General features: G+C 40.8%; 1 protein-coding gene across 2 annotated transcripts; it reads right to left on the bottom strand.

Annotated features, from left to right (window-relative positions):
- Positions 1 to 4822: 4822 nt before the first annotated feature.
- Positions 4823 to 39072, bottom strand: Bend4 (BEN domain containing 4). 2 transcript variants are annotated; one of them, XM_046455850.2, is made up of 5 exons: positions 38359 to 39072; positions 30375 to 30941; positions 18477 to 18568; positions 13444 to 13684; positions 4823 to 11006 (listed from the first exon to the last, which is right to left on the bottom strand). In XM_046455850.2, exons 1-5 carry the CDS (start codon positions 38855 to 38857, stop codon positions 10789 to 10791), a joined length of 1617 nt encoding a protein of 538 aa, XP_046311806.1. In that variant the 5' UTR covers positions 38858 to 39072; the 3' UTR covers positions 4823 to 10788. The 2 variants fall into 2 exon arrangements, with proteins under 2 accessions (XP_046311806.1, XP_046311853.1); XM_046455897.2 differs by having other exon boundaries at positions 10866 to 11006; positions 13515 to 13684; positions 38359 to 39071.
- Between the last annotated feature and the right edge of the window lie 33017 nt (positions 39073 to 72089).

The following is a 72089-nucleotide window of genomic DNA, read 5'->3' on the forward strand; positions in this document are numbered from 1 at the left end:
TTAATTGTGTTATTTATTTTTCTGGTGTTAAGTTTTTTTGTATAATGCTCTATCTAAGGTACAGGTGGTAAAGATTTTCTTCCATTCTGTAGGATCTTTGTTCACATTCTTGATGTTTCCTTTGCTGTGAAGATTTTCAGTTTGATACCATCCCTTTGTTGATTTTGATTTTACTTCTTGTAGGAATTTTATTAAGGAAGTTGGTTCTAAGCCTACATGATGTAGAGTTGAGCCTACTTTTTCTTCTCTCTGGTCTAATGCCTAAAACTTGATTCACTTAGGGTTGCGTTTTGTGCACGGTGAGAAACAGGGGTTCACTTTCATTCTATTACATATGGATTTCCAGTTCTCCCAGCACCATATGTTGAAGAGGCTATCTTTTCTCCAACCTATGTTTATAGCAACTTTGTCTAGGATGAGATAACTGGACTTTTTTTGTGTGTGCCTCTGTCTTCTATTCTATGCCATTGGTCTTCATGTCTGTTTTGGTGCCAATACCATGCTGTTTTTGTTACTATAGCTCTGGAGTATAATTTAAGGACTAGAACCAGACAAGGGACCCAAGCATGACAAGGGCACTTAGGTGTGTATTTTGGTCTACTTAGGCCAAAACGGAAGATGAATTCAAGTTTGATCAGCTTAAGCTGGAAGTCTTAAAAGTTACTGTTTTATCAGACTAATCATTGCACTTCTTTACTCAGTTTTGGAAGTCTTACTATGTTCAAAGATCAGTTTAAAGGAACGGTTAAAACGTGAGCTCACGTGGCATTAGACTCCCTGCATCAGCTTTGTGGCTTTACCACTTCCCCTGTAACACTGTGACGTTGCATATATCTCTTTAAGTATGTTTCCTCGTCCGTAGGGTGATATTAGAGCTTACCTCCTTCATGGGGTCATTAAGAAGATTCAGTGTGATAATGAACTTAACCCAATGATTTAATAAATGTTGACTACTCAAATTATTAAGAATTAAGGTGTCCTCTGTGCAGAGTCAACCCTCAGTATTTCATCGAGGTGGAACCAGAGATCTTTGAACTGACTCATCCCCATTGTTGTATTGAAGATCTTCCCTTTCTCCCTTCTCCACCTTGCTGCTTGTTCCAGGAGGCAGCCGTGAATGGACATCAATGGGTTCCCTAGCCCTCTGGTTTCCAGTATTCAGCTAGAGAAGGGAAGGAAAAGGATCATCAATTTCCCTGGCTCCTTCCCCACAGGGTCTGTAAAGTTTAACCATGCTCATTACAGAGACCACATTTCCTGGGAGGGAGGCCTTTAAATCCAGGCCACCAACACTCCTAGCCTGTCCTCCTCAGGCAGTCAGACTATGCCCTATTAGAACTGGGTCTGGATTCTATGCTTTCACCTGTATTATCAGCCCACACTGCTCATGCCACTGTACCACGTGTCTCTGTCAAACTCTTGGTGTGAATCCTTCTCTATGTGAGGTCTACACAACTGCTTTAAAAGTGTGTGTGGGGGTGGTGGTGCTGGGATTGTGGCTCAGTGGTAGAGCACTTGTCTGACATGTGTGAGGCACTGGGATTCAATCTCAGTACCACATACAAATAAATAAATAAAAGTCTATCAATAACTAAATTTTTTTTTAAGTGGAGCGGAGGAAGAGAAAAGGAGAAATACCAATTCAACCAGGATTTGGAAGCACACCAAATCATACATGAATTCTTTCTCTGCACTGGCATATACCATGGCTGAGATGGTCAAATTTAACTGTTGGTATGACCGGCACAGGCTCAGTGACTTCTTTTCAGTTATTTTATAACTGAACCAGCCTTCTGACTATACCTTCATTTGGGGGAACAAATTGTCCAGTAGAACTCATAATCTTTCTCATTGTGAATAGCTCTTTGTCATTTTTCTCCGAATAGTTATCGACCAGCCCTTGACTGTATCCTTCAGCCCAGTTCTTGAAGACTGAATCAAGTATACAGCCAATCAAGCACACCAGGCTCTTGATAAATATTGCATCAACGGATAATCAATTTAAGGGGGAATATATCATATTTGGTTCCTTAATTATGTAAATAGTATGTTGAGCAGCAGTCTCTAAAATTTGCTGATCTAGTATTTTGACCATTATGGACATTTCATTAAGAATGAAATACAATATATGGCCTTCCATAAACTCCATGTTTTCAAGGTTCATCCATGTCGTAGTGTACTATCCATCAGCCCTTCACATCATGTTTTCAATTCTCCTGCTTGAATATACCCATGATTGGAATTTCTTTGTCATATGATAACTTTTTCCTCCCTCTGGCTTTGGGGATTGACCATGCTACTGCCTTACTACTGAGCTATGCCCCAATCTCCATCCTTTTTTGCAGTATTGGGGATTGCACCCAGGGTGCTACTACACTCAGCTACATTCTGGGGTCACCAGCCACCCGCCCTGCCATCCACTTTTTAAAAAAAAATCTGAGACCAGATTAGCTTCAAATGGGATCCTCCTGCCTTAGCCTCCAGGGTAGCTTGGATTACAGGTGTGTGCACCCACACCGAGCCCTATGGTTAATTTTTTAAGGAACTGGCAACCTGTTTTCCAAAATAACTGCACTGCCTTTCTTTCCTACCAGTAATATGAGGATTTTAATTTCTCCACATGCTCACCAAGTTTTTTTTTTTTTTCCCCCACTTTAGCTATTTGTAATGGTTTGAATGAGGTGTCTCCCCAAAGGTCCTGTGTGGATGTAGCAATATTCAAGAGGTGGATCATGAGAGCCGTAACAATGTCCATCGTCACGCGAATGGCTAATAACTATAAGCAGGTGGGACCCAGCTGAAGGACACGGGCTACTGGGGGCATGCCCTGAAAGAGTTCATGTTCCTCTAGGTCCCTTCCCCTTTGATTCCTGGCCAGCCATGAATGGAGCAGTGCTCCTTTGCCAACCCCTTCTGCCATATTTTGCCTTGCCTTGGGGCCACAGCAATGGACTTGGCCTATCATGGACTGAAAACCATGAGCCTGAAATGATCTTTTCTCCTTCCTAAATTGTCAGGTATTTGGATCAGAGCAACACAAAGCTAACATGCAATCTTGGCGAAGGCGATGATTAATAATGCTGAACATCTTTTCATGTGCTTATTGCCATTTGCATACCTTCCATGAAGGACAGTTTCTTTGCACATTTTTTGAATGGTCTATTTTATTGTTGAGTTTTAAGAGTTCTCACTTTTGGATATCAGATTCTTACCAAATAAATGACTTGCAATTACTCTCATTCCAGTTTTGTTGATATCAAATTTATCGTTTTTCTTATTGCTTACACAGTATAAACTCAATATTGAAGAAATTATTGCAAAACCGAGACCATGATTTACTGATATGTTTCCTTAGAATATTAAACCCTATGACCCATTTTGAGTTGTTCTGTATCTGGTGTTGAAGTGGGGGTATAACTTCATTCTTCAGGATGTGGATATCCTGCTTGTCCCAATACCATCTGTTGAAAACACCATTTTTTTTTCCTCCAATGAATTGTCTTGGCACCCTTATTAAAAACCAACTGAGAGACATGACCGTTTACTTCTGTTGGCTATCTGGGTTCCTTGTTTCCATATGAATTTTAGGAGAAGCTTGGCAATTTCTGCAAACAGCTGAGATTCCAACAGGAATTGTGTTGAATCTATAGATCAACTTGGTGAGGACTGTCACCTTGGCAATACTGAGATTTTTACTCCATTACCATGGGGGTATCTTTCCATTATTTAGGACTTTTAAACTTTCTTCCAATGATTGTTTCACATATTTTGGTATTCAAATTTGGTGCATACTTTGTTGAATTTATTCCTAAGCATTTTGTTCTGTTGCTATAATTGGAATTTCTTTCTTGATTTGATTGTTCATCCTTAGTGTGGAGATATTCAATTGATTTTTACATATTGATCTTGTATCCTGCAACCTAGCTAGAACTGTATTTTTGATCAGCAGTCTTACCCTAGTGTGCCTTGCTATAATATATTCAGCAGCTCGAGTTATTTGGTAATTCTTTTAATAAACTGAATTTCCTTTTAGTTGGTATTTCAATTCTAACCAAAATTATTTGGAGTACTGCTTTCTACCTAAAACTACTGGCTAAAATTTTGCTCCTCAAGGGCCAAAACAAAACCTTTATTTTCCCCAAATAAAACTGTTTTGTCTCAGTAAACTAACATTTATTCAATTTTGCTCTTCCACAATGGTTGTGAAAAAATTTTTTAAAAAATTTTTATGTGGTGCTGATGGAAATCCAGTGCCTCATGCATGCTAGGTGTGCACTCTACCACTGAGCCACATCCCCAGCCCCTGGTAATCAAATTTATACTTTATGCAGTAACTAAAGTGGGAAGCCACAATCCTATCACCTTCTTAGCCCAGCCTTCTGCTTTTGTACTCCAAACACTATTCAAATACTGTAAACAATCAATATTCGTTCATTCTTAAAGGTCAGGAGTAGCAGCTGCAGGGTGTTTTTTTTCTTCCTGATGGAACGGTATTGAGAGTAGGAAGCATATGTTTAATGTTAACGTACAAAATACTGTATGGAAATCCTTTTAAATTAACACATCACTCCTGTATCATCACTGGCTGCTCATTTCATTCACTGGATTAAATGAATTTTCAGATGATTTTTGGGTGCTTCCCTGACATAACTGAGGTATCTTTTATTTGAGTATTAAGCATATATTATTTTCTTTGCGACCTACAGACAAGCCTAAAACCCTAAACTTCTGGGGGAAAAGTTCCCTATCAAAAAAAAAAAAAAAAAAAAAAAAAAAAAAACCCAAAATGTTTCACAATGAATTGGAGAGAAAGATGCAAAAATCAATTTAAAACACTTAACAGAGACTTGACATTTATTGTGCAACTTTATCCCCAACAGAACATGTGGCATTCTAGAGGTATATGAGGTAATAAAATCAATACTCCAATTAGAACACCTGAAATAATTGGCTCTAGTAACAAATGTCTCTTATAATTAAAAATATTGAATGTTTAAAAAACTCTTATAACATTTTAAGTTCCTAAAAGAAATGTGCCTAACACTTAAAAAACAACTTACTCTTCTATATAAATTGTTCACAAAATTTTTTCTTTTCTATTCTATATTACACTATGCATTTGTAGTTTTATTAACATTTCCCTAATGGGTATTAACTCTACACAGTACAATCAAATAGAAATTATTCATAGAGAATCCACAAGACTCCAACAATAAAAATATTAGGATCAATGGATTTGTCACAGTTTTTCCACAAGTATTCATCATAGAAAATAGAGTAAAGGCAAGTTGGCCCCAATGTTAGGCTGCTACATGAAATTCTAGAGAGAGGCATAAAGGCAATGCTTAAACTGGGCAGGGTCAGGCTGGACCAGTGACCTTGAAAGCTTTGTGACCTACCTCTGGCATGCCCTGTTCCTAAGCTCGACCAGGCCCCTCATGACCTTGGCATGCTTGAACTTAAAAACACAGCCGAATTGATGTTAAAGCCAAAACTACAGGAAAAGATCAACTTATTGTATTTGCCTACAAAATCTTCACAACCATTTTCACAATGACATTGTAAATTAAAACACTCTTCCACACCTGACTTAACTCTAAGGCTACAAATACAACAAATGTAAAGACAATGGAACATTGGCCGATGCCCAGTGCCACTTCTAGGAGCCCCCAAAGACTGTCATTTCACCAAATTAGATTTTTTCCCCTTTTTATATCCCTATATTTTAATACTAGGACTATAAGACAAATGTGAAAGAACTAGCAGTTTTAATCTACTCACTTAAATTAAAACTTTTCTGGTCTTCACAGATTGTTAGGTCAAGTTTTATGCAGGAACCTGGGTAGTTTTCAGAGGATATGTGTTTTGTATGCTCTTATTTAAGTACAAATATCAACTTTTCCTTGCTGGCTTAAGTTAAAAAAAAAAAAAATCCACCTAGAAGTGTAGATAAGTTTTGAGAACTGAGCTTTGACTACCAGGGAAAACTGAACTGGTCATCCCACTTACTGAACCTACAATGATCTTGATGGATCACTCGGGGCAGTTTCCTTATCCACACACAGTGATAATATGAACGGCCTCAGGGGGTAGCTGTGATTGTATGAAAGAATGCATTACAGTGCTTATCAAAACAACTGGCAAACCAGAACACAATAGTTGCATTTCTTAGTTAGCTGTAGTTAACTATTGTAGTCATAGTGGTTTTGAATGGGCCTGAAGCTTTTCCAACATGGCCAAGACACATCTGGACACTTATACTAGTGCAATTATTCTGAGAATGAACAGATTTTGAATGGGTTCTACTAGCACATGCACTTTCACTGCAATCTGGGGACTAGTGATTCAATGAAAACAAAGCCTTGTATTAACCAGCTATGGGTAATTATGAGAAAAGCTTAATCTAGTCACTGTTACTGCAGGGATTTAGTAATTTAATGCTTTCAACAATCAAACTGACCATGGTGGTCATTAGATGAGAGAAGTCCAACCCTTGCAATGTTTCCCACTATTTGATATACTGGTGAAGGGTAATAGTCATCTCTAATGTGTTAACATGTCAGCTAAAGTTTTAACATTTACGTTTAGAAGGTAAGTACTTAATGAGGTTTTTTTTCAGAGGGGGGGTTTCTTGATGTTTTCTGATGTCAATTCACACTTCTGTTAAAAAAAAAAAAAGAAAAAAGAAAACGAAAAATCCAATGCCACTGCCTAACAATGCAAGCAACTTTGCCATAGTCTGGGTGACATTTCCCTCCATTATTTCAAGTGAAGCAGTTATTTTTATCCAGTACTTAAATGACTGAAAGAAACCATCACTATGTTTACAAAAATACATAATGATACATACTGTTGTTTAGACACATTTACATTAGAGTTCTGACTTGAGCATTCTATTTGACATGTTTTGCCAAGCAGCTTTGGCACATGTCACTACATTAAACTTACACCAGCAAGATTTGCACCATATGTGCAAAATCATTTTCTATTACATTTCTACAAATCTGTATATAAGAGCTGTCAAAAATTAACACAGATCTGTACTATGAAATGACATAGCACTGAATGAGTGAAGTTATACATTTAAATGCGTTATCTAAGAATGAAACTTTAAAAAATTGAAATCTAATAAACTGAGGAGGTAGTCAATGGGTATTAGGTTTAAGTCTAGAGCACATATTGAATGACAGAATCCAAATGAGAGTGCAATGTGTGTTTGTGTTTCTAAACATTGTATACTTCATCTTTATATAATGCTCCATCCATTTTTTGAGAGCAACAGAAGGGAGGCACAAGTCATTAAAAGCAGCAGGGAAATGTAGAAATCACAAATCAGCAGATTCTAAAGTTTGGGTTCTTGTCTAGATTTTGCATAAATATCAGGCGTTACAAGAAAGTTACTGGATTTAAAACATTTTATCAACATCAGTTACCATCACTTGATGCCACACAGAGTAGCTGGGTAAATTAAAGATTATAACAACATACATATGTATCTCCTGATAGTCCTGATGACACTCTTCTATAAATGTGTTTTATTACTTATGAAGAGGTAAACAATGATCTAAAATATACACTCACCCACTTCACTTTTACTGATGCTGTGGTGGAACAAGGAATACCAAGCAAGGAAGGGCTGCCCAGGTTTAAGGACTGGAGAAAACACTTTCAAGTAAATTGAAATGTTTCCAGTTTTTCTCAAAAGCACTTAACACTTGGGTGAAGCAACCATGAGATTTCTGAACAATGCACCATCAGAAAGTGTGAGAAATGTGACTTGGTTCAATGGCTTGCAGAATATTACTCCCCTCCCCAGGTTCCTGATCTAAGTTACTGACAGATCTTTCCAGGGTTATCCTTAACCTGGCTGGAACCATGCTGGGGCTTCAGTTTACTTTGAGAAGCAGAAATATGGAAAACACAAGAAATGCCGAGACACTGTCACTTTTGGTAGGTATGGACTCTTCTGATAGCTTGTACCCTGGACCCACCTAGCCATTGATAAAATTGCCACATTTGGTCTTTGCAGTCAGATTAGCCCTGGGACCACCTTTCACCAATGAAATGGAACACATCTGCATTCCTAGAGTTTTAACAATTACACCAATGCTGAAATGATTCAAGGAGAAAAGTCGACAAAAGAACAATGTGTCTCACTACCAAAGACGTGGCAAATCTATCAAGAAAACAAGCCACATCTCCAAATCTCTAGATCATGGGAAAGCTTAACAGCAATAATGGGATGTCATTTTTAGTGGTGAGTTAAAACTGCCAGAGGCTGCTGACCCTTACCAAAAAATACATCCTTTGCTAAGATCCGATTTAACAATGAGGTGACCATGTAGGAATCTTTAACATACAAAGGTAACACACTACCCTACAGGTGAAGCTCAAACGGCAGCACAGATGCGTGCTGTGCTAAGGAGAGGGGCCAGATTATCTGAACTGATGTTGTACCTGGGTCAGGCGGTAAACTAAAGAAGTGGGATGCACAAGACTTACTGTTGAGGACGATGGAACACAAGACTCGAGGCTGGGGATCACAGGTCTTGGCACCAAGAGAAGCATGAGATCTGGCTATGGGATGCTGAGTAAGTTATCCCTGTGGGCCTTAACTTCCTCACGTGCAAGATAGCCAATCTGTGTTTGAACAGTCTAGAATTTGTAGCATATTAAAAGACAGCTGATAATTCACCTGGAAGAGGGTACAGGGGAGGGAAGAGAGCAGGTATGCCTCTGGAACAAAGGTGGTGTGGCAAGCCTAGCACAGCAGCTGTCTTGGTGATGAAAAAAAACTCCAGCCACTCTGTGGGTTCTTTCCCTGCTCAAGTGACAAGCAGGCTGCATGAGATTGCACACCACCCTCAGGAAAGAACAGCACAATGCAGGGCTATGCACAGATGAGAAGAAATGTGCAGAACCCTCAGATTCACAGATAAATAGTAAGAGAAGTTTTTCTTAAAAGCTATGGTCAAGTATTGCTGCTACAGAAGAATGACAATGTACCTTGCAGTAATGACTATAGCCCAGGATGAAAAAAGATGGAAAAACAGATGAGGCTATGGTGGTGTTTTTCTTCTGCACAAGGTTTCATGTCATCAAAGAAATCTCATAAGACACTGACTTTCTGGACCTCTAAAAACACAAGAAGTATCCTTGCATCCTTGAATAGCCAAAGATATTGGTCTCACAGTTGCCATAAGAGACACTGAATTTGCTTACATAATTTTACTTCCAACCTTGAGCTAATTCACCCAAAAGGATCTCCCTAAATCGTCCAACAAATCTGAGAAATGACCATCTCCATAGACAAACTTTTTAAGAAAGATTAGTTTTTAGGATTTCACATACACTGGATACTAATTATTGAATGCAAAGAATTTGCGATTTTACTTTAACAAAATATAGCATGCTCATGAATTAAAAATTTTCATCCAATTTTCAAAACCTGTGTTCACAGATGACATTAACAGCCTTCGATAAATGCTGCCCATTTAGTTCTTTGTTCAACAAAGAATGTACTAATCTGAACTTGTTTGCTAAAGGAATTTTCTCCTCACCTCCAAAGCTGAACAACTAACCTTCTGGAAATGATTCTAGCACCTCTGTAGCATTTGTTGATAGGAAAGGTTCCAAAGACATCACTAATTTCACATATGAAGCTCAATAAATTAAAGAGAAGTTGAGTTGGAGTGGAACAGTGTTAACGGAGCCAGAGTCTGGAATGCAGGGGAATCCTGGGGCAAAGGCGGCACACAGATCGCATGAGACATTTTCATCAAGACAATGGGAAACAGATAAAACCTAAAGATCAACACAGCACAGAAAACCTCTCAAATTTTGAAGAAATTATGAACAAGCCCATTGCATAGTTATCAGAATGGCCTTGAGGCAGGTGTGTTCTCAGTGCCTGAACATCTGATCAGTGCAGCAAATACCATAGGTTGCACCATGAGCTTGGTCTCAGTGCACCAAACTAATTGATGGAATTATCACTGTTCAACCCGCTACTTTGGCATTGTGTTGACAAAGCCAGACTTAATGCTATGGAACCTATGCATCTATGAACCAAGATATCAAACATTTGAAAATGATTTTGAATCTTTGGATGTTTCTTGATTGGCTTAATGAAAAATGACTACTATTTGTAAACTCCAGAGATCACACAGTGCCCTTTTGATCAACACAGTGGAAGTTTTCTTTATAAAACAACAAAAAAGTAGTTAACTTCCAATTAACCACTGTCTATACCAATGGCCTCTGTTCTCTGGCTTCTTATTAATAGACTTTTTGTTACGTACAGACAGCATGTGATATCTTTGCTGAGAACTCAGAATTCAAGTATTTGGAAAACATGGACAATTTACTTGAATTAAAATAAGAGAAAACTTTTTCTTTGTCCCTCACAATAACTCCCATGTCTTGCCTTCTCTCATGGGCAAACACTAACTCACCATTCCTTGAAGCTACCTCTGCTCAAGAAGCAGAGCTTACCTGAAGATGTCGGACAGGTGAGTAGGAGCTCACCTATTTTTCTACCCTCACTGTCTAGCCAGTAATCACTTAAAATCAACTACAATTTCTTTCTTTTGTTGTAGGTGCCATATACTTCCCAAACAACCCTAAAATGGATTTCTATTTGGGAACTGTGGTCAAGGGAGTTTTATGGTTGAGAATGTGTGAAGTATGACTGAACAACATGCTTTGGACTCTCAGGTGATGGTAAATGGACATTCACAATTGGAGCTCTTGAAAGGACCAGCTGCTACAGCGGGAAGATTCTGTCCACTAATCCCCAGATCCATCCTGTGAACTTTTATTGAAGACTTCATCCTGTGAAGCCTGGTGATCGATTCCTTCATAAAATGAGCCACCGTTGTGCAGGAAAGTTCCCACTGCCCGCCCCTGCCGGGCATGACCCACAGCGTCGCTGAACACTTTGTTTATCTGCTCCTCGGAGGGCATCCACCAATCGGGGTTGGAGGTGCAGTGCATCCTAATGAATTCTGTGGGAATATACACAACAGTAAAGAGAGAGAGAAAAAAACAATAGCTGGTTTTGACAGATGACAACAGGACAGGCTGCTCAAACATTAACAGAAGCTCCATCAGAAAAGCTGTATGGGAGATCCAATGCAGTGCCATGATGAGGTCACTTATTACACCCAACTTATTCCAAACCAATTTTCTTCTCATATGTACAAGTAAAAATCCCCTAAGGGAGAGGTCATCTTGCTAAGGAACATCTGCTGTTGAAAACAAAGGTAAATTTGATCAGTAAGACATTGTGTGCACCATGCCTGGTGCAGGTTAGTAACGGAGCACACTGATATTTTGAGAAAGTTAAATCAAGAAGCACAGCAAATATCATTAGCATGGTATTCTTTAACCAGCTAAGAGTTTAAAGACTGAGCACAATAAAATGGCAGGGTCTTAATGAGAGGGAGGGTACTAATTCAGAGAAGGTTTCTTCATTCTTAAAATGCTGCAAGATGGGCTACACTTCCTTCTCAAACTGAAATATCTACATATTTACTAGCATAATATATGATCTCAACTAAATATTTAATGTTACCAGAATATAATCAGCATGCTTGGAGGAGGGATAGCTCAGCTGCCTTTGGCATGATCACCATTTCTTGCCCATGGATTTTACACTTAAGGGCTGGATAAAAGCTGTGGGTTATGCCCCATGTGAGAAATGTACTAGAGACTGTGGACTCTGGCTAGGCAGCCTGGCCAGCATCAGTGTGACCATGGACCAGCAGTGTTCTTCAGGCAATGGCATTGGTTCTCTGGGATGTCTTTTCATCCCTCTGTTTGTCTGACTTGCTATTAACATAAGATGTGAATCAAGTTTCTAGAAAGGGATACAGTTGTGACACCCCTCATCTTGGCTCCTTTATAAGCCTAAGGGCAACTTTGTTGAATATATATAAAGAGTGCACCCAGTAGAGCCCCCAAGCTCAATACTGCCTGTTGGTGAATAACTCCATCACTTTTGATGATATTGGGGAATAAGGGAAACTATGGCTAGTTTGCTAAATGAACCCTAGTAAGTTCTATCACCTAGTCAGTCTAAGTAAAATTTTCAGATTGGCCAATGAGAGGTAGGCTCTGGAGTATACCCAGTTAATACTGGTATTTTTCTCAGATGGTTTCCTGAGGCATAGGCCACTTACATGAGGATCAACAAGATCATCTAGGGTGATCATGGCCAGGAGCCATGCATGCTGAATGAGAAATCTCTGGCGTTGGCTAAGAATCTTAATTGCTAATAAATACCATGTATTCAGCCTAGCCACCTATGGTTGCAGAAACCAAGTGCTTACGGTAAGGTGGCACTCAGCAGGGAACATAGGGATATTCTTTCTAATAAACAAAGACTTTATCAGTGGTAACTTAAAAAAAAAAAAAACAAAACTATAATTTCTTCATCAGGAAAATTTTTGATCCCTATCCAGATTAAACCAGAATTAAAACTTTATAGTCAATAAAACTGCTATTGAACTATACAGGTTAATATTTGAGTGTTCTAATGTGGATTTTTCAGATGTGCCAGTGTTCAGTTGGCACTATTATGTTTCTACTTGTCTACATGTTTATTTGTATCTTTCAAATCAACTGTATACCTCCTGATTCCTCCTCCTCACATCTGCCTGCTTTCAATAGTGCAGATCAGCTGCAAAATGATCACCAGTTAATACAAATGAAATGGTAGTATTATCTGAATACTTAGTATTTTTTTTTCTTTTTTTGTGATACTAGGAATTGAACCCAGGGGTACTCTACCATTGAGCTACATTCTCTGCTCTTCTTATTTTTAAAACTTTGAGACAGGTCTAAGTTGCCCAGACTGGTCTTGAACTTGCCATCCTCCTGCCTCAGCCTCCAGAGTCACTGAGCCCAGCTCTAAGCAGCATTTTTAATACAGAAACTTTAAACCAAAACAAAGTTTTACTGGGTAAGATATCCTGCAGGCACTAAGGAAAATTAATTCTAAACAAACTTAAGGAGTTGGGTTGAGTATTCTTGAGAAGAAAGTTAGGGGAGGGGTGGCAGGCTAGAAGTGGAAACAAAAGTTCTATTTTACCAAATTAAAAAAAATATATTCCACATCTTCCTTTCTTTTGTGCATTTCCCTATGCTCCCATTTTGCCAGAAATGGCCTCCTCTGGCAGCAAAAAGAAATCTGAATTTAAAGCGTGAAACATGAGGTGCTATGCAATGCTTATGTACCATTAAGTGAGAACAACGAGGCTAAAGCAAACGATTTTTTACAGAGCTTCTCACTACCAGGTAGATGGGCCACATGAAGCCTATACGCTTCTCAGTGGAAAGAAATCAAAATACAGTAAGGCTGAACACTTGTACGGGGCAGCCACAGCCAATGCGGTGAAATGGGATCACGGATGGTGGACACTGAGCGGAAGGATGCAGTACCTCGGAGGCATGTGACTTTAACTGGATCCAGAGGGCGTCTTTCGGGACCTGTCTCTCCTGACTGCACTGACCTTTTCCTTTTCCCAAGGCCGCATGAGTACTTAAGCTCATCGGTTGTGAAAACAAATCTGATGAGGTAGCGAAGGAGCCGTCTCCCATCTTTCTTTGAAGAATTTACAGCCTCGTCCCACTGTTTGCTCGTTATGTAGACGGGATAGTTGTTCAACAGCTGCTTGCTTCCCTGGAAAAGCAAAATATTTTCTCATTACCTACTGAGCCAGCCAGCCAGAAGCCAAAGTGATCTCCATTTCAAAGGCAAACCTGCTTTTTAACCAAGTGGCTATGCTGACAATGAACCGATACTGAAGAGCACAAGTAATTGCTCACACTCAGAATGGGCACTTTTCAAATTACATTTGCATTTTCTATAACAAGAGCCAATGAGGTATAATGAACACCTTTGAAAGAGGAGCTATTTATAACTCGCATTTTAACAGGTAGGTTAAAATGTGTCAAGATCCAATGACAGGAAACACTATTTAAATATAACCTGTAACTTTCCTTTTCAATCTATTAAAATATGCAAAAAATGACTTTGAAGAGTGTGATCAAACAGGTCCCTTCATCCTCTGGTTGGCAGTTAAGTACTTTTAGAAATGGTGCTGGTGGTCTATTTTAATCAGATATTACCTGTGTTTAAAGCACCTAACACCTGATAGCCACTGTGTTACAGTGGAAACAACATTTAAAAAAGTGATTTTTAAAAAAGGGGAATTGTGGAAACTAGAAAAAAAAATCATTAACAATAATGCAAAACAGGTTTCCTCAAATTATAGCTTCTACAAATGCCACTATGTCAACTCAAAATTTTTCTTACTTTTCACCTTCATAATTTATGTCTGCTATAAAATTCCCAGGCTAAATAGCTGCAGTGGGACTAATTATGGGAATTTCTGTAACATTTATAAGCCATGTTTAGTCAATTGCACCTACACAACCATTACTTTAGTTCTGGCTGTCCATAAAATTCTACAGTCCAGGACAAATTAATTAACCCATGATCTCAGTTTTAATGTACTCTTTCCCCAGTAATTAAGGTGTACAAAATAAAGAAGGGAAAACTCATTCAGTTTTACAACTCTGCAAATTTACTACAGGTTATAAATTTGGCACCGTTTGGGTCTGACAAGGTTTTATTTCAAAAAGTGCTCTGCTTAGTTAAGCACTGAGAAAGGTAAGTGGTAGAGAAGCCAACAGAAAAAGGCAGCCAGAGCTGGCTAGGAAACTGTCAGTAAAATGTGCACATGGAAACTCATCACTTCAGTTTTTCCAGAAAGCTATATAGTGTGACTTGATTTCCCTTCTTAAGGGAAGCAGTTGAGGCTGCAGTTTGTGCTATGGATTTAGAGACAAGCTGGATTTAAGATGATTCTTGTTTTTTTTTTTTTTTTGTCTTAAATTAATGTGAGCAAAGTACTCAACCTTGTTGGAACAAAAGTTTCTCCATCTGTAAAATACAATAAACTGTATTATAATGTGTTTATGAAGTGAGCATTTGGGAGCATATACCAATCCTTTGTTCTGTGTACAATGAGGGGGACATACATAGTGTGTAAGAGGTGACTGATCAGAAGACAGGTAGAAACTAACGTTTTACAGCTTGGGAAATGGGAAGTGAGATACAAGTAATCTGGAGCAGTGCAGTTACAGAAGAGGGAATGAGATGTAGAATCAAGAGCACCAGGCAACCAATCCAGTGACTAGGTTATGGGAGATGGAGGTAAGATGATTCCTAAGTAAAAAGGTGGTATCTTGCACAGATAACAGAATATGGCTGGGAGAAGAGAGCAAACAGGGAAAAAAATCTCACTGCTTCTCATGCACTGAGAGGGAAGGGCTTATCAGGGCTCTGTCCAGTTGACCCCCTCAGCCCTCAGGGCAGCCAGGATCGGGGATGAGTGAAATCCAGGTTGGCTGGCCAGAATCATTCCTGGTGTCAAAAGCACCTTTGTGGAAAAACTTTATTAATAACTGTCACCATTTATTGAGCAACTGATGACCAGCCTGAGGTGCTTGCCCCAAGCCCTAGGCATGCTGGCCTCCTTTCTCCTCCCCTGCAGCAGTGTCAGTTCAACTGCAAAGCTGGACTCTGGGCTCACCCTTGGGCAGGTGACTAACTTCTCCAAACTCAGCTCCTTTCTGTCAGAATAGGGATACTACTCCAAGCTTGCTGGTGTATATAGTGAGGCTTCCACCAATGTCCTACCAGATGAAGAGCTCTTGAGAATCAGGATTTTTATCATTTTACACAATATCCTACCCCCAGGGTGGAGAACAGCATCTGTCACACAGTAGGTATAATAAACATGTCCCACGACTGATGTAGTACAATGCTTACTACTGTGGCTGGCACAAGGTGGACAGTAAGGGCAGCTACAGGAAAGAGTGCCTACCTTTTTTTAACCACTGTGGCACTGAGACACTTGAAAAGAGCTGATGAACATAAATTGGCAAAGTTAAAAGAACTTTAAGGAGAGCAACAGATACAAGGGTCTATTAATTTAAAATGTTCCTGTACTTAAGATCTCTGCAAATATACTTGTCCATTTTGGAAAAGGAGACTGTTTATTTAACACTATATTAAAAAATGTTTTCCCTCAGGTGTGTGAGCTCACCTGCAAGGTAGGATTATGGCTATTTTACCAAGTTCCCAGGATGCAAAGGGGTGGGTTCTTGAATTTGGGGACATGATGCCATGCTGTACCCCTAAAGTCAGTCTACTTCAAGATGGGAAGCTGTGGTTTGGAAGCTGGCAACCCAAGAAAGCTACTTTCTCAAATCCTTTTAAAAATCCACTTATAGAAGAGCTCAGAACTCTTCCAAAATGCAGAAGCTCTACATAAAATATTGTCTCATAAAATGTAGAAATACCATTTAGAGGTAATTTTCATCAAGAAAAAGGAAAACAGAGAATACGTAATTCACAGCCCAAAACACAACTCAGAATGCCCTGTGGGTTATGGATGAGAGTTATAATCCTGTTGTGGCATAGTTAATAGAAATAAAATGTGACAAATAATAAAAATGAGAAAATGCTCATGTGCTTGAAATGACAATAAAAATAGGATAGTAATAATGATGATGATGGGTAATAAAAGCTTAAATAGTCCTATCCAACGGAAATGCAGTTATTTTTTCCTCTGTTTTTTACATTTTTATGGAATTCTGATTCTCTAGCCTCTTCAATTAGCCACCAACAGGTTATAAACGCTGACCTGTTGTTGAGTCACTTTGATAAAACTAAGATAAATAACCCTAAATTAAAGTCTTTGCAGGCTCATAGCCAAACAGAAGACACAGGTGTACATTAAGTAAGGTATGGAGTTCTGCATTAGACCTGTGAACAATGTGCTACGTGAGCATAAAACAGGAAGGGCAGTCGGGGAGAGCTTCCTCAAAGAAGTGGCTTTTCATCTCTGTTTACATTTATATGACAAAAGTGTCAAGTACGAAATGTAGACTTTATTATTAGTCTGAGTAATGAAAGGATTTTAAGCAAGTAACATTTAGTTTGGATCTGTAATTTACAAGATAGAGATGAAAAATCTATTCTAATACTCCAGGTGTAAAGTGCTAAGTGCAGCTCAGAGAGAAGATAGGCAATTCACATGGCTGTAGAATCAGCGTATGCCAGGAGGAAGGAGGGGACAGCCAGGACATTGTCAGAAACTCCTACCTGGTTTGGTGGGACTGTTACTGAAGAGAAAACATGAGCATGTGTGTTCAGAGTGAGGGTGATGAGGCTCAGGGGTGTGTGGGCACCCCAAGTGGTGCAGTAGACAGTGGCATAAGGTTGAGCTGTGGGGACTGGGGCTCTCCATACCCACTGGAACTTCTTAACCTTCAAGCGGTGGATGTTGTAAGAACAGAACTGAACAGAGAAGAGCAAGAGAAGATGAAGAATGAAACTCTGGGGAACAATGGATGGAAAACTCTTGAGAGTGCAGTAAGAAAAGGATGGGGAATCCAGAGAAAGTACCAATGCTAAGGCCAAGAAGAAAAGAGATAAGGGCTACAAGAAGGTCCCTGGGGCGGGTAACCAGCAAAGGCACCTGAAAACATTCCAGGGGGTAGTGAAAGTAGAGTGAGATTACAGGGTGGAGAGCAGATGGGAATTAGGAGAGTAGGGACGGTGAACAGGGACCAATCTTCAAGTGTTTAATTCATTAAAAAAGGGAGGTCATCATTCAGCAAACATGAACTGAGGACCTTCTAGGACAGATACCGGGGATACTACTGGGGATAAGACCTGGGATCCAAGCTCAAGGAGCAAGACGTGTCATGGCGTGGCAGGAAAGCACTGTCAGAGGGTGATGTGAGAGCATACTGCAATGGAAGGAGAAAGAAAGAATATCAATTGAGGAAGGAAGGGGGAAGTAAAGGGAGGCTTTTTTAGGGTAGGCAAGACTTGAGTGTGTTTGATAGTGTTCTTAAGCCTTGGAAGGAAAAGAACATATTCACCACCAAGCCTTCAATACCTTGTAAAGATGGACCATGTCTAAACTGACATACCATGACCTTCAAAACGGACCGTTTCTCCGACACACGGAGAGACTGTTGTTTCTTCTACTGAAGTCGGGAGAAAAAGTGGCTCAGGTCAGGAAAATAGCCCACCTGAACTCCAGAGAATGTCAGGTGGGAGATGCTCCATCATGAAAGGCATTATGGAACACTAGCTCTGCCTGAGGGTGCGAAAGGTGGGTGTCTCCCACTGTAGGCCCTTGCTGTGCCAAAGGAAAGGTGGAACTGCCTGTGATATTTCTTCTTTCTTTCTCCTTTCAGAGTGCAGAGCTGAATCTTTATGAGCAAAATACATGCCTTCCCCTACCCCACAGAACACATACATGCAGACAACAGATCATCCACTTTTACCTGGCTAGCCAATCTATTCCGGCATAAACCAGTTATCAAAAGGCTTCATCTTAAGGAAATTCCACACAGAACTTACTTATCTTTGGACCCCTAAGACCTACCTCGGTGGGCTGGTCAGCTGGCTGTGGCATCAGGAGTTGGTTATGGTGCTGCAGTACCGTCTTCAGGTAATCTAAAACGGTCTGGCAGGGCACTGGGAGGAAGGAAAGGCAACAGTTACACATTAGCTAGCCCTCAACATGAAAATAAACTCTTGAGGTCTAAAAACACAGTTGATGTGAACTTCTAAAAAAAAGGATCTGTTTTCTAAAGGAAATAGAATCTCCTTTCATTTGACATCCGCAGTTATTTCAGTTAGTAAATACAGAACAGATGCTACAGTTTGGGGACAATTTTTAGGATCAGCACAGTTTGAGATCTTTCAAGTCCAACTTACTCCAATGCAAATCTGGGTCAACAATAACGATCATGAATAACTCAAAGAAGAGATGTGAACTCTGACTTTACTTTTGGTATAAGCACCTGATGGCACTTTTAAAATTAAAGCACTGAAAGCTAATATTTCTCTGGCTGATAATGATATAATATTCATTGCTATGGTTTAAATGCAGTTTTTCCCTCTAAGGTTCATGAGCTGAAGCTTGGTCTCTGCAGTGTCAATGCTGGGAGATGGTGGGACTACTTAAGAGGTGGAGCACAGTGCAAGGCTCCTGAGTCAACAGGCAATGCCCTGGGAAGGAACAGTGGGTCCCTGAGAGAAGGGTAGTTATAAAAGATCAAGTCTGCCCCAGCCCTCCTCATGCCCTAGCTTCCTGCCCCACCATATGATCTCCTTCTCACACCTCCTCCCACCATGATGCTATCTGCACAGAATGATGCAGCCAGGACCCTTGCCAGAACCAGCACCTTGGTGTTTCAGCCTGTAGAGTCCCAAACTGAGCTAATAAACTTCTAAGTTACTCAGCTTTGGGTACTTCACTATAGTAATAAACAGGTATGTTCGTTCTTTCTTTTTTTGGAGACAGGGCCTTGCAAAGTTGCTGAGGCTAGTTTTGAACTTGTGATCCTCCTGAGCTGCTGGAATTACAGGAATGCACCACTGTGCCCAGCTGAAGAAGTTCATTTTTAATGACAGAATCAATCTAGTTTATTAACAAACAGGAATCCTATTCAATCAAGATTTGATTCCCAACACCTGACACACAGTTCTTACTGAATGCATCCCTTTCTCTGGTTTTAAGAAGGTCCATTGATTTGGTCCAATTCAGACTTGGTATGTGTTTCATTGACTATTACACTATTTTTTTTTTTTTGAGACTTTGTCTTATATATTCGTTTAATAATTACAGTAAAACTGAATAGATATTAACCCAATAGAACATGACTTTTTTGTTCCATTACATAAATAATGCCTACATCTTAAGATTTATATTAGCACTCTTTCAGGAATTTTGACTAATTGCTTTCAGAGGTCTTGGTAGCTTAGTTAAGAATCTAATTTATATGAATTGTTGCCACTATCTTTCTTAGCTGTGTTTTCCTAAGATGTTTTTGTCACATTAAAGAAAATAATAAATATTTAACCTAAGCCCCAGTTTTAAAGTATCACCACAGAGCTTTCTTCACTTTCTTTTTCTCACTTTTTTTTTCTTCAGATAGCAGACAGAAGTTATCATTTTTATCCCTTGCTAATGGCTTTGGGTTTTCAGGTGACATCACATAACAAACTAAAAATTATATCAACAGCCTTTTGAAGAATTTAAATGACAAGAAGTAGAAGTAGGTTAAGAAATCTTTCTTCTTGCCTCCAAATTATTTTCTTTAATAACCATCCTTACAGACCTGTGTTATGGCCATCACGAATAGCCCTCTGAATATATTCTTCAAATTGAAGTAGCATTTGCTGCACAGCCACAGAGGTCAACCAAAGTAGCCACAGTGGTGTCAGTTTGAAGTAGGCCTATTACTATACCACAGTTTAATAAAACCTGTCAACTCCCGATTTCAGCCTGTGAAAGCCCAATCCACTTTACAGATGCCACAGTGAAAAGGATACCTCTTTTGGCTTTGGACATTAATTACTGGGAAAAAAAATAAAGCAGAATTGAGAAACTAACAGAGGCAGGAGACAGGGCTGTATTTTAGTTCTGGGGTTTTTACTCATTTTGTGGCCTTTGTTTATTTATTTTTAAAATTTTTTGGTGCTGGGGACTGAACCCAGGGGCACTTTACCAATGAGCCACATCCCCACTCCTTTTTAATTGTAGACAAGATTTTGCTAAGTTGCTGTGGCTGTTCTGGAACTTGCCATCTTTCTGCCTCAGCCACTCAAGCTGCTTAGAGGATTACAGGTGTGTGCCACTGCACCTGTGTAATTTATCTGGCCTTTAGAACATCATTTAATTTTTATGATGTTTGAGTCTCTTCTAGACGGGGTTGCATATGAGGATCCAAAGCAGCACTTTTTTCTTCACAGTTTATGATAAGGATAAAATGCAACAGTACATATGACTGCCTCACCAAGTGACAGGTGCAAGGAATGACCTTGGATTCAGCTCGGAAGTTTTACTAAAATTTTGTAAATGTAATTAGGATTTGAATGAACTTCCTTTGATTCCTTACTCATATTTTAGAGTCATTAAGATTATGAAAAAACTTTTAAATGAAGCACAAAAAATGCTTACGAGGCGGCATATAAAATGGAATATTCAGTATGACTTCAACCATGTTAAAAATAATTATATGTATAGCAAAGAGATAGGAAAGAAATAAGCCAAAGTGCTAATAATAATAATAATTTACAATGAGGGGCTGGGGTTGTGGCTCAGTGGTAGAGTGCTCACCTAGCGTATGTGAGGTACCGGGTTCGATCCTCAGTACCACATATAAATAAATAAAATAAAGGTGTTGTGTGTCCACCTACAACTAAAAAAAAAATTATTTAAAAAAATAATTAGCAATGATTTATATTTTAGTTGTGGGATTATGGTAGTTGTTACTCCTTTCTCCTTTGTCATCCTTATAAAAACCAGTACCAGTACAGGTTGAGCATATCTAATTTGAAAATCCAAAAATGCCCCCAAATCTGAAACTTTTTGAGGGCCAACATGACATTACAAGGAGAAAATTTCACACCTGATTTTGTGTGATGGGCTGCAGTAAAAATGCAGGCACACTGAAAAGTTTGTATAAAATTACCTTCACGCTACCTGTATGAAGTGTATATGAAACATTAATTGACGTTGTGCTTAGACTTTGGTCTAAGGATATCTTATTATGTATATGCAAATATCCCCAAATTAGCAGAACTCCAGAATGTGGGAAGTTGTAATCCTAAGCATTTCAAATAAGAGATACTCAACCTGTATCGTAAAGAATTAATTTAGAAGTCTGGAAAACACCTCTATGACTGTCATGTCTCCTCCCTTGCATCTATTACCTTCCATGGGGAATACAAAGCCCTGGTAGAGCTAAGAGGCCAACTCTCCCTGCTTTTCACACACCCAGCATTTAGGCAGCAGTGCTAAGCTCGCCATCACCAAGGCCAGCTGATTTATCCATGCTAGAAGAAAATGGAATTGTATGTGCATCTGCTGGCTAGCTATAGGGGGCCCGATTTAGGGCAGGAAGACAGGACAAAACTCCTACTAGTGGACTGTTTAACCAACTGAAACAGCCACTGCTTTGGGCATGCTGAGTGATTCCCTTCTTCCAGGCTTTCCCCTGATGTCCTCCCCATCAGTGATCCTGCAAGGCAGATGCACCTCGGCCCCTCCAGTCCAGGGCCAGAGTGCACTCCCATTAAGAAAGGGGAGTATTATTCTTGGCTGAGGACTCTGGATAATTGCCTAGATTTTAACAGGAAGGCCATAGAATCAAGTGCAATGTTTTCTGTGGGATTGAGGGGGATACCTCAAAATCAATCAATTTGGAAAACAGAGGTGAGTGAGTATAAACTGCATTTGAAACATAAATGAATTCTGTTTATTAGAGGTAAAACATACCCTGACCCACAGCTTCACCATGCTGCCTGCCTAGAAGAGGCACAGGACACTGAAAGGGAGTTGTGGAAAATCTCCTGTTCTCTTGTCCCTTTGTCTTATTCACCTACAGTTTGTGGACTGCAGTGGAATTTCTAAGTGTATATTCGGGGCTCACAGGGAATAAGGATACAGGGTGTCATGCATGGTTCCTTGCAGTTCAGACCACCACGTAATACCCCTGGTCTCCAATGGAAGAGAGCCAGGTCAGGGCTTACAGCTTGAAAAGATCATCAACAGGGTCCTCAAGGAGCAGATTATGCCCCCAGAGACAGTCACTTCTAACTGCCTTTCATGCAAACACGACTTCAGATCCATTGGGCAGACTTCACCCATTCACTTTTTCATTCTGCAACCTACTAGAAAGTAAATGAGAAACCCAAACCAAAAATACGTATTAAAAGGAAAAAATGTTGTAAAGGAACCCAAAATGCACCTCTCCTGACATGAATGTTTTTAAGTTTTTCCCCTCCATGCAACAACACTTTAAAATGCGTATCAGACAGAGAAAATAGGAAGCTCCTTTGCATCAACAACAAAAAGGAAGACTCCCTAGTCTATGTGGATGCTTATCATGGTTAGGAAAGGGGAGTTAAATCCCATACAGAATGGAGGTTTTTAAGACATCCTAAGATAATATGATAGATACCTGGCAAAAAGTCTTGAGAATTACTCCTCAAGTAACTGTTGGGTCCTGTTTTTTAAATGTACTAACGCTGACACTTACAAACTACGTGATCCTGGGACAGTTGCTTGATCTAAGTCTGTCATCTCATTTGTAAAACTGGAATAGCTACTGCCAATTAGTTGAAATAATACATGCAAAGCAGTACCAAGGAAGTACTGCCTACTATAAGCTATGATGATTTTAAGAGTAGGAGTCTAGTGAATTCTTCACAGAAGCCACTTAGCTGTTGACCATGCTGTCTTGGCTGCTGGGCTATCTAAGCAGCTGTGCAGTAAGGTTCTTCTAAGGGAAACCACTCTAATTCTGATTTTGCCTTTTGTTGTTTTTTTTTGGTACTGGAATTTGAACTTGGGGCATTTAACCCAACTTGGGGAATGATGAGAAGTGGAAGAGCCCTTTTTTGCATTTTATTTAGAGACAGGGTCACTGAGTTGCTTAGTACCTTGCTAAGTTGCTGAGGCTGGCTTCTGAACACGTACTCCTCCTGCCTGAGCATCCTGAGCCACTAGGATTACAGGTGTACACCACTGTGCCCGGGCGGTTTTGCCCATATTAAGGGTGTGCAGGGCTCTAGTTCTAATTCTCATTGCAGATGACTACATTAAAATCTTGATCAGTTTATTATTCCTCAAGCATTATTTAGTCTACCTTGCCAGACAATTGTTTTTAGAGATTTAAAAACTTTTTAAAATGTACCACACACAATTTTATAGGGAGATTGAAATTTCTTACTGTCCTTTGACAACCATGGCCACCTGTGTGCTTAATCATTTTTTAAGTGTTCTATTCACAGTCTCTATAAAGCTAAGCTCCTGAATGGAACTATTTAGAAATAAATAATCAGCTCTAGGTATTAGTCTACAGATGAATGGTTATATTTTTGATAATGACAATGCCTTATTTCCACTTAATTCAATTAATTGTGTAGCTGCCACAACATGTCTGACAGTGGGCCAGGAATTGGGGACACAAAGACAATTCTGACTTTGTTCTGTCTTCAGGGCCTTAAAGGACCTCTCTTCCTATCTCATTAGGCAACAGACATATAGAGTAAACACTTTCCTTGAAAATGGTTTTAACAGAAAAATGCATGATGTACTATGGAAATTGGTTAGTTGTGCTTGGGATCTGGGGAAAGGTCTGTTATGGAGAAGAAGTGTCACCTGTATTGAAGGATGTGCAGGAGTTTCTCAAGGGGGAAGACGGCAATATGTTCCTGGGTTGGAAGGGATAGCAGGAGTAAAAGGAAGACCAGAGGCATACAACTGTCTGACTTCTCAGAGAATCACAAACTGTCCAGTGGGATCAGAACACTGGTGGATAGTGGGCACTGAGGTGAGGTGGAGTTTTCAATTCAGGACAGGAAGACAGCAAGGTAGTCAAGGGCCTTGTGTGCCACAATGATGGGGCTGGATTTTACTCCACAGACTAGGGGCTTTTTGGCAATTGATGACCTGGGGCAATTTGAGGGGAGTGACTGGAGTCTGGGAGAGAAGTTGAGTGACCCTTACAGCCCTCTGAATTATGAGATTTGCTCAGATAAAGGCAGTGGGAAGAGGCAGGAGGGTTCAAACTGGTGAGTATGTGACAGTGGAATTCAGAGGCTTGGGGAATGACAAAAAGTGGGAGAGAGAGATGAGTCATGGTGGATCTGGGGCTCCTAACCTGGGTAATGAACTGAAGGGTGACATTTTACAAGTTAAGAACACTGTTCATTAATTTAGGAAGAGTACTTAAGTTCTCTGTATTGCCAAGCAAGGAACAGACGCCTTCTCTCTTTTTTCTTAGAGCTGAAATTTATCGAGTGTTCACTGGAATACCTAGCAGGCACTCACTTGCTACTTATTTAATCTGTTTTTTTTTCAACATCTCTGTAGTATTGTTAACCTGTTTCATGGAGGGGGAATGTGAGTCTCAGAATGGTTACATTATTTGCCAAATCATGGACTCTGTGTCTGCAAATGTGCTTACTTGTTAATATCCACATCAATATCCCTGGTGCTTCTGCAGTCACTCGCAGACATGGGCAAAGCACAGGGAAGTTTGAGTCACCTGACATGCACAGGTCCAGCTGAGACTGACCACTGTGATGGTCTCTGTCTTCTTGTTTCAGTTCTCATCTGTAGACAAGTGTCCTTGCTGTGGTCTGTTTTTGTGCTGGGTTTTCATTAGTGATTTTACTGCCTAAGTGGCCTTTAACTTAGTTCTCAAGTGGTGTCAAGTGTTCCTAAGCACAAGCAGGTGTCTAGTGCCTTATGGAGGCAGGTGTGTTGGACAAGCTGCACTCAGGCCTGGGTTATAGTGGTGTGGGATTCTACAGGCCAGTGGAGTTCAATGTCAACCAACCAAATACAAACAGCAAATAAGGTCTCTTTGAACACACACACCCATAAACAAGGTATGTAACGATTAGTGGAAAACACTGTGAGCAGGGGCTCTCTGTAACATACTTTGTACTTCCCCTAGGAATAATGCTAATTCACTGTTCACAAACTTTTATAGAACACAAGGGCCCATACAATGGAAGATATGGAGTCAGAAACCTTGGATAATAATCCTAGGTCTGCAACTGATCTCACCTGTCTGGGTCTCAACAACATTGTCTGCAGAATGGGGATGATAATATTTGCTATAGGCTCATGGAGTTATGAGAATAAACTGAAATGATTATAAGCATTTTTTTTTCTTAAACAAAGTAGGACTGTGGTTGTAGCTCAGTGGTTGAGCACTTGCCTTGCATGCGTGAGGCACTGGGTTCGATCCTCAGCACCACATTAATAAAATAAGTAAAATAAAAATATTGTGTCCATCTACAACTAAAAAAAAAAAAGTAGAAGTTCTTATGTAAAAAACAACAACATTCTTTAATAAAGGGTGCTGGAAAAACAACTGTCACATGCAAAGAGTGATATTAGACCCATATCTTATACCATATGTACAAATCAACTAAAAACACATAAAAGACCTAAATATCAGACTAGAAGCTATAAAACTCCTAGAAAAGAACACAGAGGAAAAGCTCCTGGACACTGGCCTTGACACTGACTTTTTGGATATCACACTTTGAAAGCCCAGCCACAAAACCAAAATCAAACAGACAGGATCTCAAACTAAAAAGCTTCAGCACAGCAAAGAAAACAACCAACAAAATGAAACACAAGCCTACAGACTAGGAAAAATATTTGTAAACCATGTATATGATCAAAGTTTAGTACCCCAAATTTATGAAGATTCCATACAACTTAATAGTAGAAAAATCAAATAACCCGATTTAAAAAATGGACAAGACTTGAATACATATTTCTACAAATACATAAACATGGCCAACAGCTAAATAAAAAGGTGCCCAACACCACTAATCATCAGGGAAATGAAAATCAAAACTACTATGACATGCCACTTCAAACTGATCAAAATGACTATTATCATAAAGTCAAAGATAACATGTTAACAAGGATGTGGAGAAAAGGGAACCCTCATATACTCTTGGTGGGACTATAGACTAGTCAGACATTATGGAAAACACTAGGGAGGTTTCCAAAGAAATTAAACAGAACTATCATATTTCCCAACAATTCCTCTTCTAGGCATATCCAAAGTCAATGAAACTACCACATCATAAAAGCATCTGCACTCTCTGTGTTCACTGCAGCATCATTTATAGTAGCCAAGACAGAGGAACAACACATTTCTGCAGCAGACAATGGGTAGAGAAATGGTGGCATATATACAAAATGAAATACTGTTCAGCCCTAAAAGAGAATGAGGTCTTGCCGTTTTCTACAATATGGATGAGCCTGGAAGACATTATGCTAAGTGAAAGAAGCCAGGCAGAGAAAAACGTTCTGTGATTTCGTATATAGAATATAAAAAACCACACAGATGTACTGATAGAGGAAAGTAGTTACTGGGGATCTGGGGAGGGGGGACAAATCAAATGTTACAAAGTAGCAGATACATAGGATGAACAAGTCTAGAGATCTAATGTACAATATGAGGGCGAAAGTAATTAAAATTATACTGTATTTTGGATTCAAGCTAAATGAGAAGATCTTTATTGTTTTTGCCATAAAAACAAAAAAATGGTTAACTGTGTGAGATGGTGGATATTAACTTCACTATAGTAAGGTTTTAATTATCTACATAAATTCCATAACCTCATGTGATATAGCTTAAATATATACAATAAATTTTATAAATAAATAAATTTATCTTCCCTATATTTGGCACTTGGAAAATTTCAAGGTATTTTAATTATCACATTTTATGATCCTAAGACTCACAGTTTTTTTAATTTTAATATTACCAACTTCATGTTCAAAAATTATTATAATGTACAATTTTGATTTGCAGTGTTTTCCTTCTTTCTTAGTAGAACATAAACACTGGTGTCTTATACTCAGTGGTGTCTTAGATTGATGAAATATAGTATTTTATAGCCATTCTCCTTTATATGAACTCGTAACATCTTTAGGCTACTCTAACCTGAAACTCTATCCGTTGAAAAATTACACCCATCATTTTCTTCTAAAAAAATCTCTTAGCACTTCATATTCTGATCCAAATACTTTTTCCTTTTACAGCTTTTTTTTTTTGCAGTACTAGGAAATTAACCCAGAGCCTTGCACATTCTAGGCACAACTCTACCTCTAGCTACAACCCAGCTCTTTTTACTTGACTTTCGGTCAGGGACCTACTAAGTTGCCCAGTCTGGCCTCAAACTTTCCTGCCTCATCCTTCTGGGTAGTTGGGATTACTGACGTTTTTCTTTCAACCTATTTTCAAAAAATTTCACGTTTTAACTGACTTTGTAATTTCTATCATGGTGATCTAATTAATTAATACAAGGGAAAAGCACCACTGCCTTTTCCTTGGAGTAACAGAGTGAAACTCACTCTGAAAACTAAGACAGCACCTCCTAGAAGCCTCTGGTTTTCATGGAACTGATCATCAGTAAGACTATACTGAAAATTCACAAATAATACTTAACACTGGCCTCTTGGGTAGTGCCAAAAATACACCTCTCGCCAGCCTGTTTTTGGTAAGGTCTCAAGACCTTCCTTTTCCCATTTTATAGCTACTTAAGTGAAATCATTTCTTAGATGATAAGCTCATTTCTCTTAATTTACTTCAAGAACTGCTCCAGGTATGAAGGCTTTATTATTTCGGGAGGTGAGAGGTGGGGAGACAGGGAACTCTTTCTTTTGGAGGGCTATTGTAGTTGCTCAACAGCACTCCTCTGGAGAAGCAGAGATGAGATCAAGGAAGCTCCCTGGACTCTACCTGCAGCATGTGCTCTCACTTCACTCCCAACCGATTCCCTCTGCTAATCACTGAGTGCTGCCTTCTTTTATATACATCCATCCAGTCTGGCTATATAAAAGTTGATTGCCCTATAGGTAGATTCTTGAGGAAAGTTACAAGTCCATCCATGGAAACGTACTGGCCTCTAGGACAATAGGGGCCTACTATGTCCACTGAGAAGCAGGGACACTGCCTAGGGAAAACCCCTCCAAGTTATACAGGGGTGTTACTGCTTGACAAAACACTCTTAGCATGTGCAAAACCAGCCTCTTACTGCACTTTTCTTCAAATGGGTCCCTAAAAATAAAAGATTTTTTTCCCCCTAAAAATGTAGAGCCAATAGACAGAAGAGTTCTTCAGAAGCTGGGCTCCATTGCTTGTGGTTCTGAATGGCTGGTCAGTTTCTATAGCAGGATAATCCCCAGGATGCTATTTTTCTCCTCCAGTGAAAGAGGAGTGGGAGTAGATGTGAAAACATCCTCTGAGGTAAACCCTTAGTGAGTGGACCACAATTCCCAGGGCTTAGAGTTGTAGAATCCCCAGTGTGTTAGCTGCAACCCTATCTCCCTGATTTGGGGAAATGAGCAGTGCTCTGCTTCTGGTTCTACCCAGCGATCTCCTGCAGCCAGTACCCTCCTGGCTTGGGAAAATGTCACCTCTCTGCATCTAATCCACAGCTCAAATGCAAAAAGAAAATGAATTAACTTCACTAGAGCTTCTCCTCCCCAAGACTGCTTCACTTAATCTAACTCCAAAATGTTCTGAACAAAATCTCAGCTCTATTTGGGAAATTCTTTTAAATGAAAAGAGTGGAAAGATGAATTTCTAATTTAGCAGTTCTAAACATTCATTTCTGTTTTTGCCTTCTAGATGTTCTAATAAACAAGTGTGAACTTTATTAATGTCTTTATTTCAGGATCACATACCAAATAGGCGATACAAAAATACCGAGTTAAGTGAAAAACATAACTTATGTTTACATGCATGTGTCAGCCTTCAAATTTTAAAAATTTATTACGTATGCTTTATTTGACCACAATATAATAGTATAGTAGTTCATGTACGTAATTAGCCAGACTGCGTAGATTGGTTAAGTACATACTCCAAAATTTACCATCCATGGGCTGCATGATTAAAAGTTTGAAGAGACTGTTCTATTGATGATCTTAATGTCTTTTCTAAGTCCCAGACACACCGTAGAATTCAAAGATCAATATAAAATCAGTGCTTTTCCAAAAATTGAAAACAACTTAGCAACTTGGAAATGGCCTCTGCATATAGACAATTCTACTACTCTGAAAATCTAGTCTTTTTTTAAAAAAGAGATAGTAGATGCCTAGTGTTTAACCAGGACACAAATAGTTTAGGGCCAGCTTAATTACTGCTCTATCTTTGGCCTATTAGTTTACTGTTTCTTATTAACTTTAAGGGGGAGTCTGTATTCTAAAAGAGACTATGCCTGCTGAAACTTAATAAGAAAAGCAAGGGAAATTAATGGAACAGAAGAGATTTGTTCAGTACTACTCCAGTCCACCTCTGAACGGATATTTTCACTGTAATTTCTAGCAATGGCAAAGCCTTTAAAACCACAGCAACAGGACCACTTTTTTGAAAGGAACTCAGGCTCACAGCACTTGACCTACTTCAATGTCAAGGAATCAATCTAGGAATTATTTTCAGACTGATAAAGATGCCTTTCATGAGGAATATGGTCTTTAAGTCTATACCCAAGAACACTGCAGCTGAAACAAAGACAAAATAGTCTAGTGACTCATCCCCAAACTTCTTTGGCACTGGGTAGGCTAAAGACCTCCTTATCATGCCTATTTTCCCAATTCTTCTGTTGCTGGCCAAAAAAAATTTTTAAATTAAAAAAATTACACACATACACATTATGCATACAGAGAGTGGAAATAACGGAAAGGAGTAAGATTTGCAGTTGTCCTGCAAGTAATATGGAAGCATACCTGGGATGCTTTCTAATTTCCTTCTGAGCTCTTCATTTTCTTGTTGCAGTGAAATAACCTCCTGCTCTAGCTCTTGGCATCGGGGACAGTAGCCTTCTTCTTCCTCCTCCTCTTCTTCCTCCGGGAGTGTAGAAGATGATGGGTGACCATGGGACTCAGAGGTTGCTGGGGAGGTCCAGCCACCTAGTGTATGCACGGGAGAGGTGGAGAGAGGATCCACATCGGCCAGGTGGCCATACTCACTAATCGTTGAGGTGTTTGGAGTTGGAAAGCTCCCCGAGAGCAGGTAATTTTGGAGGGAGTCAGTGAAAACTCTTAAAAAGGCAGAAGTTTGTTGTTTCCTTTGCATATATTGCATCTCTATGTCTACATTGTCTGAAGTCTGACTGTGGACCCCTTTCCCAATGTGACACTGTTCCTGTCTTTCATTATAACTAGAGCCTTCCTGCTTTACGCAAGAAATCATAGATTGAGAATGGTTTGAGTCCAGAAGTTTTCCTCCACAATTTAAGAGGCTAAGAACTCGACTGCACTGCTGGGCAAAGGCATCCAAAATCATACGACTCTCTGAAATGAAATAAAAAGACATGTCAGTGACCAACAGCTTAAGACGACAAATAAACAAAAGTCCTCAATTTTAATACTTAAACACATTAAAATAAGTATTTTTACTCTGCCATAAACCAGATGACACAGTGAATCCACTGTTAACAGGACAAATTCCTGTTGTTCTATGATTGGCAGGTTCCTAATGAGTCACCTCCAGTCTCTTACTCTAAGCAATGGCTGGCCTATGATTCTGGGCACCGTACAGAGATTTCTCTCTCTCTGACATTAACTGGCCTGCACAGGTCTGCACTCACACCTTCAGCTTCATTAATATCCTTACTCTAATGAATGGAGCTGGCCACTGCAGACTCAATTCCTCATTGATAGGAGGGCTTAGAGCAATCATTACTTCTATTTCTGGAGTGCCCTTATGCCCTTGCTATTAATCAGCTGATACAATCCCTGCCGAGAGTATGTAGCTCCCAGATGCAAACTGGAGAAGAAAGATAAGTCTTTTTGAAGAGCTCACTAGAAATCTAAGATAAAACAAAGAGTGGGTCTATAGGCAAAGAATGAGCACAAAACAATACCGCATGTGTCATTCAACTTCTCTATTTAGTATTCCTTCTCTAAATTTACCTGCTAATTTGGATTTCTTGTCAAGGCCAATGTTTAGGCTGACCAAGATCCATATATCTGAAAATCAGGAGTGCCTCTTCTCAGAGCCATTTTCATTTGATTGTCACATCTCCCCAAATGGCATAAGGCGTGGGTGCTAGGTAGCCCACATACATGAATTCTAAAGCATATTAACTGTCAAGCAGTGAAAAGCAAAAAGTAAACTGAAACCAATCAACTCCCTGCAAAACACACAAAAAACTCCCCAAATCATGATAGTGTTATTTAACATCAGCCTAAAGTTCTTGAGTATTCACCCTATAGGAAAATGTCACTGGAAAGGTTCTCTTCCCATTACTACCTAGACAAGTGATTATAAACACAGACAGGGACACTTTCCAGAGTTTATACAGTGGTATGAGGATGCTTCAGCTTCTCCTTACCCAGAAAAATGGCAACAAGGAAAGCACTAGAGAATTTAGCTGCCAGTAATACTTGTTTGTAAAACAGCCACTTGCTGCTTCTGAGAATGGTGACTACTCCTTTTTCTTTCCCAGGATAGGGGACCTTCAAAATTAAAAATATTGAGATACTTGTGTGCTTCTACAGGCAACAAGACAGAAGAGTTGCAGTAAGAAAACCTCTAGAAAACCCAGGATATGTGACCAATGAAATTGCATTTCAAGAGACCCCTGTGCAGTGCCTCCTCCCGGGTTTTTTTCCTTAGCATTCTTTTGTGAAGTAACCATGGTATTGGGGAGACAGAGGAGTCCAAGTAACCTGGTTCTAACTATGTAATAAGAATGTGTATAAAAATCCCACAACACGGTTGACTGGCACACAGGAAGCATTCCTCATGTACCCCACATCTACACAATGCTACCATTCCAGAATCCTTTAGAAAAATACCAAGTCAGAAACCAGAGCCCAGATCTTTTCTGTTCAGGAAGCAATTACAGGCTGTACTGGGGTGGGAGGATCAACTCAGTGTCTCAAGAAATATTGATAAAATACATGGTAGGACTCTTGTAAACATGTAGAGGACCTCAGTTTATAGCATTTTCAGATTTACTTGGCTGAGGTGGGGGTGGCAAGATCACCTCTGGCAGCCCACAGGGCTGTTTACTTCTTGGGACAGCACTTCCTTACTCTTAGGAACAGTACTATGAATCTCTGCCCTGACCCTCCTCCTCCAACCAGTCTTCTCCCTGTTGTAAGGTACAAGATTAAGAATTCCCTACTCTAACTGCTTGGGGAGCCTGTGCCCTCAGCCATCTACCTACAGAGGGATAGCAGCTAGAGCTTGGAAGCATGGACTGGGGCACCTACGTGTGTATATGATGTACTTCTGAGTGCAAGATGAAGCTGGGAGTCAGAAGAGGTGGTCATGGTTGGCTAAAAATCCCAAAGTCAAACCTGGTCATTATAAAGGTGTATTTGTCAAGACAGGTAAAGAGAATGTATTTTACTTAACATCTGATTCAAGATTTTTAATTATTCAATACATGATATAAGGCCTGCTTTAGACTTTGGTCCTGAGTCACACAAATACTTTGATGCCATTTCATTACAATGACCTAAACAACAACAACAACAAAAAAAAAAAAACGTGAAAGTAAACAGCTGAACCATACAAGTGGGGAGGTTTAAGATGTTTTTTTCTCATTTTTTCACTTCCTAGTTTTTATTCTTTTATTAGTAAAATCAAAGGATGATATTGATTGGGAATGTTCAATTCTAGCACAAGAGCAGTTTTCATTCATTTTAATCCTATAATCCCATTCTAGACTTGAAGTTGTATTTACTGTTTGCATTTTAATCAGCATAGTCCCAATTGATTTACAGCCTATACACCTTTAACATAACCTTGATGAAAGGGACAAATACGCAAGGAAAGGCTAAAATAGAACTGCCTAGAAAGAGCTGCTCGATTATATTTGTTCAGTGTCCTAGAGAACACTCAGTAGTTTTAATCATATTGATGAATCACATTACAGCATAGATTTTAAGGGGAAAAAAATCTGACTTAGGGACAAGCGTGATTTGTTTTCTTAATTGAAGGATAAACTCATAACATGCTGAGAAAAAATCATTATGTAATATACTACATTATGAAGATAATCTATTAAAGCGCACTCAGAATATCAGAGAATAGCTACAATCATAAAATAGTTCTTGCCTGCAGTTCTTAAAATGCTTCATTCTGAATTTGTTCTTAGAATTGAAATATACAAAAATAGCAATCACACACCCTTAAAGTTGAATTTTTCCCTCTTTAGTACCTTGAAATATTTGAATACTATTTTCTATTTTAACATTGATACATGAAAGCCATGATGAAATATATTGCATTACACTTGGTGAGGGAAAATAGTAACTCTTTCCACTTAATACATATTGCAGTCAGCAATATTTTAGCTTTCTAGACAGAATATAATTAGAAATCCAAGTACTAGGCATAGCACATTATCACTAAGAAATGGAGAAAAGTTTTGTTTTCATTTGAACACAATTGAATGGCTACTGATCCATGATTCTTAATTGAGTAAAGTGTTAACATGTGTTTTAACTTTTTCCCCCCTAGTCACAGAATGCTCCACACACAGGGATAGCAGTGAAGTACAAATTCAACAGTTTAGAAGGAGGCTTTAAAATTGTCTACTTTATCCCCAACTTCCCTAAATAAAGCAGCATGAAATGTTAATAAATCACAATCACAAAGCACTGTAAAATGACCACTTCTAATTTATTTTGCAGCCTGTTGGGAGATAATATCATGTTGCAAATTGTGCCTAGTCTGATTCCAAAATCTAAACCCCTTATTATTTTTTTAATTGAAAAATTCATTTCTTGAAATTCTTCTGCATTTAAGTGGTTTAATCCATCCTAAATCTGATAAATGACTAAGAAGAGGGATGGGAAGTAGGCAATCAAACACAGACTCCCTACTTTACTAATGTCCTTCTTTGTAAGGAAAGCCTTGAATGGAATGTGCCCATCACGGCAGGTTCCCAAGAGAATTCTGTTTCTATGAAGGAGATCACAGTACTCAAGATTAGTGGTAACCTTTTGATTTTAGCCCAGCGAAGGGTGAAATATATTAATATTAAAATGCAGAAGCAGAATTTTTTTGTGACCTACTACCATGTATCCACATATCTACCAAAAGGATTTCTAATAGTTGATTTCCATAAAACGTTAATTTAACTTCTTTTTAAGAGAGGACATCATGGCATAGAAAATAGCAGAAACGAAAGCTTTGGAAGCATCATCCTTGTCTTAAATCAATGAATGATGTCTTTTAAAAAAAATGCCATCCAATTTTTTTTCATAATGGCAAACATCAACACAGCAAAACAGGATGCAATTTTTCTAAATAAATAAATCAATGATGTGTCAAAAATTAACAGATGAGTTAATATACCCGGTGCTATCAAAACCAGATGGTGCTTCCTAATATTCATCCTGCTCAGTCAATCCCTGAATATTTTCTGGACCATCGGTATATAAAATAGGATGCTGCTATTTGTGATGGCAAACAAAAGCAATCATGCCTGCCAAGCACATACTATAACAGGCAGCATTTCAGCTCTGCTAGACAGAAAGTAATTAGAATGCTTTTAATGTCCAAAAGAATGATGCTGATAGGCTGCCACAGATGTGTAGATTTATGAATATTTATATGGTGGTTTATAGCTGACACTTTTATCAGTTGAAGAAGATAAAATATCTGCCTGACTCAAAAGCTTGACAGTCAGGTTAATAAAATCTCATTAAAGAGAATGACCTATGCAATTATATAGGATTTATTGTAATTCATTTTTGATTGTACTCTGCTTAAAGATGCAATTTCCCATTTCCTGATGCCAAATTTAGGCTGCATATCAAGATCTACGTGGATTTTAACTCTAAGCCTCCCACAGAGGAAAAATGTGCTTTTAAAACCATAGTGTATTGCCCCTTTTAAGGAAAATTATACTCTTCACATGATTTTATAACAATATTGAAAAATTCTATTTTTAATCACATATTTTTCTTTTTAATGACTTGTGGCTCTTAATGGGAAATAAGATTCACTTCAACCCTTTCATCTTTTCACTGCATTTTCCCTGGATGGTCCCTTGTGCCTCTTTTCTACTAGACTTGCTTCATCCCGTGGATGTTTTGACCATTTTCAGTTTGCTAGGTGGCCTAAGACACTGCAAATACACTTTAGTGAGGGTGCAACAGGCAAAGCACCACCCCCACCCGATGTATTTAAATGGCTGTGGCGTGCATATGAGCTCATTGGTTCAAAGTGGAACCATTAGTTCCTCAAAGAACCAATCAGCTCTTCTGCTGGCTGTCCCTCTGATGGTCACTTGCATCACTGTGCTGTTGAGAGATGGCTTTGTCCATCAATGATTAATACTATGACCATAATCCATGGTGTCTAGTCCAATGGCTTTTTTTTTTCCTTTTCCTTTTGCACTCAGACCATCTCCATACTGCACAGAAAAAAATCTACCATTCACTTCCTATCCTTCCAACAAGCACTATGCATCTAGTCCTCCATGGTATCAACCTTACCTCTCTGTTTAAAAACTTGTTCTTGTTTTCCTTCCTTCCTTTTTTTTTTAATAGCCTTGAGAATAAAAGGTAGTATGGGAAGTTACATATATATATAAATAACCTCTCACACCTTTAGATTCAGTGATGTTGATTTCTACCTGGGGACAGACACAATAAACTAAATGGACACTAGAAGAAACACTGAAAGCAAACACTTTAGACAAGATGAGAAGGTGGGAACTACAAAAAAAAAAAACACAAACAAACAACCCCCCCACCCCCAAACCCTCACATGAAGAAAAGAAAGCAAGAAAAACTTCCAGAGCAGGGAGGTTTCATGGAAAGGACCACAAGTGACTGCTGAATGGAAAAAAAAAAAAAAAAAAAAAAGAAGAAGAAGAAGAAGAAACAATACAGGAACCGTGGCAGGAAAAAACAAATTTACACAATGGATGAAAATGGGAATGAGAAGGTGTACATTTATAGTGTATTAAGGGAATTAAAAGATTGGAAGATAGCAAAGCCTGAAAGGAGAAAGCAAGGGAAGATAAAAGACTGAACCAGGCAGATAAAAGAGAGGGAAACCTCAGTGGACATGGTGAAACCAAGGTTATGCAAAGGAGTATGCAAAATATAGAAAATGGGTAAAGGACCCAAATTGCTGGAAAACATAAAGTAAAAAGAATGCTGAGCTGGAGTATAAATGAGGACACCAACAAGAGGCAGAATTTAAGAGTAAGACTCCAAACTCAAAAAAAAAGAACATTAACCTAATAAGGGAGAAAACACAAAAGAAATGGGGAAAAAGGACGCCCACAAGCAGCCTAACATGAATTATAATACCACAATAAAATACTGGGCCAACAGCAACTAAAAACAAAAACAAAAAAACCTCACAAACAAGGAAGCCCACATAAGAACCCCACTCAACGCCGTCAAACATCTCCACATCAGTGAGGGTTGTGACAGAACTAGTCTTCACGGTAACCTATAATTACATTTTCTTTCTCAAAACCAATCCTTCATGTGTCAAAATATTGACAAACAGCAGAACACTTAGCACAGGCATCTATAACTCATTTAGAGACAATACTCTCCTATTTTCACTAGGAAAAAAAAAAAAAGACAAATTCACTGAAATGTAGAATGGGAGGAGGGGTTCTAAAGTGCCATAAAAGGCCTGAGCAGGAACTTTTAAGTTCTCAGGAGTCCATAAACGTGGCTGCGTCTTCAGGGAGCACAGAGCACCCTTGGGTGCAGGCCCCAGGCCGTGGCCTCCCAACAGCGCGTCCCTCCCAACAACGGGGCAGCACGAGCTAGCTCTGGGTGTGGGGGGAGCCTGTAGACTCCGGATTAAAGAGAGGCTCTGGGAGGGGTGCAGAGGAATTTCTGCAGGGCTGGAGCGGAGATGCTCCAGAGGAAATCAGCGCTGACAGTCCCATGGTGGGGGAGGGGGGATAACAAGCGACAAGGTAGGGAACAACGACGTGAGCAGCTTGGACCGGCGTGCCCGGAGCTGGGGAGAAGAGCGAGAACACCCCCTGGGCGCCCAAACACCTGAATCCACTGGAAGGTCGAACTCCAGGACCACCGCGAGGCTGCAGCGGAGGAATCAGGTGTCTCACAGCCACGGCTGGGACGATGGGGTGGACAGGGAAGGGCTCGCAGAGACAGCGCGCGCAGAAGCACAAGCGCACAGGGGGAAAAAAAAAAAAACAGAAGAAGAAAAAAAGAAACACCAAGCACTAGAAATAGCCGAAGGGGACCGCGACAGGGGCAGACTGCACGAAAGAGAGGGAGAAAAGACGAGGGGAAAAAAAAATTAGAAAAAACAAATGGAGGCGGGAGGAAGTGAAAAGGGAAGAAGTGGAAGGATAAAGTGAAGAAGCGGAGGGTAAAGAAAGGGAGCCTCAGCGGAGCCACCCGAGCAGCCCCAGGCTGTCCCCAAGCAGTTGCTCCTGTTACCCTAGGACATCTGGCTCCCACCCCCGTCCCCGACCGAGCAACGGAGCCGCCAAGCCACCTGTTAAGTGCGCGCGCCGTCGTAAACCTGGGACGCGGCGGCGCCGGGGAATCTTCCAGAAGTTGCTGCCCAAGAGTGGGGCGCAAGGGAGGCCTCCAGGGAGCGTTCGGACGCTCCTCGGCCTCCCCAGTCACACACACTGGGGCGCGCGGGAGAGTGTCGGCGGTCCCCAGCTTCTCCTGCCCGGGTCCCTCCCCTCCCACGACCGTGGCGGGAAGGAAAGTTGCGCCCAAGAGTTGGTACCTGCGCTGAGCTCCAGGCTGGCGCCGTCGCTACCCGCGCTGCTGCTGCCCGCGGCCGCTGCCGGGCCGGGGCCGTACCTGACGACGGCGGCGAAGGACGACGACGACGACGCGGCGGGGGCCGCGGGCGGGGCCGGAGTCCTCAGGTGGCCCTGGGACGCGGCGGGCGTGCAGGACGGCGACGACGACGAGGCGGCGGCGGCGGCGGCCCGGCCGGGCCCGGGGGGGTAGGAACTCTGCGCCTGGAACTGCTGCTGCGGCGGCGGCGGCTCGCTGCTGCTGATGGAGACGGCGGCGTGCGGCGCGAAGGGCGGCGGGGGCGGCGGGGGCGGCGGGGGCGGCCGCACGTGCGGCAGCTCCACCAGGGTGGGTCTGTCGTAGCGCTTGGCCAGCGCCGGTCTCTTGCTGGGGAACGTCTTGAGGACGCTGTAGGGGCTGCGCTGCTTGTAGATTTTGGGGACGCTGGGCCCCTCCTCCGCCGGCTGCATCTCCTCCTCCATTCCGCGCCTCAGGGCCGGTCTCCCGTCGCACGTCCCCTCCCTGCCCGGTGCGGGGCTCCGAGGGTGCCTCCGCCGCCAGCCAGCCGGCTCTGCCCCTGTGCGCGCGTGTGGGAGGGTGTGTGTCTGTGCCGTGGCCGCCGCCGCCGCCTGTCGCTGAGGCTGGCATCTCCGAGCCCCCGCGCGGGGGGCTGCCGCCCGAGCGCTGATTGACAGGCCGCCTCGCCAATGCCTGGAGGGAGAAAGGAGGTAAAGAGCAAGTGTTTAGGGTAATATCTGCTAATGATAATGGGGGCGGGGGCGGGGCCTGGCGCCGCCGCCGCCGCGGGTCTGCCCGCGCGGTCGGCGCCCAAGACCGGGGAAAGGGGGGAGGGGGAAGGGAAGGGGGGAGCGGAGACCTGGGGAGTGTCCCGGTCGCAGGTGAAAAAGGTGGGGACCCGGGTCCTGGCCAGGGTGAGACTTTGGAGCTCCAGATGTGGACCTGAGGCGTCTGCTGCTGCCGGCCCGGGTCTTGCTTCCGTAATGAGCTCCTGGCGCCCCCCTGCGTGACCTCCAACTCTCGGAGTTGCACTGAGGGGGTGGTACCTAGTAGTTAGGGCGGGGTCGCCAGAGTGCGTGTGTAGAGTACATCGAGTTCCTACGAACTGAAATTCCTCCCCCAACCTTCCGAAAAGAACATCTTGATAGTCTTGGCTCAGGTCGCGGTTTGTGCGGCCACAGGGTCCTGCTTGCACCAGGCTGTTGGCCTCTGAACTTCAGTTGATCATAGAAGTCCACAGGGCGAGGTGCTTTCACATTATTTCATTTGTACCCTGTGGAGCCCAAGAAGAGTACCTAACGCCACTATTCACTCCCATTCTACAGATGAGAATACTGAGGTTGAAAGGAACACCCCAGTCAGAAACTCAACTGAGGAGTGTATGACTTAGTTGCAGGGATGTATACAAGTCATTTTAATTCCAGCCCTTAACTATTACAGCAAGTAAATTGTGCAGTTAAAAGGGGGGGGAGAGTGGCTGACAATTCCTTTTGGGACCATGAGTATTTTTAACAACGTTGTATGTACATATATGTGTGTATACATATATTTTTATTTATATTTATATTTACAGGACCAAGGTGGCCTGAGGAATCTCACTCCCAGAATTGTCCAGTTAGTTGACTGGTCACAGCAACTGGTGCCATAGGGCCAGGGTTCTGGAGATCACCCAATTTCAGTAGTTGTTAGAATGACAGGAGAGCTCAATAATTTGAAGAGGAATCCCCATGGACAACAGATGTCTTAAATATTGAGAAGGGACTTGGTTTCTCCAAGGCACTCGTTGGAGCAGACTACTTTCCTATCTCAGTTCATCGTTTTTTTTCATGGACAGCATCAGAACCCCCACCCCAAGTATGGTTTCTAGCCTTTAGTCTTCATTATCCTGGGCAGAGTTCCTCATGCACCTTAATGTATGACCCCCATCTCTCCACTCTGAAGTTAGTTTCCTTTTCAGAGCTGTCTTTATAATCTTGGGGAAGTGACCCATTTTCTTCTTCTGGGGTCCAGTAGTTAGGGCGGGGACCCCTAACTATTTTGGCTTCCTATTTTCCAGAACTGCCTTCTTTGGAAGCCTCTCTCCTCTTTGCCAGTTCAGTTTTTTTTTTATTCCTCCACCCTAGAGTGTTTCCTTCTCTGCTGCAGGCTCCTCAGATGGTGCTGCCCCCCCATTTATTAGAGATGAAATAAATAATGCCATAAATAAAAGTATTTGGGAGTCCAGGAACTGTCAGGGCTGATTAGGGCATAGAGGACATTTTCTTTCTCATTATGCAAAAGCATTTCATGGGGAAATAAAAGAGGTTTCATTGTAACTCATGCATGTCATATTTCAAGGAATTCAAGATATTAATCATATTTAACATTATTTGCAACGTTTCTCCCTAGCTTCTGAAAACTGCTAAATGAGGACACGTGGATCACTAGGAAAAAGGGAGATGAGCATAAGAGGGACAGTTAAGAAATAATGAAATGCTGTTGAAAGACAGAGAGAGAGAATGAGATGCCAGAGAGATGTTTCTTAGGTACATAAGTGAGAAATGGGGAGCTGTTTCTGAGACATGAGACAGCTGAAATTGAATGATATACTGGAGGAAATAAATGATAACAAGCCTCCCCATACTTGCCTTTCTATACAGCAGTTCTGAATTTTACATTGAAATGTCTCCCTCCCTCTTTACTCCCAGATAATTTGCTGGTAAGTCCTGACTTTTTAAAAGAAATTGAGGTGGGGAGGTGTGGAGGGGAGAAATTCTTCAGTATTTCTACTGAAGAAATGATTTTCTATACCTGGGGTCTTTTTCTTCTTCTTAGGTATTTTTATTTAATGCCTTCCTCACCACTTAGATAAGACAGTTGGGAATACTGTTGTTATATTTTACCAACTAAAGGAACCAGCCATCCTTGACATCAGAAAGTGGTCATTTCATTAGGTTTATAATCCCAGTGACTCAGGAGGCTAAAGAAGGAGGATCCCTAGTTCAAGGCCAGCTTCAGCAACTTAGAAAGACCCTCCCTGTCTCAAAATAAATAGTAAAGGGGAGGGAGTAGGGTTGTGGCTCAGTGGGAGAGCACTTGCCTAGCACCCGCAAGGCACTGGGTTCCATCCTCAGCACCACAAAAAAATAAAGTAAAGGTATTGGGTCCACCTAGAACAAAAAAATAAATATTAAAAAAATATTAAAGGGTCTGGGAATGCAGCTTAGTGGTAGAGTGCCCTTGGGTTCAACTCCTAGTGCTAGGGGGAAAAAAGTGGTCAATTATATAAAACTAAATGCTCAAATAAGTGGTTGTTCTGGTTTGGGTGCCTCCCCAAAAGCATGTGTTGGAAGCTTAATCCTTAATGTGACAGTGTTGAAAAGTGGGGGAGACATATAGGTAGGTGGTGAGGGCTCCACTCTTATGAATGAGTTAAGGTCAATTATAAAAGAACTTGAGGCTGTGAGTTTGATCTCTCATTTTTGCTGGCCAGGCGATGCCTTCCGCCATGTTTTAATGCAGTAAGAAGGTGCTAACCAGATGTGGCCCATCAATCTTGGACTTCTCAGCCTCTAGAACTGTATGAAATAAATATCATTTCTTTATAAATTGTCCAATCTGTGGTATTCTTTTATAGCAGCACCAAACAGACTAAGACAAAAAAATAAATAATGAGAAGTGGGACTGTTACTATATCAATTACCTGAAAGTGTGGAAATTGCTTTAGAACTGGGTAATTGGCATAGGCTGGTAGAATTTGGAAGAAAAGGCTAGAAAAAGCCAAGGTTGCAGTGAATGGAGTATTAAGGATGATTCCAGTGAGCTCAGAAGAAAAGACTTATAGGGAAAGTATAGAACTTCTTTTTTTTTTAATCTCTTTTTTTAAAAAAATATTTATTTTTTTAGCTTTAGGTGGACACAATATCTTTATTTAATTTTTATGCGGTGCTGAGGATTGAACCCAGTGCCTCACGCATGCCAGGCAAGCGCGCTACTACTTGAGCCATATCCCCAGCCCAGAACTTATTTTTTTTTTAAAATACTTATTTTTAATGTTTTAGGTGGACACAATATCTTTATTTTTATGTGGTGTTGAGGATTGAACCCAGCGCCCCGCACATGCCAGGCAAGCGCGCTACCGGTTGAGCCACATCCCTAACCCGTAGAATTTTGTAGAGATAACTTTAAGTAGTTTTGATGAAAATGCTGGTAGAAATATGGATGGTAAAGGTCATTCTGATGAGGCCTCAGAGGAAAGCAAGGAGCACGGTGTTAGCAACTGGTGTAAAGGCTATTCTTGTTATGCTGGTGCAGAGAATTCAGTGGAATTGTGTCCTCAGGGGTTACGGAATGCATAGTTGAAAAGCAGTGAGCTAGGATATCTGACAGAAGAATTATCTAAACAGCAAAGCATTCAAGGTGCTGCATGGCTTCTTGTGGTGCTTGCAGTAAACCGAAAGGAGAGAAATAATTTAAAGACAGAATTTGTAATTAAAAAAGAAGCAGAGCAGAAACTTTTGGAAATGTGCAGTCTGTCCCTGTATAGAATGAAAAGGCATGTATAGGAGAAAATACTAAGGTTGTGGCCAAATGACCCTTTGCTAAAGAGATTAATATGAATCTGAAGGCAGCCAGGTTCTATTGATCAAGACACTGGGACAATGACCCTGAAGGCATTTCAGAGATCTTGGAGGCTAGCTGGGATTTTGAGGGCAAGTTTTCCAGAGGGGTGTCTGTATGACCTCAGCTGTCCAGATCCATCCATGTTGGGCCACTGTTTCCACATCCAGATGAAGCACACCTCAGCCACCCCAGACATGGCTCTGGTGGGTCCAGGTGCAGCTCATGTGCAGCTTCAGCCCTGGAGGGCACAGCAGTAGGCTTCAGGGGCATCCATATTGTGCTGGCTCTGCAGATATGCAGAGAACACAGCCAGTGGCCATCATGGCTTCTCCCTGGATTTCAAAAGATGTATTAGGCAGCCTGGGGGCCCAGACAGAGACTTGTCAGAGAGCCCCTACTAGGGCAATGCCTAGTGGAGCCATGGGAACAGGCCTCCTCAAAGACCCCCAGAACTGGAAAGCTTTCAGATCCTTCTGTGGACAGTTACCTGTCTGAGTCCATAGAGAAACGAAGCAGAGAGTAATCACTCTTTAGAAAATAAAATGGCATTTATTCCAAATGTGGAGTTGTACACAATTTGAAATTGTAACTGACCACTCCTTCCTGCCTGAGATTGGACATAACTGAGTATATAAATGTGTGGGGCTGAAGTTCTCTGAAGAAGCCACATCTATATTAAAGATCCTGCAGACCATTTGATCTTGGCTTAGTAGAACATCATGATTGTGGAGAGATGGAATGTTGCAGGTCAAGAGCCAAAATTATCTTGGGCTGTCTTAGTCTTCTTAATGTCCATTTGCTTGAACTCTTGTGTCTGACCTGTGTTACCAGGTAAAACTCTATGAAAGTGTCCCTAAGCTTAGTAGAACCCTGCTCTCCACCAACCCTAAGATAAGTTATAACATCCAAAAATATAGAAGAGCTTTCCCTGCTTTGCTGTAGTCTGCCTGCCTGACACCCCCATAAATGTGTTTGGTAAACACATTTTTGTACTGTGGCGACGAAAGTTCACGTAACCTCTTCCAGGATGGAACATGTCATTCAGGGTAACTTAAATCTGTGTTCTTTGGCCATCATCACGCATATCTGGCTCAGAATAAACTATTTTCTGATTTACTTTAAAGCAGAGTTGTTATTTTACAACACTTTGGTGCGAATGTAATGTATTAAAGCATTTATAAAATTACTGGTAGCACTCTGTAAACAATCTTGCTCTAAATTGTAGTCTAAATTATCAGTTGGTGACTTTGCCAATACCTTCTTTTGGGGGGGTCTCACAGGAGCTGATAGGATGGTAATTATACTTATGCTTTAAGTCTTTTTAGATATTTTATCTCAAAAAAAAAAAAAAAAAAGATTGTGAACTTTTAAAAGCCAAGGGGCTATTTATGGACAGGGTGATTTTTTGATTGGCAGCATGTCAACTCCTTAAGCCATCCAGAATATAGCCTTTAAATAATAACTCAGCCATGGGAAATGCTTTTTATTGCACCAATTTCAATGATATTTAATGAGCTTCTGATTGACTGTTTGATCTCCCAATGTTTTGTGCTACTTTTAATTCATTTCATATAATAGAAAAAAAGTAATTGGAATAAAATTTTGTGACAAGATAATGACCTTCCACTTTGAAATTAAATGTCTGATTAGCTTCAACATTTTAATGCTGAGATGATATTGCAGGAGGAACAGGAGTGTGCATACTATCAGCGGAAAATGACTAAGGAATACTCCTTTGCTTTTCCTATTGCATAGCAAAAAGGTATGGTGGCCATAGAATCATAAACACAGGACTAGAAAGGAATTTACCAGTTTTTAAATCTTGTAACCAAGCCTATAACCATAGCTTTTCAATGACCCTGTCCAATGGTTATACAAGTCATACTTGAGTACGTCCAGTGATAGGGATCTCACTTGCTCCAGAAGCATCATCCCCCCCCTGCCCAGTTTATATCCAGACACTCAACATTAATTGAGTGTCTTCTATGAGCTAGGTGCCTTTCTAAGCAATGAGGGATTTTACAATGGTGAACCAGATTCCAAGGTCCTACTATTACAGGATTGGGGGTGAGGTGGGAGCAGATAATAAACAAATAGGCTAATAACGAACTTAACATTATTATTTTGGATAGATACAAATATTATCTAAAAATTAGGGTGGGGATGATCCTTTTAATAGAGTGGCTGAGAAGACCTGTCTGAGGTGGGTCAGTTGAACTGAGAGTTCATGGGTGAGAAAAAATCATCTGTGAGAAGAGCAGTCCAGGCCAAGGGACCACCAGTAAACAAGAGCCATAAGGTGGGAGCAGGGGAGGGAGGCCTGAGGGGCAGGCTGGGCCCACCCTCTGTATCAAACCAGGAAATGTTTGGAATTCATCCTAACCATGGAGGTGGTTAAGCTGGGGAGTAACATAACCAGATTCACGTTCTTAAAAGATAATTTTCAGAAAGGTAAAATCATGACTCTCAGTCAAACATAAAAATGAGCACATGTTGAAGATTTTACTTAGCTTACTCAGTGCCCTGGTAGTGTTCAAAGGAAATCACTCTTTGGTGTAATGGAATGTTGACTTGAATGTGTTAATGGGTTTTCCAGGGGGAGGGGGCACAGGGGGCAAGGAACCCTCTACCAGACACAACAATTTGCATGTCTATCAGTTTTTTAAACATTGAAAGTTATCAAAATAGTTCAAAGAATGAAAGAGTAGAAGCAGGTGACATGTAGACTGTGCAGAGTTTCGTTGAAACACCATTTCTTTTCTGCAGTGCTTTTCTAAAAAGAACTCTTTATTTTGAAATAGATTCACAAGAGTTTGCAAAGATAGCACTGAGAGGTCCCAGGTAACCTCCACCCATTTTTTTTTTTTCCTTACATGCTGGGGATTGAACCCAAGAGTATGCTACCACTGAGCTATATCCCAGCCCTTTTTGTTATTAATTTTGACATGGAGTGTCACTAAATTACCCTGTCTGGCCTTGAATTTGTGATGATCCTGCATCAGCTCCCAGGTCACTGGGATTAGAGGTGTGTCCATCTCCACCTGGCCCCTTCGTCCACTTCTTCCTCTGGGTATGTCTTATGTGACTAGTAAAGTAAGTGGAATCATGCAATAAGTGATCTTTTGAGATTTTTCTCTTAGTTCAGTGCCCTTGAGAGCCATCCTTGTTTGTCAAGTATCAATAGTTTGTTCCTTTCTACTACTTAGTAGTGTGGATATACCACAGGTTGACAACTAAATTTGTAGGAAGGACATTCTGGTTGTTTCCAGTTTGGGGCTATTATAAATATAGCTACTCTGAATAATAAATCATGTGCAGGATTTTGTGTGTGTGTGTGTGTGGTAAGGTTTATTTTTCTGGGATTAAATATCTAAGAATGTATTGCTGGGTCATTCCATGTGTTTCAAAAGATTCTTTGCCTTGTGGACAATGAGCTCTAGAGGATCAGATCAGATTGACAACTAGGAGACAATTTATTTTAAAAACAGCTGCCAAAAGAACCTTTTAAAATATAATCATGTTTCCACTTCACCTTTCATTGTCTTCTTCCCCCTTAGAGCAAAATACAGAGTCACAGTTGTAACTTGACCCTCATGCTCTGCAGCCACCCCTTGCCTCTCAGAACTCCATCTTTCTACCCACTCCCTCCAGCTTTTACACCAGTGAGACCAGTAAGGCTGAAGCTAGCCTCGATGTTCTCCTAGAACAGGCCCAAAATACTTTGCTGTCAGTAGTCCTTCTGTTTGAAATATTGTCCCCAGATACCTGCAAATCTCTTTCCCTCATCTCCTGGTCTGCTCCAGTATCCTTTTCTTAGTGAGGCCTTTGCTGATCACCCCGTGTACAGGTGTAACCCTGTCCCTCCTCCTACACCCACATTCCCTATCTCCTTTCCCACCTAGCACTATCCTGGGGCTGTCAGGTTCTGCCCTTTATTTGTTTATGAATTGCTTCCCCTGATAAGAGTGCGATCTCCCCAAGGTCAGGGAGTTTTGTCTGTTTGTCCTCTACTGAGCTCACAGCATCTAGAATAGTACCTAGCATATTGTAGAGGATCAATGAACATTGATTCAGTGTGACTTTAGGGGGCTCTGGCAGCAATCCTGATGGGAGCTGAGACCAGTGTAGCAGGAATCATGATAGAAGGAAGTGAACTTCGGTGGAATATACTCTGTTCCATCATATAACCCTGAATACTGAAAAGTCTGTCTTTGTTTTGAACCCAAATTTAATTATTTGCTTCCTCCAACTTGAGAGAAAAGTGGTGCAGAACTGATCACACATACACACCTGGGGTAAGAAGTGGGTTTAATGTCAGGAGCCTGACAAGGCTTCTCTACACAAAGAGAGGGACAGCAGCAGCAAGGTAGACTTGAATGTTACCTTTTACAGGCTAGAATCATGATCAGGCGCCAAGGGCAGGTTTAGTCTTGACTGACTGAACATCCCCTGATCTCCCTTTATCTTCTCAAGGAGAGAACTGGGAAACCAGTACATCCGCATCTCAGGGGCCAGTAAGTTGTCTCTTATCTCTCAATGAGAGAACAGGAAGAGACAGGCAGTCTCCAGACCAGTTGGTTTTTATCTCAGGCTAGTTTCTATTTCTTGGGAATAAGAACAGTATTCATAAAGTGGGGGTGGGGGAAGGAAGATGGCTGCAAATATGCTAACACAACTGTGGACCCTTGGGGCTAAGAGGAAAACCTAACCCCCTCCCATCCTCTCTTTGGAAGTGAAATCTATAATAGTTTTCTTTCTTTCTCATAAAGGTTTCTAGAACATTTTCAGAGTGGATACATCTTTTAAAGAATAGAAAGGGACACTCATCTTTGATATTATTATTATTATTATTTTCACTAATAGAATCCTAGATTCAATAGGGCTTCCCCTCCCCCATACTGGAGATTGAACCCAGGCCTGCTTTACCACTGAGCTACATTCCCAACTGTTTTTGTTTGTTATTTGGAGACAGGATTGTTGAGTTTCTCAGCTAGTCTCAAACTTGCAATCCTTCTGCCTCATCCTCCCATGTTGCTGGGATTACAGGCGGGTGCCACTGTGCCTAGCCTCATTAAGACTCTTTTTAGAAGTAAATGACAGACACCAACTCAAAGGACTTAAGCATAAAAGGTGCTTATGCCTCATATCATCATGAAGACTACAGGTGTATCTGGTGCTAAGCAGGCGTGGATGTTCATATCATATTATCAGTTATCTACCTCCTCATTCTCACTTTCTATTTTCTGTGTGTTGGTTCATTCTCTTCCAATCTGTTCTTTTGTTGTGCTCACCAGCAGTTGTTATCTATGTGGAAAGAGAGTATCTCTTTCCCATTGGCTCCAGCAGATGTACCAGGATTAACCATCAGTTTCTAATTGGGGTCTTGATAATGAATTAGTTTATTTGTCCACTGACTCTTCCAATATTTTGATGTTGGGGCTCTTTCCCTTAAAGTGAAGAGAACAGAAGAACAAAGAATTGAAGAAATTTCCCTACAGTCACAAAGCAAATCATGAAAGAATTTAACTCAAATTTTTTTTCTGTTTAACCCAAGTAGCAAATATACTTTGTTGGGTTTTATAAAGTTAATCTTTTATCCCTTATTCTTTACTTTCCTCCAATTCCTAAAGGAATATATTCTTCCCAAACTGCTGAAAGCACTGTGGACCTAAGTATAACCTTGAGATGTCTAAGAGAATAAAATTGGATATTAAAGCCAGAAAGAAAAAAAGAAAACAGTCAATAAGAGAAAATTGAGAAGATTCAGTTAACAAGTAGTCAAACTCTTGGTAATTTAGTCTTTAAAAAGTTTGCAGTTTCTACCAGTGAGATTGATGTCCATTCTGCCTTTTCTTAACTTTCTGTCTGTAAATATTGTAGCATGATAGGGAATGATCAGTTCTTAATATTAGTGTTTAAACCAGTTTTTTTCTATAATTCCACAGGATGACTAATTTCCATGGAGATGTGTCTGAAATAAGCCAGGGGAATAGTCTTAAAAATTGGCAATATGGGGCTGGGGTTGTGGCTCAGTGGTAGAGCACTCACCTAGCACATGTGAGGCCCTGGGTTCGATCCTCAGCACCACATACAAATAAATAAAAGTATTGTGTCCAGCTACAACTAAAAAATAAATACATATAAATAAGGTTGTTTAAAAATTTTTTAAAAAATAAAATTTTAGGGCTGGGGATGTGGCTCAAGCGGTAGCGCGCTCGCCTGGCGTGCGTGTGGCCCTGGTTCGATCCTCAGAACCACATACAAACAAAGATGTTGTGTCCACCGAAAACTAAAAAAAAATAAAAAATATTTAAAAAAAATAATAAAAATTTTTTTTTAAAAATTGGCAATGTGAGGTTTTATAGCACACATTATATGCTTTACTGGAATTTTTATAAATGAATCCATGCCATTAGTCCCTGAGTAGAAAGCAACTAGATTTGGCTGGTATTCTAGCTGTCTAGAGTATTTCATGGTATGCTAATGAAACTTCTGGGTTTTTTGTTTGCTTTTGTGATACCAGGGATTGAACCAAGGGCCTCACCCATGCTAGGCAAGCATTGTATCACTGAGCTACTTTTGCGGCCCTTTGTAAAATTTTATTTTGAGACAGGGTCTTGCTAAGTTGCTGAGGCTGGCCTCGAACTTTTGATCCTTCTGCCTTAGACTTCCAAATAGGTGGGATTATAAGTGTGTGCCACTGTATCTAGCACTAACAAAGCTATTGTAAGCACCATTTTTTTTTTTTTAATTCACAACAATACGTTTTTTGCTGCAAGAGTTGTGATAATTTGACTTTTGTGGTATGCAGACTGTTGAGCTTTTTGGATCTGTCTTCTGGGACAGGAAAAAGTTTTGTCTCTAAAAAGTAGCTGGTAATAAACTTCAGGAATTGCACAAAGATCAACAATGACCCTTTAACTTACTGTTTCAAACTTCTCAGATTTTCCTCCACCAGTATGGTATCAAAGGTAACTGATTATAAAGTCTTAGACCCTTGTTTTCTGTGAAGGACTATGTTAGTTTCCTAAGGCTTCTGTAATGAAATGCCACAAATGGAGTGGCTTAAGCAGAGATTTATTGTCTTGGGGTTCTGGGGGTTAAAAGTTCAAGATCCAAGCTGGGTGTGGTGGTGTACGCCTGTAGTCCTGGTTATTTGGGAGGCTGAAACAGGAAGATCTCTGCAAACAGGAAGGCCTGCCTGAGTAACGTAGCAACATGTGCCATCTCAAAAAAAAAATAAAAAAAAAATCCAAGATCTAACCAAAAGGTGTTGATTCCTTCTGAGGACTGTGAAAAAGAATCTGTTCCATGCTTATTCCCTACCTTCTGCTGTTTGGTTTGCTGCCAATCTCTGATGTTCCTTGGTTTTAGAAGTATTATCTTAGTCTCTGCCTTCACCTTCACATGTCATTCTCCCTGTGTGCCTGTTTCTGTCTCCAAATTTCTGTGAAGCCCTCCAGTTGTTAGTACTTTCTTATTGCAGCCCTAGAAAACTAATACATGCATCATATACTATATAGCTTGTATGATCATTTGTTAGCCGGAAAAAATTGTTTTAAAAAGGTCAAGTTGCTGAGCACAGTGGCACATGCTACAATTCCAGTGACTGGAGAGTCTGAAGCAGGAGGATCCCGAGTTTGAAGCCAACCTCAGCAACTTAATGAGGCCCTAAGCAACTTAGTGACACTGTGCCTCAAAATAAAAAAGAATTTTAAAAAAGGATTGGGGATATGGCTCAGTGGTACAGTGTCCCTGGATTCAATCCCAGTACCACCACCACCACCACCACCAAAAAAAAAAAAAAGTCAAGCGTTTGATCTCTTTAGCAGGTCTTCCAGAACTTGTTTGACTTAATATATATAGACAAAAAAATTTAAAATGCACAATAGATGCATATTGGGCACAAACTATGGGTTTTCTGGAGGCCACAGAGCACAGACAGTTGTACAAGTGACTATTAAGAACAGAGACCTTTGTTCATTCCTGTCAGGCCTCTAGAAGCATTCAGTATGCTTTATGAACAACCCAGCAAATGGTGAAGGGCAGCAACTTAGGGCTGACACCTCCATGCTTCTTCCAGCCTCACCACCAAAAACATGGACAGAGTATAAGCTATTCTAGTTGAGTCACTCGGAAGAATTTCTAAAGACACGTATGAGCATGTTTTTTTTTATCATGTTTTTTTATCTTAACCTGGTTTGTCTTAACCTTGACAGGGAGAATTTTGAAAAATCTTATACTTGAGCCCTTCTCAAGACCAATTAAAACAGAATCTCTCAGATGAGACTTTGACATGGGTATTTTAAAAATCTCTTCAGGTGATTTTAATATGCAGCTATCTCGAGAATCTCTGCTTGAAATGACAGCAGTGTCCCTAGTACAAACACATCCTGGTGTCAAGATGACCACTTAGATGACCAGAACATTATAGAGATGCCTGAGCATTTTGCCTTTTTTTTTTTTTTTTTTTTTTTAGCATAATAGGGTATTTCTCGGTCTCCCCAAAGACAGTTACTACACTTAGAGAGCAGTCATATTTTCCTGAAGTCTGGGCCAAGTGCAAAGCCAAAAAAGGAAGAAATGAATTTAATGCAAAAAAGAACTGAGGCTTGCAAGATGACACATTTATTGGGTATAAAAGAAACTCAAGTCTTCTTTAAGAGGAAGAAATACACTTAGCTTAGGCAGGTGTCTTCTGTTTAGAGGCCAAGGCAGTGATTCAAACTTTTAGTCTTTCCTATTATGACTCTTTTGGTTGTGAGAGGCAGAATCTAATGCAAACCAGATTAAGCAAAAAGGAAATTTATTGGCCAACTCTGAAGTATGTTAAGCTATCTCACAGGAAGGAAAAAAAAAACTGTAGAAATTAGTCCTCAGGATTGGAAATGATTGGAATCTCACTGATTCCAGAATATTTCTATTTCCATCTGAATTTCATCTTTTTATTTGTAGGTATGATGGCTTCCAGTAGCCACTTATCTTTCCAGATTAAAATCCATCGCAGAAAGAGCTGTCACAGGCCATCCTTGAACCAGTCATTATTGCCTAGGCAAGAGGGTCCTTTTATGGATGGCCTGGACCACAGGGCACCCCAGAACTACATATTTAGGAGAAGTGGCTCCCTAAGCAAGGGATGCTGGGTAGACAAAAGCGTCTGCTCGCTCCTGCATCTTTGAGACCAAGTGAACTAATAGCTCCTCTTTCAACATTTAATAAAAGCCATTTCTGTGGGATAAAAAATATTCCCTAAATCAAGTCCAAAACCTTCTGTGAAATTGTAAGGGGAAAATGAAAGGACAAAGGCAGACAATCATGAATGTCAGAAGTGAGACTCAGATGATTTTTATGCTTTGCTATCTCTCTGTTCTAGACGGTGAAATTTAGGAGGATTGATCCAGACCTGTTTGTTCACAGACGGATACACCTGCACAAACAGACCTGACTGCCCTCTGAGCACTGCTCTCTGTGAAGCAGGCCATGTCTTTTCTCTAATATGCATGACAATAGCTTTTCTAAGATTACTTTACTTTTAATGAGAAAAACCTAGTTTTCACTTATTTTTTTAAATGTTCAAGTGGGTCTCCAGACTTGCCTCCAGGAAGGTCATCCATGAATTCCTAAGAGAAGGATAGGCCCCTTGGTGATGAACCCTGCCTTGGGAGCCCATCCTTTAAACCTGTGGGGGACGTGTGTGTTTTCAGTCTTGAAACTACTGTAGGTATTCTAGATTACCAAGAACACAGATCTGGTTTCAAATATAGATTTGTTTTCTAATGGAGTCGAGTTGAAAGAGATCCTCTTTTTCTTAGAAACTTGTCAGCTACTGCATGTCCCAAGTGTCTCATTTTTGCCAGTAGGAGGGTAACATGATTGTTTTTTTAAAATTAATTGTAGGTGATATAGTGTAGAATTACAAGATTGTGGGCTGGGTTAACCAGTGCATATGCATGTGTCTGAGAAGCAGCACCACAAAGAAGTTAGGAGCATGGGGCTCTGGAGCCAGTCACTTGAGTTTTTATGATGATCCTTTCACTTACGAGATGTATGTCCTCATCAGTGAGTTGGTTTCCCCATCTATAAAATGGGGACAATAATTAGTCCACGTGACAGCACTGTTCTGAGGACTGAAGGAATTAACATACAGCACAGAACAGTGCCTGGTTTACCTGGTAAAGATTGGCTTCCCTCATTTTCTTCATCATTAGAGTCAAATTAAGTCCTCTGCGCGTATCTTAATAAATATGAACATCTGTCTGTAAGAGGAATCTTAGATTTTTTTGCTGGCCTCTGTGTGAAACCACACACAAAGTCACAGACCTCAGAACCAGCATTCCTGGACCCAAATTCTCATTCTGCTGTTATGTGTTAGATTCTCGGCATGTTGAATAACTCTGGACAGGTCAGGCACACCTCTGGCTCCCATTCTCCTCAATTGTGGAAACATAATCACAGATCTCAGTTCTCTGCTGTGCGGACATTAAGGTTAAGCAATCCACATCTACCAGCTGTCCCCTGGCCTGAGGCTTGGCATGGTAGGTGACAGGAGGTGTGGGTGAAGCTATTCAGGGTCCACCCTGCCTCACTTCCTTCCCTGATGATGTTCCAGTAAACGGATGACACCCTACACGGCACTGTGACTTGTTCTGAAGTCTCCTGTTTTGTCCTCGTCTTGCTCTCAAGTTTTTGCTATTCTGGATTTCAGAAAATAGTTCAGTTGCCAAAATTGGTTGAACGAGCTACTTTTAAAATTAGTCAAGTGATACGAAGTACTGCTTTGCGGAGTGGCTCTAACAATTCCCCTTCACAGAACCATTCTGTAAGCCAGTGTTTTGACACAGAGGAATATTTACAGAATCCACATTAGAAGAACTCTTTACCATCCATAAGGAGGAAAATCCAGATGTTGTATCAGTCCCCTCCCTTCTTAAACCAGGCGAGCAATATAAATCAAGACATAGATCACCATCAAGTAATCTTACACGGAGGTACCCCCCAAAGAGTGACATTTAACACTTATTATTATTACTTATGTCAACAGCAAGGTCCTCCTTGGGCTACTGTCTTAGTCCAATCTGGATGGCCTCAGGTTTGAACCTTAGCTATTTAATTTTAAGTTGATTCGGTAGCTCATGTTTATGGATAAAATGAGCAAAACAGTAAAGATCAAAAGCAAAAAATAAAATTACTATGGAATCCAATATTTCAGAAGCCGAAGCCGGGTAAATGTTAGTGAAGTGTGGCGTTCAGAACGAAAGGCCCCACTTATGATAATGCGCCTAACGAGGAAATGAGATTGACACAGCAATCCTCTGTTTTTGTTGTCCCCCGAGGTTAGAGATTATGCAGTGCATGTTTCTGTTTTTAGCTTCTTGGGTAATTCCTATGGTGAGAGACTACACTCTGCATATTTGTCACGGTTGCACTTCTGTCAGGTGCCAGGGACTTTGAGGTAGCTCAGGAAATGCTGTTCTCCAAGCCTTGCGCTCCGTTCCTCCCCACCCCAGTGGATGCCCAGAGCCCCCTTCCCTGGGCTGATTTCTTTATTTATGTTCAGTTGCCAGGGAATTCCACAGGGGAAGCATGAGTCTATCTCAGCAATTGTTGCTCTGTGAAATGATGTGTAAGTGGGGGCCCCAAAGACAAGAGGTTTACATTCCTTATTTGAGGCCTCAGTATAATCCTGAGGCCTTTCAACACCAGTTGAAGGCAAATGAAGCACAGGAAGATCATCATGGAGTTGAATGAAAAATAAACTAGTTAGGCTTGCTTCTTTTATGACAAAAGAACCTGAATTTGGAATCGTTGCCTCTTTGATAATGGTGACTGCAGCTGAATCCTTAGATGTAAGTTTCCTCAATCAACCCAACTAGGCAAGAGTTCTCCAGAACACGAATAGGTAAGAAGGTAGGTAAGTAGGTGGGTAGATGGATAGATGTGGGTTACAGTATAGAATCAGCTCACATGATATGGGAATGCAGAAATCTTACGATCTGCTGTCTGCAAGCTGGAGACAGAACCAGGAGGGGGCTGGTGGTGTAGTTCCAAATTGAGTGCACAGACCTGAGGACCAGGAGACCCGATCGTGTAAGTTCCAGTCCAAGTCTGAGGGCCTGACCAGAAGGACTGCTGGTGTAAGTGCCAGTTCAAGTACAGGAAACAACTGATGGTCTGCTTGAAACAGAGAGAGAGCTCATTTTTTTCTTTCTCTTCCTTTTTGATCTGTTCTGCTCTGGATCCTAGTGGATTAAATGAGGCCCACCCATGTTGGGTAGAACAATCTACCTTACTCGGTCTTATGGATGCCAATCGTATCCAGAAATGCCATCATAGACACATCTAGAATAATCCTTAATCAAATATTTGGAAGATATTGACTCACATAGCTGGAAAAGACAGAGGGATAACAGAATCACTATAGCAATTAACGCTCTAGCCACTGGATCCAAAGGCTTGGTGCTGACAAGTCTCCTTCCCTCCCCACCCACTCCTTATCCTCCTCCCCTACTGTAGATTGTCCCTATGTCAGGACATTTGGTCACCCTCAACCTCAGCTTGGCATGCAAGCAAAAAAAGAGTTCTTTTATTCAGGGCTTGTACATAGATCTCATGGAAGGACACTGATTTACTACTGTACTTTGCTCTACTTTAAAAATTTTTTTTAATTCATTTTTTAAGTTATAAGTGGACAAAATGTCTTTATTTTATTTTTATTTGGTGCTGAGGAACTGAATCCAGTGCCTCACGCATGCTAAGTGAGCGCTCTACCTCTGAGCCATAACCCCAGCCCTGTGCTGTTTTTTTTTTTTTTCCTGTTTGTTTGTTTTTGACCAACTTCTCTTTTGCCAAAGGATGGATATTGTTAGGTTGGCTTGTGTTCAATGCTTACCTCTGTAGCCAGTGTATTCTCAGAAGAAAAAGAATGTGATAGTTGTCATCAGTCCATCCCTTGGCCACCTGACATACAAATGCACAAATGTATTCATTTTTCTCAATTGTCCCTTATTCAACCAAAACTCACACACTCCCTATGAGAGAAACAACCCAGTGTCACATTCAGTTACTGCATCTTGCTCCAGGGGTAGCATTTCTGGGCAATGCCTTTTCCTCTTGGTCAAGTTCAAATGTGACTATGGTCTGCCAACCTATGAGTAATCATCTCCAAAACATTCATTATACAATAATGGAGGTAAAAGAGGGTACATGCAATAAAAACTCCCAGATATTGAAAAGAGAAAATGAAAAGCAATCGCAATCCTGTCCCTAACCTTTTCTGTGTCTTGCTATACATCGGCAGCAGTGAGCTCTTGCCCTAGCAAATCCAGTTAAAGAATTCAGTCACTTGGTTTGCATGGTTTTATTGGCAAGCTTACAGCAAAACAGCAGGGAAGGTATAGCACATTTTGTTGTTCTTATTTTTTTATTTTGGTTTGGTTTTTGGTATTGGGGATTGAACCCAAGGGCACTATACTACTTATCTACACCCCAGCCCTTTACATTTTTTATTTTAAGACAGTGTCTTGCTAAATTGCTGAGGCTGGCCTCAAACTTGTGATGGTCCTGCCTCAGCTTCCCAAATTGCTGGGGTTATAGGTATGTACCACTGTGCCAAACCTATGCCACACTTTCTTTAAAAAGATGTGGAAGACATACTCCAATCCCTTATGTGCTTAAACCAGTCTGATTAGGGTTGGGTGATGTGCTGGCCATATATTCCAAAACCCAAGAACTGTTCTCAGGCATGGCCAGGAATATGTAGTTTAGATGTTAAAATATTAGTTTCTCAGAGGCTTTCCGTTTTAAAAAAAAGATATTTATTTTTAGTTGTAGTTGGACACAATACCTTTATTTATTTATTTATTTTTTTATGAGGTTCTGGGGATCAAACCCAGGGCCTCACGCATGCTAGGCGAGCACTCTACCACTGAGCCACAACCCAGCCCTCAAGAACTTTCCTTTCTATGTGAGCCATTTGTCTTGGAAACCTTTTAACAATATAATACGCATTTCCCAGTCTTTAAGGAAATTTGAGTAATCCATGTTTACTATGGAAAAGGAAGAAAGTACAGATAACAACAGCAAAAACATTACCTACAGTACCGCTGTCCACACCATCCACTGATGGTGACTGTCAGCACTTGGACTTAGGTTCTTCTTGATGCTCTGTGGTAGCATGTGCGCATGTGTGGGGATGTTTAGCAAAAATGGAATTCTATCCTACAGCTTGTCTGAAGCCTGCTTGCTTTCTTCCTGCCTTCCTAAAAGATGATAATGGATGGCTGAGGGGTGAAAGAAGGGAATTTGCCTTCTTGTGGAGCATTATACACATATTCTCTTGTTTAATCAAGATTACCAACCAGGAACAAAGGAACAGTGTCCCAGCCCGGGACTCAGCCCCTTGCTTTTGTCTCTCTCTTCTTCACTCCTAAGGGTCTATCGCTATCGCTATCGATGGAAACTCTCTCCTTGAGACTTCTTTTTTTCCTCTGTGGCAGAGTCCCTTGATGTTCTCTGTTTGCAGCTTTGTGAAGTTCCTCCTGGGCATTTTGATGACTTCTGGTACAAATGGAATACAATATATGAGATGATGTCTGTCCCCGAATCTCTAGGAACAATGGTCACCATCAAGCATCAAAGTGATCACTATGTCTTAGCAAAGAGGGACACTTCAGACTCGGGGAGTGTTCTCTGGTTCTTACAGGAAGACTGAATTTTAGGATTCCAGTCAGGCCTAGTCCTTTTGTTTATTTCTTTCCTCTCTGTTCATGTCCCTCTTGGCCACTATGTGCTCAAACTGCTGACTGGACCAAAACTGAATTCTGAATATGTTCCAGAAGCTGAAGACTCAAAGTCATGTTTTACTTGACTTATTTTGGACAGACACCTCTTTCTTCTATCCTGCACTATCTCGAGCATCTCCGTAGTATATACAAAATGACAGAAATGCTGTTCTATGCATTTTTGCAAAATGACCTCTCAGCCTAGTTTTGAAAATCTCCGTGGGAATGTTGAAGGTGAGTTGGTGGAGGAGTGGGAACACTTGGGAGGTTTAAGTCTTAATCTTTCTTTTTTCCACTCCCCCTGTAGCTTCAGGTTAAATATACCCAACACCTACAACAGTGCCACCAGAGCATGTTCAAGGTGACTTGGGTCATATCTCTGCTCTAATCCCACAGCAGTTTCCCCTCTCACTCAGCCACAGCCTGCACAATGTCAGCATGTGCCTTTGTTACCTGTCCTTTTGCTCTGTGCACTCCCATCTTACCCTCTGTTTTGCCCTACTCCACCCACACTAGTCTTGCTTGGCACTAGAGGAGCAGCCCCATGTCAGGGTCTTTGCGCTTGCCATTCCCTCTGCCTGGAACTCTCTTCCCTTCAGAGACACGTGACTGGCTCCTTCAACTCCTTTAAATCCTTGGTCAAATTCTCAGTGAAGCATGAGAAATCTAAGTGTCACCTGCTCAGTGAGTCCTTCCTGCCCCGCCCCCACACCTGCTGACCTCCTCCCTCCTCACTCTATAGCCTTCCTCGCCTACCAAAAACCTTTTTGTTTGTCTTCTCCGTGTGTCATCTCTCTCCCACTAGAATGTGAGCTCCTGGAGGCGGAGCATTACTCACTCCCTACAGCATCCCAGGCTCCTAGGACAGTGCCTGGCTCAGTGAACATTTGTCAAATAAATGAATCAGAGGCCATTTTCTCAGAGACTAAATGGTCATTACCAAGCACCTCTTCCCTTTATAAATACAGATGTCCCCTCACTAATGAAACAGATCTCTTTTTGTAAGTTGGCTATAAAATAAAATCTATTTGCCTCTTGGTTTCCATTATGGAATTAAATACGCATTTTTTAATGGGGAAAAATTTCCCCGGAGATTAAACAAGGATTAGGAAAACTTCCAAGCTTGTAACATTTCAGGCATCATTGTCAGGCTGTGGTTGCTGGCTGCCTTGGCATTTACCTATCAGTTCTTGCTCCTCTGTGCTACTTGCAATCCATGATGGCATTTCTAATGCTGTCTCTGTCTCTAAGGGGAGCTTTTTTCCTCCCTAACTGTCAGAATCCTCTTACTCCATATCCACAGTGTTCTAAACTTTCCTCTCTTTTCCTTCTTCTTGCACCTAATGTGTGATGGTATTACCCAAAGTTTACCAAACACATTACCTTACAGACACAGATGAAGTCACAATGTTAGAAACTAAGATTTAATGTTCGTGTCCTCATTTGGCCTACAGCGTCTCTTGCCCTGAAAACACCTCGCAAATATATCTTTGAGTGCTCAAAGGTGAACCCCACAACTTGGATGCCAGGAGTAGATGCCATTTACTGTCTACAATTTTGTCTCCTGCCTCGGCTCATCTTAGCTAACAGCCTGTGCCAAAAATACTACTTAGAGGTTCACACCATCATCACTGTGTCCTTCCAAGGGAAGCTTGCCATAGTTTATATGCCAAAACAGTTGTCTCCTTACGCTCCCAAGGCCACCAGTTCTCTGGGTGCCCAGGAAGAAGTGATAAGTCGAGGAATGACCCAGTGCCAAGAGTATTGCTCTCTTTGGTCCTCCAGGTATTGAAAAACACTCTATGGATTTTTCCTCTTGTTTGTTTATCACCTGTTCGAAGCTTTGAAAAACAGTTGACCTGATTTCTACTATTGTTACCATTGAGGGGTGCTAGGTGCGTTGTCTCCGTTCAGCAAAGAATTGGAGAACAGGACACAGAGATAGCAAGCAAGCAGCAGGTTTATTGCAAAATCGACGGAGATATAGAGATCGACTTCTCTGAAGAGAAGGGGCTCTGGAGCTGGGACTACAGTGTTTTTTTTCTTTTTATGGTCTTTGGAATTTTCTTTTTTCCTTTTCTTCTCCCCTGTCCATGCTCTCCTCACTATTATTGATTGGTGCCCCCTCTGTCCACGCATCTGTTTTAGTTTTTCTATTGGGTCCCCTGCTTAGGGGCATAAGTATGGAAGTGTCTGGCTGATTGGGTCCCTGCCAATCAATCAACGTCCATGAGTATTTGGGAGAAGCAGGATGTTGACCTCACCAGAAGACCCTCTCCATGCCCTGCCCCCAACCTCCTCACTTGCCATCTTGCCCTGGCTGCCTAAACCCTTCTACGTCTCCCTCACCATTCCTATCAATATTTCAAAAGCCTTAAGGTTGATTTTCCTAAAACTCAAGGCCAAGATTCCATGGGCTTCCTGACTCAGTAGGTGCTCCTGCAAGGATCTGAATTATCCCGTGAGGAAGACTGGGAATGACAGCCTTGAGAAAATGATCCACATCCTGCTCTGGGAACCACTGCTTTTCTCTTGTGTAAGGGAAGCCGACACCCTAATAAAGCTGAGCTTTTACCAGGCTCCATGGTAGTGTCAACACATGGTTCAGGTTGTATTTTATTCATTTCTTTATTCACCAGGTTGAGCACTTCCTGACAGATGATGGGAAAACTAGTGAGCAATAGAGCATGGCTCCTGCCCACTTAGAGCTCACCTGTAGTTTAGTAGGGGAGTCAGATATTAAACAGGTAAATGCAGGTGAGTATGGATGAGTTGAGAACATTGAAGGCGAAGTCCAGGCTCTCTGAGCCTGGGAGCAGAGCAGTGAGACAGGTTCCTCGGCTGTGAGAGAGGAGCAGAGACAGACTCCCTGAAGGACTGACAGAGAAGCTGAGACCTCAAGATGAATAGGAGCCACCCAGGAGTAAAGAAAAGAAAGAGGAAACAACTCAAAATATCTTAAGACCATGGGTTCTCATGTCAAACCTTAATTTATTGGTAGCAGAACAGTATACTCCAGCATGATAGCTTCAATTTAAACATGAGCTTAGTTAATGTCCAAATAACCTGAATAACCCATCTTATTTCCAGAGACTCAGGGCATATTTCTCTGGACCTGCCTCCAACTCTGGTAAAACTTGTATTAAGTGTCTATTGTTGAGAATGCCAGGACTCTAGGAGAAGTGATTTTTGAGGTAGAGTTTGTTTCATTTAATCACTTGCTTAAGCAACAGCATCTCATGATTTCTAGGTATGTTTTCAAAGTGGGCCTATGCCGCAGTCTGGCTGGGCACAATCAGGAGCCACTTGTCAAAAGAAACTAACTTTATTTTTAGAACCACACAGGCCAAACAAAACAGCCTCTCAGGAAAAACCCTCAGAGCCTCAACTGCCACCACCGGCTTTCCCCAAGCCTCTCTCTCCCACACAAGCTTCTCTCCACCTCCCACAATCCTCCTGCTCTTGAGGCCGATTGGCTGGGTCACGTGGGCAGAGCCAAAAAAGTCCCCCAATGAGCAGCTCCGTGGTCTGAAAGGGCAGGGAAACAGCCCAATGAGCATCACCGCAGAGGAGCCAATCAGCTAGATGTTGCTGGGGCCGAGGAGCCAATCAGCTAGATGTTGCTGGGGCCGCTGTGAGCCAATCATCTGCCGGCAGCTCGAAGTTTGCTGGCAGCTGGAAGTTTGCTGGGGCCCCTTCGGCTGTGGCTCTCAACATCTCCCCCTCTCTGTTTAAACAACAAGCATGTGGCTTAGGGACCGTGCCTGCCTTAGGTTGTCCAATAGTACATATGGTCCTTAGGTTGGTACCATTGCAATTGGATCTTACCCGTCACTGACTACCGGTCCAGTATACAGCCACACCTGTGGAGAGGTCTTTGTACCAGCGGGGGGGTGAGGTTCTTTGCCTCACCTCTGTTGGCCCCCAAATTTTAGCTGGACGATCATGACAAGCAGAAGGGAGGAAGATACACCAAGCCAATTGACGGCTCCTTTTGGAAAAATTGTACCACCAATGACATCATCAGCAAAAATACCCCAACACTACCACAAGTCGCTGCACCAACAGATAGTTCACAATGCATACAGGTGAGCTCACAATGTGTCCAGGCAAGTTCTGCAAGCAGTTCAGTGATGGCTATTGTAGAAGCTGTAGATTGGTTTTATCTTTGACTTCACCAGCACTGGGATGAAGATAGGAATTCTGGCAATAATGGCTAAAGAAAAAATTATGTAACATTCCAGAAGGCACTAAAAGAAAACAATTTTCTTAACAATTTACATTATCTTTAAGAGAATTATTAAATATAATGAAAAGGAAAGGTGAAAGTAAACAAACAGATCTGTTAACCTTCTTTTTTGTTTACATATTAAAACAATCCTCAACAGTTGTTTACCCAATTTAAATTAAACCATATAAATCACGTGAAAAAAAATATTTGGATCCATTTTATCATGAGCGCTCATCATATATGATATATGGACATACGTACATTCAAACATATAACACAAAACACAAGTGTGCACACATAATAGAATACATACAACACATAACATTATAGTAAAGGCCTTATAACTTTTTACAGGTGAAATCTCCATTGCAATGTTTAAAAACTCTATAGTCAAAAAATAGAACTGATCAGCAAAACATTAACCTAGGTCTGTATGAGCTCAAAAAACAAAATAGAACTTCATGATATGGCAAAGGGCAATAATAAAATAGATATTGAAAAAAGCATCCTGGTTCTGTTGCAGATGTAAGAATAGCCAAACTGGAGTTTTGGATATCAGTTGTTATGGATTTGAGCCAAATCATCTTCTTTTTGGTCTGTAGAAATCGCTTTAGTTAATCTTTCTGGAATCCAAATCGACTGCTGTTCTCCCTGTGGAAACACATAAACAGACCCCCGACTCCAGACAATCACTGGGTCAGGACCTTGGTTAATCTCTCTGGAATCCAAATCGGCTGCTGTTCTCCCTGTGGAAACACACAAACAGACCCCCGACTCCAGACAATTACTGGGTCAGGACCTTTCCATTGTCCTGTTAGAATATCCTTCCAAAGTACCTTGGGCTTATGCACATTTTTTGGACACATATGCCTTTCCGCAGCACTAAGTCCTGATGAATCCAAATTTAAAAAGTTTAGAGTAAAAAGGGTTATTTTAAGTTTATCTTTGGGGAAGTTTATCTTTGGGAAAGATCTGCCAGGCCTCAGCTCTCTGTGCTTGATCACATGGAAAGTCCCTAAGGAGACATACATGTAGGAGAAATCCCTGGCACAGGTGAAGGAAAAAGATATTGCATAAGAATGGCACTGCAGGACTTTCAGGGTAAATACCCTGTGTGTCAGGCCTGGGGGCCACAGCTTGAGGACAGGTATGATCAATCCTGTATGTGGGCGTGAAGAGCTGGCATGCCATAGTTCATTTGGGCGGCTATAACAAATGCCATAAACTAGGTGGCTTATAAACAGTGACTTTTATTTTTCACAGGTTGATAAATTCAGGATCAAGGCACTAGCAGGTCTGTGTCTGGTGAGGGCCCTCTTTCTGGATCACAATGGTGCCTTCTTGTGATGTCCTTATATGATGGAAGGAGCTAGATAGCTCTCTGAAATCTCTTTCATGAGACATGAATCCCATTAGCAGACTAATGAGGACTTCACCCTCCTGAGCCAGTAACTTCCCAAGAGCCCCACCTCCAGTTACTGTCACTATGGTGATCAGAATTCAAGATGGGAATTTGGGGAGGAAACACCCATTCAAACCACAGCATGGTGACCCTCCTGGTACAGTGTGGGTAGAAGCAAGAAGCCAGGGACCCTGTGAGTGTGGATCTTTGGACCTGGTGGGTTTTTTACACTTCATGGACCACGTACTGATGGATGCTGGAGGACACACCCAGCACTAGCCTGTGTCTGTCATTCTCATGTCCATTTTTGGTGTCCCATGAAACTTGTGACAAAAATAATTCGCATTCATGAGATTCTTTCCCACCATTCACAAGCCCATCCTCGCTTTCCCTGCATCTTCTGAATCACAAAATTTGGATGTTGAAACAACTTGCGCTTTGAGGCATTATCTAATGTGACAAACTCAGTGTCCTTCTTCTAATGCCAGTTTTGACAATGTTCCCAGGCTTGTCTATAGAAGAGTATTGACTAACACAAGTATTTGAATTTTTATTACAATTTTTATTATTTGAATTTTGTTGTTTTTTAAATTGAGTTTGTTTTATTTTGGTGCTGGGGTTTGAACTCAGGGCCTTGCACAACCTAAGTATGCTCTCTCCCGCTGAGCTATACCCCCAGCCTCATCTAAGAGGTTTAAAATTGCCTATTGAATCATCCATATACCAGCACATATTTATTGAGCACTTACTACATGTCAGGTTATAAACAGAACAAACGTCCTATTGAAGTGGCACCCCCTTTCTCCACAGAAAAGGCTTAACTGGGCTTCTCCAGAAATCTTCACCATGGATGATTTTAGGACTGTCAGCAAAAGAGTCTCTGCAAAAGAGTTCAATGTGATAAAGTTCCTATTTTTGTGTTGCCCTGTCTTCCTTGGCCACTGGCCAGGAAGAAATCACCACTCCAGGTGCTGGACACCCCCTTACTAGTTTTTCACAAACATGTATCCAGTATAGTAGTTTGTAGAAATGTGTAAACAAGGCCTCTGGTCTTGAGCGGGGGTTTCACAGAGATGTCTACATTTCTAAGAGAAGTTACCAATTGGGCTCTGTGGTAACAGCTGGCAGGGGGAGGAAAGAAAGGGGAGAAGAAGCTCTCTCCTTCTCAGGTGTTGTCCTTGAATGGTTAACTTGCCCAGAACAGTAAAAGAAAAAGCTGCTTTTATGTGAACTTCTGCAGACTGTAAACTTCTGAGTCCCTCCCCTTACATGCTGGGTATAAAACTTTGAAACTAACTGAACTCCGGGTTCAGGGGATTAATTGATTACAGCAAAAGCTGTGCCCTCTGAACCTGGCTGCAGCAAATAAAACTGTTTCCTTCTATCTTTGGTGTCTTGCCTCTACAACACTATCCTAATAAGTTCATGTTGAATTGGGAGACACAGGCAATAAATCAGTATGTGTACACACACACACACACACAGAGGGGTGGGGGAAGGTGTTATTAACAGTAAATGCTAAGGAGCATTTATTCTTTAGTTGATAGAGGCTCAAGAATGATGGGGATGGGAGTGTACTGTCTGTATAGGGCAGCCAGGAAGAATCTTTGAGGAGATGACTTTGTAGTAAGCCTGAAGGAAATAAGGGGGAACACATGGGGTTTGTGGGGGAAGAACATTTTAGGTAGAGGGCAAAGTAAATGCAGAGGAACCAAGGAGCAAGGGTAATTTGTCTTGGTCAAGGAATAGGAAGGATAGTAGCAGCAGTGAAGTGGGTTGTCCGGATAGTGGAATGGGATGGCAGAGGGTGGGAAGGAAACTCTGTTATGACATAAAGGACTATAGGTAGTCAGAGGCTGGAGTAAATTGGACAAGATATGGTCTTGGGTTTTTATATTTTTGTTTGAGACAGGGTCTCCCTAAGTTGCTGAGTCTGGCCTTGAACTTGGACCCTCCTGTCTCAGTCTCCCAAGTCACTGGGATTATAGGTCTGTGCCACCGTGTACGATGGATTTGGGCTTTAATCTCATTGTATGATGGGAAACTGTTGGAAGATCTAAGCATGGTGTGAGGGGATCTGATTTATGTTTGATTCAACAAATCTCAGGAGTGGCAGAGATCGTGGTTCTTGGGCTGCGGGTGGTTGTTGCTAGCAGAGGTCCAGGTTTCCCATCTCCCTTCAATCTAGGAAGCTATACTTTGACCTATTTTTACATATCAGGATTCTGGATAGTTTTTTAAAATTTTTCCATTGCTTTAAATTTTTTCTAAAAGTCAATGCTTCATATTGCTTGTGATATTTATCAAAATGAGTGTAAAGTAAGAAAATTAAAGTGATAGGGAATTAATATCTCATAAATTTTACTCCACTGAGACAAAGGTAGAAACCATTATCTTTGGTGAGTCTTAACTTCACTTGGACCATCTGCATTTAAGCTAGTTGTATTGTTCCTTTGTATTAACTACAAAGGAAAAGGACAAAATGAAAGCTGAGACTTACATAGAGAATTTGTAACACTTTTGAGTTGTATGGGAATAAAAGTCTGTTCAAAAGGGATGTATCATTCACACCCATCTTTAGGAACATGTTTCATAATCAAGAGGAGGAATGATTACAATGCAGAGTGGAGGTTTAAAAACACAGTACATTTTAAATGGAACTTGTCATTTTTGCTCCTTTCTCTTTGTATTACATTGGTGAATGGGGAAAAAATAATGTTTGAATTTTGGAAATTTGACAGTCTATGAAATTTTCAGGAATTTAGAATCTCCTTATCCTGAAGAAGCACTGCCTTGTTATTACCTGACATTTCTTGGGTGACAACAATGTGCTAGGTTCCTTGTTTTAAATATGATTTCTTTAAAAAGCCATAACTCCTTTAAAATAAAAAAATTTTTTTTTCCCAAAACCTTAGTAAAAGTATGTGTTCATTTACAGGAACCCCACTCACTGCCCAGTTCTATGTTGAATGTTTTGCATGCATTCACATTTTTTGGTTTCTGTTTTTGCAGTGCTGGGGATTGAACCCAGAGCCTCACATATGCTATGGAAGTGCTCTACCGTGGACTTACATCCCAGCCCCAATTCACCCTTTTAATCACCACAACAACCCCAAATTTGGCATTGCTTTATCCATTGTATGAGCAAGGAAACCCAGAATCATCAAACAAAGAAGTGGTGGAGTGGAACCTAGGCTGTGATCCTGGGCTTCAAGGCCTGCTCTTTGGCTGCTGTGGAAAGCCGTCTCTCAGGATGGGAAAGGTGGTTTATCCAGAAGGATCTAAGTAGAAGTCTAGATCTAGGTACAGAGGGAAATTTCCCATGCCCTGCCTCTTCTGTGGAAATACATCTACTCTAGCCCATCATTGGGTGACCACAAAGAAGCTAGTCAAATGTTCAAGATTATGAAATTCAATTTACCAGCATTTTTGTGTTCTTTGGAATTTTTTTTTTAAATGACATAGTAAAACTTTGGAACTTAGCCATAAACTAATATTAAGATATATTTGTTCACAGTCTTTTTCCTTCTCAAGAAATGGAGAAATCTAGAAATATTGGTCCTGGGGATGATCACTGCTCTAATAATTTTATCTTATATTTCTGAAAACATGAAAGCTTTGGACCTTAAAGTATAAATCATTTGTAACTGATTAAAAGTTAGATGTTGACACTAACGGGGACAGAACTGACATAATTTACATCTGTGTACCGAGGCCACAGTACAGTTAATGCAATCTGAAGTTCTTCAGCAGCAAAAAAAATCAGTTTGAGGAAGGACTAAAATAATCTTGGAATTAGTTTGTCTTCCATGTCCTCTCCCTGCCTTCTCTCTTTGTCTCTATCTCTGTCTGTCTGTCTGTCTCTTTCTCTGTCTGCTGCTTTTCCTTCATCTGAGAATAGAGGCAATAGGGTATGCAACAAAATTTTGAAAAATCAGTGGAAAAAAAAAAAGTAGAGTCTGAGCCCAGCAGATTTTAAAACATATTGTAAGGTTACAAAAATTAAAATAGTGCTTGGCCAGGAATCAGGCAGCAGATGATGAGTCAGACTAGAAGGTCAAGAAGCAGACTCACTTTCAATTTTGAAAAGGAAAACAATCAATTAATGAGTGACTGGATGGATTCTTCAAAAAATAGTTTTTGTATAATTTTCTAATTCTTTAGGAAAATGAATCTCAAGAATATTTCTTTACTGCTTTTATTTTTTTCAAAATCATTTCTATGTGGATTAAGATTTTAATGTTAAAAAATACCTCCATAAAATGTTAGAATCAAAGTAAATATTTTAGGATGGTAAAAGGCTTTTAAGGCATAATTCTAAAGCAGAATAAGAAGGGATGTTTGACTTTACTGAACTTTATAAGAATTTCCATATGATAAAAAATATAATACCCAATTGAAAAGTTTATAAGCTTGGATTAAAAATGTGCCATTATGTAGTTAACATCGCTGTTATTTAGAGAGGCCTTATAGATAGAATAAATCATCCCCCTAATATCATCATTTAAGTCCATGAACAGAAATTTCACTGAAGTCCATGAACAGAAAGTTCACTGAAGACACATAACTGTTTAGTAATTATTTTAAAAGCACCTTTAATGTCGTGAGTAATGAAATATATATGCTATTGAAATGAATTTTGTATTTTGCACAATAGACTCTCAGACAAAGTAAAATGTCTAGTCCTGGAGGATACAGGGAAGTAGATATCATGGAGGAGAAGGTTATTCAACATTTCTGGTGAAAAACTTGGCAATGTGTATCCAAAACTAGTTATGTTTTTAACTTTTGACCCAGTAGTATTGTTAGCTGCTTGGCAAGGACTTTCAGGAATGTCGGCTATGCTTTCAAGAAGCAGCTGCTGCCCCTTTAAATGACTGTCATTATGCCTACAAAGTTGCTTTTTTGTTTCAGGTAAGTCCCCCAGAGGAACTGTTAAGGAGCCAGCCAAAATCCCTGAGTCATTCTGACCCAGCCCTTTTGGATGACAGGAAGTGAATTTTGCTCATTATCATACTAACTTCTCCGCCCTGAGACTTTCTGGTCCACCATTTTGGGAACCTGTGATATATGAAGAAGCATGGTGTTGAGCTGAGCATGCTCTCCAAGGTCCCTGCCTCTACCTGTGAGCAGGACTGTTTCCTGCATGAGTATGCATGGCTTTCCCCTGCTAAAAGCCGCTTGCTTTTGTTTGCTTGGGGAGACGCTGCTTGGAGAATGATCCCCAGTGTGCTTCTAACTGCTGCAATTAAGAAACTTGTCCTGGCTCTTTTTTTATCTCCTGGTTGTGCCTATAGGCTTCGCACTCACCAAGAAGTGAACTGTGTTCAGTTCCAGTTTCACGTAAAGTGTTTATCCCAAGGAAATAATTGGAAACATGGACAAAAATCTTCATATAAAATATTAGTTGTGGCATTAATAATCACAGATACTTAGTGCTATAGGAATTTACTCATAATATAAGTAAACAAAGATCAAGTTCATTAAGAAAATATGTATCAATTATACATCTATAAAGTGATTTTAAAAAGAACGTGAATGTGTGTGTGTACATACTCTCAAATTATTAATACTAATTATCTCTGGCATTACAAGTGATTTTATTTCTTCCAGTACTGGGGATTGTCAGGTCGGTGGCGGTGACTTAGAACAAAGCAGCCCTCACGGGAAAGAGGCACCCACAGAAACACCTATCAATCAGCGAGATCTCCTGACTAACACCTGTCAATCATCAGAACACCTAGACCAATCCTGGAGTTCAGCCAGCTCCTCCGACCAACTCCAGTGGGACAAGGGACTTTAAAAAACACCTTTTCCTGTCCTAAACCCTTCACTTCCTGCCTAAGCCCCATAAAATCCCAGTCCAGTTGAGCTTCCACACGGTTTCTCCTGTGCACTCTGTCAGTCTGATCGAGTTCTGCCTGGAGGTGATATCTCAAATAAGCCTCGTTCGTTAGGTGGCCTTTTAAAATCTGTCCGCTTTGGTCGCTGCCTGCCTCGCCTGATCTTACAGGGATTGAACCCAGATGCACTCTACCACTGAGCTACATCCTCAGACCTTTTTATATTATTTTGAGTCAAGATCTTACTAAGTTGCTGAGGCTGATCTCAAACTTGCAATCCTCCAGGCTCAGCCTCTTGAATCTCTGGATCCAGGCTCAGCCTCTTGAATCTCTGTGGTGCGTGCCACCACACTACACCACACTATAGTTGATTTTAATTTCTATCTTGTAACTTTTGTGAGTTCTTTGAAGTTTCTATAATGTTTATGTATTTTTTTCATACTCTAAAATAAAGGGGAAGATGTAATAAAATTAATTAAACAGGGCTTTTTTGGGGGGGGGTGGTTTAGAGAGGTTTGAAGCAAATCTTCCTTGGACGGTTACCCAGTTAAATTATCAGTCTTTGGTGCTGCAGTATGAATTAATTTGTATAGATAATCTTTGTGCTAACAGAAGGGCCGTTGGCAGGGTAGTCTTTGAGAGAAGATAGGTTTAGGCAGGCTGCGTTGTGCCTTAAGAATTGTGGCTTCTAACTCAAAAAACAATACCAAAACAAAAAACCCTAATCAATAAATGGGCGAAAGCACTGAACAGTCAAAACTTCACAGAAGAAGAAATGGTCAACAAATATATGAAAAAATGTCCAACATCTCTAGCAATTAGAGAAATGCAAATTAACACTATACTGAGATTCCATTTCACTCCAGTCAAAATGGCAATTATAAAGAATACAAGTAACAATAAATGTTGGCCAGGATGTGGAGAAAAGGCACACTCATACATTTCTGGTGGGACTGCAAATTGGTGCAACCACCCTGGAAAGCAGTATGGAGATTCCTCAAAAACTTGGAATGGAACCACCATTTGACCCAGTTGTCCCATTCCTCAGCATATACCAAAAGGCCTCAAAAGGCCTTAAGATCAGCATACTTCAGTGATGCAGCCACACCAGTGTTTATAGCAGCTCAATTCACAATAGCAAAGAAATGGAACTCTTCAACAGATGAATGGATAAAGAAAATGTGGTATATATACACCATGAACTATTACTCAGTCATAAAGAATGAAATTATGGTATATGCCAATAAGTGGTCATGTGATGGCAAAACCAGACCTGGCTGTGAATTGAAATTATAAAAATGTTATGGTAAGAAACCAATGCCTGAGGAAAGAGTCAGTTCCCCTCCCTATTCTCAGCATTTCTTTAGGAAGCCTGTTAACCATGGGTCCCTACCTTCTGGATTATAAATAACTGCTCTAGGAGTCTGATGATGATATGTAAGCATCCCTGTGCCAGACTTTCAAGGCTAGAGATTTAACTGATGCCAGTGAAAAGAGCCATTTCTTCTTATCTGTTTCTGTAAGCATGCTTTATGTTAGAGATCCTGCACAAAACCTTCAGCCATGTAGATTAGGATTTTTTTTTTTTTTTAAGGAGGAAAAAAGCCCAGTGATGGGATGGATCTAAGATGACCCCAAATAACCTAAAAATGTTGTGAGAAACTGTGGATCAGGGCTCGGAATTTGAAGTTTGTTTTCCTTAGGGCCCACCAGCATAAAATAAAGTTCTCTCCAAGGGCTGCTTGGTGCTTTTCAACAGATGGAACTGGAGACTACCATGCTAAGTAAAATAAGCCAATCCCCCAAACCCAAAGGCCAATATGTGGATGCTAACACACAGTAAGGAGGGGGGTAGAAGTTCATTGGATTAGACAAAAGGGAATGAAGGGAAGGAAGGGGGAATGGGAATTGGAAGTGGAATGAATCGGACTTAACTTTCCTGTCCTTATACATGAAATTCAGCATCATGTACAACCACAAGGATGGGGTCCTAATTAGAGTGAATTCTACTTCATGTATGTATAATATGTCAAAATACAATCTACTGTCATGTATATCTAAAGAGAACAAATTAAAAAATAAAGAATTGTTAGCTTCTTCCTCAAAAAAAAAGGAATAAAATTTAAAAAAAATTTTTTTTTACTAGTATTTACTAGTATTTTACTATTGGTTTCTTATGTAAATCTATATAATCCAGGCTGGCTTATATTGTTTTTTCTTCAAATTGTAAGGAAAATATTAGAACTTTTTTTTTTTTTTTAAACTCCCCAAAGGACTTTGTCCTTAAGCACTTTGCCAATACGTCTAATGGACGAGCTGGCTCTGGGCCCAGGTGGGAGGCTCAGGGATACAGGCCCAGGGATAGAGAAGTGTCACAGGAGGCTATGATTCTAAATGGCAGGATGGAACAATGCAGTCTACTTCCTCCAGTGGCCTTGAGCACCTATAATTTATTGTTTGTTCTTATGACAACCACTCACATTTCAGGTTACTTCAGAGTCCTCTCCAAGCCCTGTCCTGAAACCCTTCCACGGCCTCATATTGTTAGCAGCCCATGTGACTGATTGTGTGTGTGTGTGGGGGGGGCAAGGAGTTAACAAGAGGCAGGGTGATTTCTGACCAGATTTCTGACTAGAGCAACTGGTTTGGTGGTGGACCATTCTCCAGTGTGAAAGTCACAGAAGGAGAAAGATTTCTGTTTAGAAATCTTGCATTTTAGGTGACTTGGGGCACACAGAAGGTGGGAAGTAAAGCCCTTGGTCATATACTAGTGCTCAGAGGGGAGACGTGTGCTGGACTTGAGACATCAGTGAGCAGGAGCCGGTTGATGACATGAGC

The sequence above is a fragment of the Marmota monax genome, unplaced genomic scaffold (genome assembly GCF_021218885.2).
Source record: "Marmota monax isolate L192 unplaced genomic scaffold, Marmota_monax_Labrador192_F-V1.1 WCK01_AAM20220418_F8-fsc00025, whole genome shotgun sequence".
In the NCBI taxonomy this organism is placed as follows: Eukaryota; Metazoa; Chordata; class Mammalia; order Rodentia; family Sciuridae; genus Marmota; species Marmota monax.

Coding starts and splice junctions, on each gene's coding strand:
- Bend4 (XM_046455850.2), bottom strand. CDS start 38,857: ATGGAGGAGGAGATGCAGCCGGCGGAGGAGGGGCCCAGCGTCCCCAAA. Junction 18,569..30,374: donor GAAATTAGAAAGCATCCCAG/GTATGCTTCCAT, acceptor CCTTCCTCCCAG/TGCCCTGCCAGACCGTTTTA. Junction 11,007..13,443: donor TAAAGTCACATGCCTCCGAG/GTACTGCATCCT, acceptor ATATTCCCACAG/AATTCATTAGGATGCACTGC.